The sequence below is a fragment of the Tachyglossus aculeatus genome, chromosome 2, assembly GCF_015852505.1.
Source record: "Tachyglossus aculeatus isolate mTacAcu1 chromosome 2, mTacAcu1.pri, whole genome shotgun sequence".
NCBI classification, from domain to species: Eukaryota; Metazoa; Chordata; class Mammalia; order Monotremata; family Tachyglossidae; genus Tachyglossus; species Tachyglossus aculeatus.
In genome coordinates, this window is record NC_052067.1 from 134164619 (window position 1) to 134236095 (window position 71477).

At 45.1% G+C, this 71477-nt stretch overlaps 4 protein-coding genes, 2 non-coding genes and 1 pseudogene across 6 annotated transcripts; 5 read left to right on the forward strand and 2 right to left on the reverse strand.

Moving 5' to 3' along the window:
- Positions 1-2113: 2113 nt before the first annotated feature.
- LOC119949886 (olfactory receptor 52E8-like) lies at positions 2114-3073 on the reverse strand. Its single transcript, XM_038771732.1, has one exon. It carries the CDS (start codon positions 3071-3073, stop codon positions 2114-2116), a length of 960 nt encoding a protein of 319 aa, XP_038627660.1.
- Positions 3074-18164: 15091 nt separating this feature from the next.
- LOC119921656 (olfactory receptor 52E8-like) lies at positions 18165-25929 on the reverse strand. Its single transcript, XM_038741746.1, has 2 exons — positions 25898-25929; positions 18165-19107 (listed from the first exon to the last, which is right to left on the reverse strand). The coding sequence occupies exons 1-2, from the start codon at positions 25927-25929 to the stop codon at positions 18165-18167; spliced, it is 975 nt and encodes a 324-aa protein (XP_038597674.1).
- Positions 25604-25741, forward strand: LOC119924729. The gene has a single exon (XR_005449425.1). It is a non-coding gene; the product is annotated as a small nucleolar RNA SNORA7 (small nucleolar RNA).
- A 3512-nt stretch (positions 25930-29441) lies between the features above and the next one.
- On the forward strand, positions 29442-30400 carry LOC119942458 (annotated as a pseudogene).
- Positions 30401-41322: 10922 nt separating this feature from the next.
- LOC119942465 (olfactory receptor 56A4-like) lies at positions 41323-44306 on the forward strand. Its single transcript, XM_038763300.1, has 3 exons — positions 41323-42258; positions 43076-43128; positions 44123-44306. The coding sequence occupies exons 1-3, from the start codon at positions 41323-41325 to the stop codon at positions 44304-44306; spliced, it is 1173 nt and encodes a 390-aa protein (XP_038619228.1).
- Positions 44307-52879: 8573 nt separating this feature from the next.
- On the forward strand, positions 52880-53824 carry LOC119942474 (olfactory receptor 52E5-like). Its single transcript, XM_038763312.1, has one exon. It carries the CDS (start codon positions 52880-52882, stop codon positions 53822-53824), a length of 945 nt encoding a protein of 314 aa, XP_038619240.1.
- A 16186-nt stretch (positions 53825-70010) lies between these two features.
- Positions 70011-70137, forward strand: LOC119924664. The gene has a single exon (XR_005449364.1). It is a non-coding gene; the product is annotated as a U6atac minor spliceosomal RNA (small nuclear RNA).
- Positions 70138-71477: the final 1340 nt, after the last annotated feature.

The following is a 71477-nucleotide window of genomic DNA, read 5'->3' on the forward strand; positions in this document are numbered from 1 at the left end:
CTGTGAGCCCCATGTGGGACAACCTGATTACCTTGTATCTACTCCAGCGCCTAGAACAATGCTGGGAACATAGTAAGCACTTTACAAATACCATTAGCATTATTATTAGGCGTTCATTTCCTCTTCTCCCACTCCCTTATGAATCACCCTGACCCTTGGTAGTTGTTAGGTACTTAGTATGTGTCAAACACTGTTTTATGATTATGGTGATGATGGTATTTGTACATCTTTATTCATCCCTCCCTTAGCCCCACAGCACTTATGTGTACATCTGTAATTTAAATTACTTAATTAATGTCTGTCTTCCCCTGTAGACTGTAAGCTCATTCATTCATTTGATCATATTAATTGAGCACTTACTGTGTGCAGAACACTGCATTAAACGCTTGAGAGGGTACAATACAAGAATAAATGGAAATATTACCTGCCTACAACAAGCTTACAGTCTAGAGGTGGGAAGACAGGTATCAAAACAAATAAATAAATTATAGATATCTACATAAGTGCTGTGGGGCTTGGAGGGGGCAAGAGCAAAGGGAGCAAGTCAAGGCAATGTAGAAGGGAGAAGGAGATGAGGAAAAGTGGGGCTTATTCTGTGAAGGCCTCTTGGAAGACATGTGCCCTCAATAATGTTTTGAAAGTGGGGAAAGTAATTGTCTGTTAGATTTGAGGAGGGAGGGTGTTCCAGGCCGGGTGTTTCAGTAGGTCATGGACAAAGGGTCGGCAGTGAGATAGGTGAGATTGAGGTACAGTGAAAAGGTTGACATTAGAGGAACCAAGTGGGTGGGCTGGGTTGGGCAGGAAATGTGTTACCAACTTTATGTTGTACTCTCTCATGTGCTTTGCACAGTGTTTAGTCAGTCAGGCAGTCATTCAGTCAATCACATTTATTGAGTGCTTACTATGTGCAGAGCATGTTACTAAGTGCTTGGGAGGGTACAATATAGCAATAATATAATAGATATTATAATATATAACAGATACACTATAATATAACAAACACATCACAGTGTGCGCTACATACAGTTAGAGCTCAATAGATACAAATGATTGCTAAGGTCTATGCTTATAAAAAGGATCCACTAAAGGAAAGTGATTTGCTGTTTTACAGCTTCCAAATCATTGTCTGTTTCAATAAAGGAACTAGGAGAAAATGGCAGATACCTGCAGTGGTGGAGCACCACCCGGGCTGGTCAGGAAGCCAAACCAATGCCAGAGTGGGAATTGGGTGCAGGGTCAGGTTTAGAGAAAGGATGGAATAGAGGCAGATGAGAAGCTTCTGTCCTTGACAAGGCAGAACTGAGAGAAAAGGCCTCCTCTGAAAATGGATGGGCAGAGAAAACTGTGTTGAACCCCCAGCTTTGAAAAATGAGTTGAGAATGGAGCCTTGAATAAATATTGCTTTTTGTACTTGGATTTTCTGTTATGCTCCTTTTGGCTGTGGCTGATCTTACCTAGAATTTGTACTATATAGATTTTTTCAGTGCTCACTGTTGATTAATCCTTTTAGCTATTTTTCAAGCCTACTTTTAGTTTATGGAAAATACTTTAACAAAAAAAGAGATATATATGTGTCTTGTGTTCTAGGTGTCTATATCCTTCTTTAGGGCAGGGGGAGGAAACCTGGTAAGGCTGCTGACTTTTTTTACCACAGCACTGTGTTAGACAGCTGAATCCTAATTGATTCCATGACCTGCTTTAGGGTAAGTTTTCAAATTGCTCATTAGTGACAATAAATGACTTTCAATTTGGGGATAGTCTTAGCAGGAAATACACCATAAGCTAGGGTGTAAGTTTGGGAGTGGTGAGTTACCAAAACTTGGACATGTTCAGTGTGAGGAAATTCTAAGGCACAAACTCAGAACTAAGAAAATGCTACCATCGCAAATTTGATATGAGGTGGCTACTCTATCACCTTCCTTCATGTGGGTTTTGCCAACATAAGTTTTTTCATACATCTCTACTCCACAGAGACTTCTTCACTATTAGCTGTGCCTTCACTGAATACAAAAATTAGCTGCCTGATGACTGTCCCTAATTATATTAGTAGCTTCTATTTTCATTGTAGGAATGATTGGGGATGATCAGATGGACTTTCTTCAGGTTGTTCTGATCAGAATGATTGTTTCTTTGTGAAAATGCTGGATACACATTCACGGATCTGTTTGGTCCTCACCCCATAGATGATGGGGTTGAGACTGGGTGGGACAACCACATACAGGTTGGCCAGGAGGATGTGGACATAGCCGGGGATTTTGTTGTGTCCAAAGCGGTGGGTGAGGAAGGAGAAGAGGGCCGGGGTGAAGAAGGCCAGGATGACACAGCTGTGGGAGATGCAAGTGTTTATGGCTTTGAGCCGTGCATCCTGGGAGGGGAGTCTGAAGACAGTGTAGAGAATCCTGATGTAGGAGATGGCAATCAGCAGTATGTCCAAAAGAACAAGGGAAATGACACATAAACCATAAATGATGTTAAGTTTGATACTTGCACATGCCAACCGGGCAATGCCCATATGCTCACAATAGGTGTGGGAGATGATTCGGTGTCCACAGTAGGGCAACCTCAAGAGCAACAATGCCATTGGAATCATCAGAGAGACATTCCTCAGGACAGCTAACCCTAGGAATACCCTAATGGATTTATTGGTGAGAATGGTGTAGTAGCGGAGAGGCTTGCAGATGGCCACGTAGCGGTCGTAGCCCATGGCCACAAGCACTGTGCTTTCCATGCCGGTGAACATGTGGATGAAGAACATCTGGGTGAGGCAGCCCTCAAAGCTGATCTCCTGCAGGTGGAGCCAGAAGATGCCCAACATCTTGGGGATGGTGGCTGAGGACAAGCCCAGATCGACAGTGGCCAGCATGGCCAGGAAGTAGAACATGGGCTGATGGAGGCTCCGCTCATTCTTGATCACAAACAGGATGCTGCAGTTTCCCACGAGAGCGATCAGGTACACGGCGCAGAAGGGGAAGCCCAGCCAGTTGTGTGCAGCTTCCAGGCCTGGCACCCCCAGCAAGAGGAAGGAGGAGGGGTGAAATGGAGTGCCATTGTGATTTCTGTTGTCCATGGACATAACTGGAAGAGACTCCATTCTCCTTGTTTCATTTAATGTGGGTTCTGGAGAAAACTAAAGAAAATACATTATTGCTCTGCTATCTGAGTGGAACCCCTTTGTTTTTCCCAGTAATCTTTGTCTTGGTTTCTCTTTAGGAAAGACACTACCTCAGTCGAGAAATAAATCCCTCATAGAACCTTAACAATAGTGATGCTTATCTTGACCGAGAATGGTTCAGATAAGCACTGTCTTTTTGGTATCCCCACCGAGTCACTCCATCATGATCCTTGCAGTGGCCTTGGGCCTACAGACCACATAGAGGTTTCCAATCGATCAATCAACCGATGAATCAACAGTCAGCCAATCACCAGTCATCTTAATTGAGCACGTATTGAGTGTAGAACACTGTGTTAAATGCTTGGGAGAGTACAAAGTCCAAGATCAGGCTCAGAGTGCAGTTACTGAAAGAAATAATCCCCTCCCTTTCCCTCTTCTGGAACCCAGACTCTGTCCAGAATTGAAGAGTCCTGCCTGATGACTGTCCCTAATTATATTAATAATTTCTATTTTCATTGTGGGAACCAGTGGGGATGATCAGATGGACTTTCTTCAGGTTGTTCTGATCAGAATGATTGTTTCTTTGTGAAAATGCTGGATACACATTCACAGATCTGCTTGGTCCGCACCCCGTAGATGATGGGGTTGAGATTGGGTGGGACAACCATGAACAGGTTGGCCAGGAGGATGTGGACGTAGCCGGGGATTGAAGAGAGTCCTGAACACCCTCAAGTTATGTCTGGCTAATAACTCTGGCCCTTAGAACAGAGGGAAGAGATGAAATCAGCCATGCATTGGAATTGTGTTTCCCCACAGCTCTGTTGCCAACAGGTTTTTCTGTCCCTTGCCCCGACACAGTGGCCCTGTACTATCCCTGCTTCTATCCCCACGGTGGAAAGCTTTGTAAAGATGTCCTGCAGTAGATTTAGGATGAATCACACGTGTGCATCCTCAAAATATTTCCCAGAGTGTCAGAGTGTCCCAGAGTGGGATGTCCAGAGGAGTGGGACATTAAAGTAGAATCCCAGATTTAAACAACTTCACATTACATAACAGCAATAATAATAATAATAATTGTGTGTGGCTTAGTGGATAGACCAAAGGCCTGGGAGTCAGGACCTAGGATTAGAACTCATGTCCACCATATGTCTGCTGTGTGACCTTGGGCAAGTCACTCAGCTTCTCTGGGCCTCAGTTACCTCATCAATAAAATGGGTATAAAGAGTGTGAACCCCATGTGAGACAGGGACTTTGTCCAACCTGATTTATTTGTATCTACCCCAGCATTTAGAATAATGCTTAGTACATAGTAAGTGCTTAGCAAGTACCATAACTTTTATTATTATTGTCATTGTACAAAATGCTGGACTGGATACAAGCAAATCGAGTTGAACAGAGTCCCTGCCCCACATGGGGCTCATAGTCTAAATCCCCATTTTACTGATGAGGTAATTTAGAGCCAGAGAAGTTAAATGACTTGCCCATGGTCCCAAAGCAGACAAGTGGCAGTGGTGGAATTAGAACCCAGATCCTTCTGACTCCTAGGCCCATGCTTTATCCAGTAGGCAACACTGCTTCTCAGTGTGACCCAGAGTGTCACCAAGTGGGATGGCCAGAGGAGTAGGACATGACAAGAGAATCTCAGGTTTAAGCACCAATGTATATGAGGACCAGGCTGCTCCAGCTAGGAAATTTATTGGAGAGACATTCAGAAACACCAGCACATTGTCAGGGAGTGAGATGGCTGCCAACCTTACCCCAAGAGAGGAACAAATGACAGTTTGCCATATTTTGGAAAAATGGTCTTAATTTGGCTGAAGGTTGTCACAAGACATTCTGCTAAGTCTTACTACACTACTGAGGGATACTTTGGTGTTACACAAAATTGATAAGGTATATGTTGTGGTAAATAACTCCGTATTCTGTACACACCGCACATTTTTTATTTTCCAGAGAAATCAGTCATTCAAATCAATGTTATTACTGTGTGCAGAGCACTGTACTAAGTACTTGGCAGAGTGCGATATAACATAGTTGGTATACATGATTTCTTCCCTCAAGGAATTTACAATCTAGCAAGAGAGACAACCATCAAATTACCATAAGGAAAGCAGCAGAGTATAAGGATATTTGCCCAAGTTGTGTGGAGGTAGGGTTACTATCAAAGTTCTTAGAATGTACAGACCCAAGGGCCTAGATGAATCAGAAGGGGCAGAAGGGAGGGAGAGTAAGTAGGGCAGGGAAATGAGAGGTTAATCCATGAAGGCTCAATGCAGAAAGGAGATAGAATAGGGTGGGAAGACATAAGATTAATCTGGGAAGGCTTCCTGGAGGATTTGAAGATGGGAATAGTGAAGATCTGTCAAATATGAAGGGGGAGGTGTTCCAGGTCAGGGATCATTCATTCAAACATATTTATTGAGTGCTTACTGTGTGCAGAGCACTGTACTAAGCACTTGGGAAGTACAAGTTGGCAATATATAGAGACAGTCCCTACCCAACAATGGGCTCACAGTCTAGAAGTGGTGAGAGAGATGAGGTGGAGGCACAGGTTGGTGTTGGGAGATCAATGTGGATGGGTTTGGTTGTGGTGGAAGAGGAGAGAGGTGAAATAAGAGAGGGAGAGCTGACTGAGTTTCTTCAAGTTGATGGTGAGGAGGGAGAGCAATGACATTATATAGAGTTCTACTTTTGCTGGACATAGAGGTAGGTGGAGAGATTCAATTAGCTAGCCAGATGGAACCCCAGGCCTTATTTCACACTGCTGTATTCCAAAAGAGATTCTCCCTGTGGACAAGATGTGCCCTGTATTGGGAAGCAGGAATTTATAACAGTTAACAAAGAAATTTAACCTTGGTACACAAGTTACATTTTTATGGATTGTTTATATGTGAACTGCCTAATTTTTCTACACCCAATATGGATTTTACATGCCATCTATTGTTACAAATTGTGACTATGTCTATGCTGCTCTCACAGGGGGCTTTGGGCACAAACTGGTGAAATTTATTTTGGGTGCAGAAAATGCAATCATAAAATTGTGGTATTTGTTAAATGCTTACTATGTGCCAAGAACTGTACTAAGCACTGGGGTAATCAGGTAATCAAGTAATCAGGTTGGACACAGTCCCTGTCCCACATGGGGCTCAAAGTGTAAATAGAAGGGAGAACAAGAATTTAATTCCCAGTTTCCTGATGAGGAAACAGAGGCACAGAGAAATTAAGAACCTAGTTTCCCTGCGTCCCAAGCGATGTTGTTTTCACTAGGCCACACTGCTTCTCTATGTAGTTACTCCTCTACCCTGTTTATGAATTTCATTTCATTGTGGTTTTGAACTTCTTTTTTTCCAGTAATCTTTTAAAGAGGTTCTGAACACACTTTCACCATCAAAGATGAGGTCCTTTATAGAAGAGAGAAAAACCCAAATGTGAAGGCATGGTCTAGCACCAACTTAAAGTCTTGAAAAAATAATAAACATAAATCAGATGATGTTTCTTCATTAATCGTCCTGCAAAGTGGGAACTTAATGTTTAGACATCCATATGAGCTTTCTTGAAACAGTAGGAATGTCACAGGTCTCCAAGACTGGAACCATAATCACCTTCTTCAAGAAGAAAGGTGAGAGAGCTGATAGGCATTTCTTGGGTATCTCACCATTCTGTGCAGGGTTCCAGGTAAACTCATTCTGGATCTAGGCCTAGTAGAGAAGCAGCGTGGCCTAGGGGATAGAGCATGGACCTAGGAGTCCGAAGGACCTGGGTTCTAGTACAGGCTCTGCCACTTGTCTACTGCGTGACCTTGGGCAAGTCACTTCACTTCTCCGTACCTGTTACCTCATCTATGAAATGGAGATTAAGACTGCGAGCCCCATTTGGGACTTTGGACTGTGTCCAACCTGATTAGCTTGCACGTACCCCAGTAAGCCCTTAACAGATATCATTAAAAAATTGCATATCATGGATTTACTACCTGAATTGCAATGGGGCTTCAGAACACAACACAGCTCAGCAGACATTATCTTTGAACTATGAGAAATTCAGGGGGCGTACTGGGAAGAACACCAAGAAGACCTCTATTAGCTATAATTCATGATCTTCTGTAATGCGTTTAACATCATCTGCATCACTGGAGTCTGGCAACAACTCTGTAAATTTGGCTGTCCAGAAAAGTTCCTCAGATCATAAGGAGGTAGCATGGCCTAGTGGAAAGAGCATGGGCTAGAGAGTCAGAGGACCTGGGTTTTAATCCCAGCTTCACCCCTGGTCTGTGGCATGAACTGGGGCAAATTACTTACCTTCTCTAGTTACCTCTTCTGTTAAATGGGGATTAAGACTGTGAGCCCCAGCACTTAGTACAGTGCTTGCCACATAGTAAGCACTTAACAAACACCATTACAAAAAAGATCCATAAGCTGAGTCCATAACAGCATGCTAGTCATGGCACAACTATCCTGTAACCATTAGACTAGAGCAGGGAGGTATGGATGGTTCAGACCTGTTCAGTTTATCCATGCTGCAATGTTGGAGGGTGCAACAAGGGATCTGGAAACTGTTAACAGAATATACTTCTGATCCTTTGGGAAATGCTTCCCACTCAACAGGCCACAAGCATAGTAGGAAGTTTATGACCTGCTGGACGCTGGATGCACACACAAGAGTTTTTTACGGTATTTTTAAAATGCTTATTGTGTGCCAAGCACTGTACTAAGCACCAGGGTAGATACAAGCTAATCAGATTGGACACAGTCCATGTCCCTGAGAGGGTTCCAGTTTACATTTTACTGATGAGGTAACTGGGGCAAAGAGAAGTGAAATGCTTTACCCTAGGTCTCACAGCAGACAAGTGGTAGAGCCGGAATTAGAACTCAGGCCCTTCTGACACCCAGGTCCATGCTCTATCCACTAAGCTGTTAACCAGCTCAGCCTCACAATCATTAATCCATTCTGTTATTTCAGTATCACTGTATTTATCCACTTGGGCTTATTTTTTCCCCGTTTCAATTTTTGGGTATTCCTCCATATATGTTTGCTTCTCTTTACCAGGAATCACATTTGAAAAAAGTGTGAGATATGGTACTTTTCATAGAGGATTCGCAGTTTGACCTGTTGGTTAGAGCACAGGAATGGGAGTCAGGGAACCTGGGTTCTAATCCTGGATCCACCACTTGCCTCCTGGGTGACCTTGGGCAAATTACTTAAATTCTCTGGGGGTCCGTTTATTCAAGTGAGTAAAATGGAGGTTAAATACCTGTTTTCCTTCCTCCTTTGACTTTGAGCTTCATGTGGGACATGGACAGTGTCTGATCTGATTGTACTGTATGTACCCCAGGGCTTAGCACAGTATTCAGAACAAAGTAATCACTTGACAATTGTCACAAATATTATTATCATTATTAGGTACTCAAAAACTGCTGTTGATCTGAATGATAATGATCTCTATGAACCAGTTTGAATCTGAGAAATCCTCATCTCTTATGCCGTTGAGTCATTTCCGACCGATAACGACACCATGAACACATCTCTCCCATAACACCCCACTCTCTATCTGCATTTCTTCTGGTACTGAATCCATTAAGTTTTCTTGTTAAAAATGTGAAAGTCCTTTACCATTGCCTCCTTCCATGCAGTAAACTTGAGTCTCCGCCCTCGACTCCCTCCCATGCCGCTGCTGCCCAGCATGGGTGAATTTTGACTTGTAGCAGATTGCTTTCCATTCGCTAGCCACTGCCCAAGCTAGGAATGGAATGGGTAGCCCTCTGCTTGACTCTCCCTCCCGTATACGAGACTGACAGCGTCCTGGAAATGCTCCAGGTACTGAGAGGGGACACTTGGGGTTCCCAAATGGGGGACACTGAGAGGGGAGAGATCCTACACAAAGCCAAAATTCTTCACTGCATATTCAAACTATAATATTGTTATTTTATTCTGTTACTTTGGGAGATACCTACCTAACATGCATAGGTAAACAAAGAAGGATAAAATTATATTAAGAAATCTGGAATGCCCTAGCAATCTCCAAAAACAGGACCTCAGGCTTCATTATTAAGTTTTTAAAGTTATGGTGTTGCTCTCTCTCATAAAGAAATCTTATGATGGCTTACTCCACATGACTTCTTAAGGAGGGTGATCATTTGTGAACCACATTCAACATCAGATGGTAGAGGCAGTGTGGTCTGGTAGAAAGAGCACAAGACTGAGAATTAGGAGATGAGAATTCAATTCCCAGTTCTACCACTGGCCTGATCTGTGGGCTTGGGAAAGTCACTTAATCGCACCAGAACCGTTTCCTCCCATATAAAATGGGGAGGGGATATTTTGAATCTCATGTGCCCAATTAACTAACCTCGCATCTACCTCAGAGCTCAGTACTTAGTAGGGCACTTAATAAATTACAGTATTATAAAGACAGACTTGCCAATGAAATTGTGGAATACAGACATGTAGCATTAGGCAATGTTCATAGCAGCATAGCTTCCCTGGCAGGTCATGGAAAATAACAGGTCACCTAAGCAACTCCTTAATGATGAACTGAAATGTGTACATGAAAGCAGGGTGGACTCAACAAGAATTTTCAAGATGAAGAATTACTAGTCTCAAACAATGTGACATAGAAGTGGGAGATGACAGCCAGAGAAGCTGAGGCCATCAAGAGAGAGGTTGTTCTCAATGAATGAAAGCTTGGGGAAGGTTTAGCATACCAAGAGGTAGATTAGAAAACACTGAGAGGTGCTGCAGGTAGTGAAGAGAAGAATAGATAGAATGGAAAGGATCTTACTGGTAATTCCATGAACTTCCAAAAAAAGCATAAAACAGTTTTCTCTTTCTCTCTCTCTCTCTCTCTCTCTCTCTCTCTCTCTCTGTCTCTCTCTCTCTCTCTCTCTGTCTCTCTCTATCTATTTCTCCCCTCCATCCCCTATTTCTCTTTCTCTCTTAGTAAATAAGCTCCATTAAAATATTCTTCAAGAATATTTCATTTTTCTCCATAGCCCAATAAAAGAAGCAGCATGGCTTAGTGGAAAGAGCATGGGCTTGGGAGTCAGAAGTCATGGGCTCTAATCCCAGCTCCACCACTTGTCAGCTGGGTGACTTTCAGCAAGTCACTTCACTTCTCTGTGCCTCAATTACCTCATTTGTAAAATGGGGATTAAGACTGTGAGCCCCATGTGGGACGATTTGATTACCTTGTATGTACTCCAGTACTTAGAACAGTGCTTGGCACATAGGAAACACTTAACCAAATACCATTATTATTCTTAAGTGCTTAGTACAGTGCTCTGCACATGGTAAGCTCTCAATAAGTATGATTGAATGAATGAATGAATGACCAGAGAGAGATGCTGTTCAAGCAAACAGGTCTTGTATAAAAGCAGAGCATTACATAAAGTAGACATTAATTATAAAAATAATAATAATGGCATTTATTAAGCACTTACTATGTGCAAAGCACTGTTCTAAGTGCTGGGAGGTTACAAGGTGATCAGGTTGTCCCACGGTGGGCTCACAGTCTTAATCCCCACTTTACAGATAAGGTAACTGAGGCCCAGAGAAGTTGTGACTTGCCCAAAGTCACGCAGCTGACAATTGGCAGAGCAGGGGTTTGAACCCATGACCTCTGACTCCAAAGCCCGTGCTCTTTCCACTGAGCCAAGCTGACCAGACTGCTGGCTTTACAACAGCTGGAGCTTTGAGTATTGGGAGAGGTCATTTATTTGTTCCCCTAAAATCAGCTGGATCTCAGACCATTTGAAACCCCAGGTTCCAGGAGCACACTGATTACACCCAAGATATATACCCCTTTCTGTACTGATGTCCAAGTTCTCAGACTGAGCCATCCCACCTGCTCCGCTACTTCTGCCCTGAATGAATTTCCCCATGTTGCCCTTGCACTTGGATTTACACCCTTTATTTATCCCAACCTCAGACCCACAGCACTTATGTATGTATCTATAATTCATTTGTTTATAAGAATCCCTGACTTCCCCTTTAGACTGCAAGCTCCAAGGATCGTGTCCACCAACTAACTCTGTTATATCATGCTCTCCCAAATGCTTAGTACAATGTTCAATAAATACCACTGACTGATGAATGATAAAGACCCAGGGGTGTGGCTATGAGGACCTTGTTCTCCCTTCATGGGGTGGAGTGAAATAGAACCTAAATCAGTGTGGACACCAGGTTGATGGATGACCGAAGAGGCAGAAGCTCCTTGGAACTCTCCCAAGGAGCCTGAATTGCCCTGTGTAAGAATATCCCCATTGCCAAGATATCCCAAAGCCCTGAATACACCTGATCTCAGGCTGACACCTTGGCATGCTCTCCTCTGAGATGCCTGGACAAGATTCTCTGTGCTGCCTTTTAGGGTCCCACCATCCCAGGGCTGAGCTGGAGATACCCCACCCCTGCCCCCTCTGTACCCTTTCCTCATTGCTTCACTGCCCTTTTGGAGTTGTAGCCCAGTGTCTCCTTTTTACTTCCAGGATGGGGTGTTGTAGTGCTTGGCACCAGCAGAACGCCCTACTCCCTTCTTCCCTCAGCCAGTGTCTGCTAAACCCCAGTTGGGTTGGGGTTCACCTACCTCACCCTTCTTCTCCTTAGCCCAGCCCAAGCAGACTCACGCATCTCTGCTGTGGCCCCAGCAATCCTCTGTCGGGGATGAGGCTGCCAAGCCATGGGGCATCGGCTTGCATCTGATGCCTGTATGGCCCAGAGAAAGAAGGGATGTTTATTGCACCTGAGGCCCTTGGGAGCTGTCTCCCTTCGAGGCTTCCTGGAGCCTGGAGCTCCCTGGTGAGCCATTTCTAGGCTAGGTTGACCTACTCTAACCTTTTCTCTTGCAATCTTCCTCCTCTGGATCCCTACAAGGAGAGCCTGGCTGCTCCTAGAGACCCTTGAGAAGCCTGCTTCTTGACTCTCTGGTTGCTGGCAACTACCGGTCACACTGCCCTTCCTGGGTTAATCCCTTATCTCCTGGGTGATTTGATTCCTTATCCCTTTCTGGTTTAACTCATTATGTGGCTGGTCTTCTGAGTAATGCACTGACGCTCTGGGTCCTGGCCTAGTCTCCCATTAAGCCAGGCCCAACAGATGGGAAGGGAGAATACCCTGGGGGGATGTAGGTACTTGATAATAATAATAAAATAATTATGGCATTTATTAAGCGCTTACTGTGTGCAGATCACTGTTCTAAGTGCTGGGGAGGTTGCAAGGCAATCAGGTTGTCCCACAGGGGTCCCACAGTCTAAATCCCCATTTTACAGATGAGGTAACTGAGGCACAGAGAAGTTAAGTGCCTTGCTCACAGTCACACAGCTGACAATTGGCAGAGCCAGGATTTGAACCCATGACCTTTGACTCCAAAGCCTATGCTCTTTCCACTGAGCCACACTGCTTTCCATCTTTCCTGATGTGTCTGTTTCCAGTCCCTTCTCCCCACTCTTGGACTGTGAGCCCCCTGAGGGACAGAGACCATGTCTAACTCATTCATTCATTCATTCATTCATTATTTATTGAGTTCTTTTTGTGTGCAGAGCACTGTACTAAGCTCTTGGAAAGTACAATTCAGCTACAGATAGAGAAAATTCCAACTCAACAATGGGCTCACAGTCTAGAAGTAGGGAGACAGACAACAAAACAAGTAGACAGGCATCAATAGCTTCAAAATAAATAAATAGAATTATAGATATATGCACATCAATAATAAAATAAATATAATAATAAATATGTAAATATATACACAAGTGGTGTGGGGCAGGGACAGGGGTTGAGCAGATGGAGGGCATAGGGGTGATGGGTAGGGGAGGAGAAGGAGAGGAAAAAGGGGGTTCAATCTGGGAAGGCCTCCTGGAGGAGATGAGCTTTCAGTAAGGCTTTGAAGAGGGGGGAAGTGACTAGTTTGGCAGATGTGAAGAGGGAGGGCATTCCAGGCCAGAGGCAGGATGTGGGCCAGGAGTCAACGGTGGAACAGGTGAGAATGATGCACTGTGACGAGGTTAGCGGCAGAGGAGCGGAGTGTGCAGATTGGGCTGCAGAAGGAGAGAAGGGAAGTGAGGCAGGAGGGGCAAGGTGGTGGAGAGCTTTGAAGCGAATAGTGAGGAGTTTTTCTTGATACAAAGGTTGATAGGCAACCACTGGAGATTTTTGATGAGGGGGTGGTGACATGCCCAGAGTTTTTCTGTAGAAAGATCATCCGGGCAGCAGAGTGAAGTATAGACTGAAGTGGGGAGAGACAGGAGTTTGGGAGATCATAAAGTATGCTGATGCAGTAATCCAGTTGAGATATGATAAGTGATTGAACTCCCACATGTAGAAGCAGCGTGGCTTAATGGAAAGAGCACGGGCTTGGGAGCTAGAGATCATGGGTTCTAAACCCAGCTCCACCACTTATCAGCTGTGTGACTTTGGGCAAGTCATTTCATTTCTCTGTGCCTCAGTTACCTCATCCATAAAATGGAGATTAAGTCCATGAGTCCCATATGGAACAACCTGATTACCATGTATTTACCCCAGTGCTTAGAACGGCGCTTGGCACATAGTAAGTGCCTAACAAATACCATCATTGTCATCAACCTGTGTATTCTTACCCAGTGCTCAGTAGAGTACTTAGTAAATACTACTGGAACAACTACTACGATGAGATGTAAGAAGGCCGGGCCGGTGGCCAGTAGCAAAACCCGATATTTGATTAACCAAGGCCAATGTCCACTGCCTGTGTGGGACATGATCCTGTCCAATCAGAGAAAGAATTTTCGATACATTCTTCAAGTCAGCTGCCAGCTTGCCTAGGCTTACATGGCACTGATGGACAGACTTGTGGGGACTCCGGAGGGAGAGGAGCTGTGCAGTGCAACAGAAGACCTCAGTGCTCTCTTGGGCCAAGTGGAAATCTGGAAATGGGTGACTCAAATGGAAATTCAAGCATCTTTTAGGAAGACAGTGCTTGGGGGATAAGTACTAACAAGGAAAATCATTTGTACTTTCATTTATCTTTGTCCAGAAACGCTCTGGGCATATCACTCCCCTCCTCAAAAATCTCCAGTGGCTACCAATCAATCTGCGCATCAGGCAGAAACTCCTCACCCTGGGCTTCAAGGCTGTCCATCACCTCACCCCCTCCTACCTCACCTCCCTTCTCTCCTTCTACAGCCCAGTCCGCACCCTCCGCTCCTCCACCGCTGATCTCCTCACCATACCTCGCTCTCGCCTGTCCCGCCATCGACCCCCGGCCCACGTCATCCCCCGGGCCTGGAATGCCCTCCCTCTGCCCATCCGCCAAGCTAGCTCTCTTCCTCCCTTCAAGGCCCTACTGAGAGCTCACCTCCTCCAGGAGGCCTTCCCAGACTGAGCCCCTTCCTTCCTCTCCCCCTCGTCCCCCTCTCCATCCCCCCCATCTTACCTCCTTCCCTTCCCCACAGCACCTGTATATATGTATATATGTTTGTACATATTTATTACTCTATTTATTTATTTATTTATTTTATTTGTACATATCTATTCTATTTATTTCATTTTGTTAGTATGTTTGGTTTTGTTCTCTGTCTCCCCCTTTTAGACTGTGAGCCCACTGTTGGGTAGGGACTGTCTCTATATGTTGTCAATTTGTACTTCCCAAGCGCTTAGTACAGTGCTCTGCACATAGTAAGCACTCAATAAATACGATTGATTGATTGATTGATTGATTTGTAGGGGCACAGAGAGCAAAATAAATTGTGGGCAGATCCAGTAAGGGCAGAGAGAAAGTACAGAAGAGTGAGGGGTTCCAATCCAGTTTTGATAGCCCTAAAGTGGCTGAGCATAGTTAGGGATGCCCAAAGCCCCTGAGGAAGAGTACTTAGAGATATTTTTCATTTTGAGGGGAGGGTTACTGAATTTCCTCCCCAACATTTTCCTGATTCTGCTTTCAATTAATCCACCAGTCAATGGTATTTATTGAGTACTTTCTGTGCGCAGAGCACTATATTAGGTTCTTGGGAAAGTACACTACAAGAGAGTCAGTAGGCACATTCCCTGCCCACAGGTAATTTACAGTCTCATTCCCAACGTGCATCATCATCATCATCATCATCATCATCATCATCATGATATTTTTTGAGTGCTTCTGATGTGCCAAACACTATACTAAGCCCTGGGGTAGATACATACATACACAGCATTAGCTGTTCATTCATTCATTCATTCAATCATATTTATTAAGGACTTACTGTGTGCAGAGCTCTGTACTTAGCACTTGGAAGAGAACAATATAACAGTAAACAGAAATATTCCCTGTCCATAATGAGCCTTCAGTCTAGCTGGGGAGAAAGACATTAATATAAATGAATATGTACATGAGTGCTGTGGGGCTGGGATGGGGGATGAATAAAGGGAGAAAGTTAGGGTGATGCAGAAGGGAGTGGGAGAAGGTGAAGTGGGGCATTTTGTTTTGTTTTGTTTTGTTGTCCATCTCCCCCTTCTAGACTGTGAGCCCGCTGTTGAGTAGGGACCCTCTCTATATGTTGCCAGCTTGTACTTCCCAAGTGCTTAGTACAGTGCTCTGCACACAGTTAGCACTCAATAAATACAATTGAATGAATGAATGAATGAATGAATTAATTAATTAATTAATGAGCCACAAAATAGTAATCAGGGATCAGGATCAGGGCAGTTACAAATACAATGGACAAAGGATAATAGAGCGACAACAAGGAATAGAAAACTTGATATTGGCAATATTGAAGGGTGAGGAAAACTTTCCTGCTTTTCTTCCCTGCACATTCATCCCAAGAAAGTCATACTAGCTGACCCCACTGTGACCCTTTTGCAAGGACTGTGCAGCTTCTAACAAGGGGACACCCCAAAATATGCGGATGCACCACAGGAACGCTCCAGACCATGCAGGCTGAAGTCAGAAGTGAGGAAGCCCACTTCAGATTGGAACCAGGGAGGGGTATGGAATGTTGGAGTGTTTAAATAGGGTCCAGGGGACAATGACCCTTGCTCTTAGGTAAAAGTCCATTGATCCCTGAACCAGTGTAAAAGAAAACCAATTCATTATATGGTTGTGGGCCTCTTGATGTGTTTTCCCATTGGATTGGTATTTATACTAAGGTGATGGAGGGTTCTGTGGCTCAGAGGAAAGAGCACGGGCTTAGGAGTCAGAGGTCAAGTGTTCTAATCCCGACTCCGCCACTTGTCTGCTGTGTGACTTTGGGCAAGTCACTTCATTTCTCTGGGCCTCAGTTACCTCATCTGTAAAATGAGGATGAAGACTGTGAGCCCCAGGTGGAAGAACCTCATTACCTTGTATTCCTCCCAGCATTTAGAACAGTGCTTGGCACATAGTAAGCGCTTAACAAATGCCATTATTATTATTATTATTATTGTTCTGTCCCCTTTTTAGGGGAAGGGTGGTGGGCATTTCTCTCATGGGAAACCTTGTACACTCTTGATGGAAGGTGGTTGTTGACAACAAATTCATCTTCTTTCTATAATTCTCATTCTTTGGGTAAATTTGTACATCTGTCTCCCCATTAGATTGTACGCTCTTTGTGGGCAGGAAACACATGTTTTACTTCTGCTGTACATTCCCATGAGCATAGTACAGTGCATTGTACTCAATAGGCACTCAATAAATACCATTACTATTACTGCTACTGCTACTACTACTATTGCTACTACTGCTGTCACTAACCTCAAGAAAAGGGTCATCCCTTATAGAGGCCTTCTCCGATTAGGCCTTCAATCCTCTTCTCCCATTCCCTTCTGCATCACCCTTGCCCTTGGATTTTCTCCCTTTATTCATCCCTCCCTCCACCCCTTAGCAGTTATGTACATAGCTGTTATTTAATGTATTTATTTAGATTAATGTCTGTCTCCCCCTCTAGACTTCAAGTTTGTTGTGTGTAGAAAATGTGACTACCAACTCTATTATGTTGTACTCTCCCATGTGCTTCACACAGTGCTCCTCACACAGTAAGTGGTCAGTGAATACTATTGATTGATAAGGCCTATGTTCACATCAAGGATCCATTAAAGGAAAGTTACTTGTTGTTTCACAGGCTCCAAATCATTGTCTACTTTCAAAAAGGAGCAAGAAAATGGCAGACACCCTCAAGGGTGGAGCACCACCCGGGCTGGACAGGAAGCTGAACCAATGCCAGAGTGGGAATTAGGTCCAGGATCAGGATTAGAGAAAGGATGAGATGGAGGCGGATGAGAATCTTCTGCTCTTGACTGGGCAGAGCTGACAGAAAAGGCATCCTTTGAAAATGGATGGGCAGTGAAAACTGTGTTGGTTTCAAAGACTGTAAAACCTGAGTTGAATTTAGAGCTTTGGGTAGAGAAATACTGCTTTCTGTACCTGGATTTTATTTTATGCTCCTTTTGGCTGTTGCTCATCTTGCTTAGAATTTCTACAATTTACATTTTCTCAGTGCTCACTGTTGATTTTCTCAATACTCATTTAGCTAATTTCAAGCCTATCTTTAGTTTAGGGAAAGTCCTTTATTGAATAAAAAAGAGATATCTATGTGTCTAGTATTCTGGTAGCTATGTCCTTCTTTAGGGCAGGGGACAGAAATTTAGTCAGGTTACTGGCTTTTCTACCACAGCGTTGGGTTAGTCAGCTGAATTGTAATTGATTCCACGACTGGTTTTAGGGTAAGTTTTCAAGTTGCTCAGCTCAGTAGTGACAGTAAAAGCCTTTTAATTTGGGGATCATCTTGGCAGGAAATAACTAATAAAATAGGGTGAAAGGTTTGGAGTGGTGAGTTACCAAAACTTTGGATGTGTTCAGTGTGAGGAAATTCTATGGCACAGACTCAGGACTAAGAAGATGCTATCATCGGGAATTTGATAGGAGATGACTGGTCCACCACTTCCTTCATGAGGGATTTGCCAACATAGGTTTTTTTAAGACACCTCCGTTCCACAGAAAGTACTTCGCTATTAGCAGTGCCTTCATCAAATACAAAAAATTAGCTACCTGGTGCCAGTCTCTAATTATATTATTAGCTTCTATTGGCGTTATGGGAACCAGCAGGGACAGATCAGATGGGCTGTCTTCCAGTTGTTCTGATCAGAATGACTGTTTCTTTGTGAAAATGCTGGATACATGCTCACGGATCTGCTTGATCCTCACCCCATAGATGATGGGGTTGAGTGCAGGTGGGATGACCACATACAGGTTGGCCAGGAGGATGTGAACATAGCCGGGGATTTTGTTGTGTCCAAAGCGGTGGGTGAGGACGGAGAAGAGGGACAGGATGAAGAAGGCCAGGATGATACAGATGTGGGAGATGCAAGTGTTTATGGCTTTGAGTCGTGCATCCTGGGAGGGGAGTCTGAAGACAGTGTAGAGAATCCTGATGTAGGAGATGGCGATCAGCAGTAGGTCCAAAAGAATAAGGCAGATGACACATAAACCGTAAATGATGTCAAGTTTGATACTTGCACATGCCATCCGGGCAATGCCCATGTGCTCACAATAGGTGTGGGGGATGATTCGATGCCCACAATAGGGCAGTCTCAGGAGAAAAAACACCAACGGAATCATCAGAGAGAAATTTCTCAGGACAGCTAACCCTAGGATAACCCTAATGGATTTATTGGTGAGGATGGTGCAGTATCGAAGGGGCTTACAGATGGCAATGTAGCGGTCATAGCCCATGGCCACGAGCACTGTGCTTTCCATGCCAGCGAACATGTGGATAGAGACCATCTGTGTGAGGCAGCCTCCAAAGCCGATCTTCCGCAGGTGGAGCCAGAAGATGCCCAGCATCTTGGGGATGGTGGCTGTGGACAAGACCAGGTCGACAGTGGCCAGCATGGCCAGGAAGTAGAACATGGGCTGGTGGAGGCTCTGCTCGATCTTGATCACAAACAGGATGGTGCAGTTCCCCATGAGCGCGATCAGGTACACAGCACAGAAGGGGAAGCCCATCCAGAAGTGTGCAGCTTCCAGCCCCGGCACCCCCAGCAGGAGAAAGGAGGAGGGGTGGGACTCGGTGTTGTTGTGATTTCTGTTGTCCATGGGGATTACTGGAAGAGACCCCAACCTTCTTATTTCACTTATCACGGGTTCTGAAGAGACCTAAAGAAAATACATTACTGCTCGCCTATCCAAGAAGAATCCATTTGCTTTTCCCAGTAATATTTTTCTTGGTTTCTCTTTAGTAAAGATGCTACCTCAATCCAGAAACAAATCCTTCATAGAACTATAACAATAATGATGCTTGACTGAGAGTGGGCCAAATAACATCATCTTTGTGGAATCCCCACTGCACACTCCATCATGATCCTTGTAGCGGTCCTGGGCCTGCAGATCAAAGAGGATTTTCCAATCAAACAATCAATGAGTCAGTCAGTCAATCATCAGTGGTATTAATTGAGAACTTACTGAGTGCAGAACACTGTACTAAACGCTTGGGAAAGTACAAAGTCCAAAGTCTAAGCTCGGAATGCAGTCACTGAAAGAAATGATCACCTCTTTGTCCCCCTTCTGGAATCCACATTCTCTCCAGAATTTAAAGTGCACGTTCTTGGGAGTCAGAGATTATGGGTTCTAATCCTAGCTCTGCCACTTCTTAGCTGTGTGACTTTAGGCAAGTCACTTCACTTCTCTGTACCTCAGTTACCTCATCTGTAAAATGGGTATTAGAACAGTGAGCCATGTGAGACAATCTGATTACCTTATATCTATCTCATCACTTAGGACAGTGCTTGGCACATAATAAGTGATTAATAAATGTCATTATTATTATTGCTATTATCATTGTTATTATTATCATTACCTGGCTAATCCCAGGAAAGAGGGAAGAACTGAAATCAGCCATGCATCAGAATTGCATTTCCCCAAAGCTCTGTTGCCAACAGGTTTTTCTGTCCCAAGCCTCGGCACGACAGCCCTTAATTATCACTGGTCTGTCCCCGCAGTGGTAAGCCATGTAAAGATGTCTGGAATTATTACTATTATTATTATTATTATGGCATTTGTTAAGTGTTTACTATGTGCCGGAGACTGTACTATGTGCTGGGAAGAATAGAAACATATCAGGTTGGACACAGTCCCTGTCCCACTTGGGGCTCACAGTCTCAATCCTCATTTTATATATGAGCAAACTGAGGCACAGAGAAGTGAAGTCACTTGCCCAAGGTCACACAGCAGACAAGTGGGAGATGCAGGATTAGAACCCATGACCTTCTGACTCCTAGGCTTGCACTCTATCCACTACGCCATCCTGCTTCTCTATAATATAATATAGTAGAATCAGGATGAATCACAAATGAAGCAGCGTGGTTCAGTGGAAAGAGCACAGGCTTTGGAGTCAGAGTTTATGGGTTCAAATCTTGGCTCCACCAATTGTCAGCAGTGTGACTTTGGGCAAGTCACTTAACTTCTCTGTGCCTCAGTTACCTCATCTGTAAAATGGGGAGCCCCCCGTGGGACAACCCTATCACCTTGTAACCTCCCCAGCACCTAGAACAGTTCTTTGCACATAGTAAGCACTTAATAAATGCCATTATTATTATTATACGTGCGGCCTTACAATATATCCCAGAGTATCACCAAGTTGGATGCCCAGAGGAGTAGGACGTGATAGGAGAATCCCAGATTTTAGCATCAATTAATACTAGGACTTGGATGCTCCAGCTAGAAAATTTATCAGGGAGACATCCATAAGTGCCAGCACATTGTCGGGGAGTGAGATGGCTGCCAACCTTATCCCAAGAGAGGAAACAATAGAGAGTATGCCATATTATGGAATAATAGTCTTAATTTGGCTGAAGGTTGTAACAGGATGCCTTGCTAAGTCCTACTACACTGTTGAGGGATTCTTTGGTGAGACACGAAATTGATAGGCTTTTGCATGTAAATAACTTGATGTTCTGTACACACTACATATTTTTTATTCTCCAGAGAAATCAATCAGTCAAATCAATGGTATTCATTGAACACGTACTGTGGACAGAGCACCGTACTAAGCACTTGGTAGATACAATAGAGTTTGTAGAAATTATTCCTGTCCTCAAGGAGTTTACAAACTAGCAAGAGAGACAATCATCAAAGTAATAATAATAATTATGGTATTTGTTAATTGCTTACTATGTGCCAAGCACTGTTCTAAGCACTGGAGTAGACACAAGAAGCAGAGTGTAAGGATATTTGCCTAAATTGTGTGAGGTTGGGGTGACTATCAAAGTTCTTAGAAGGTAATAATAATAAGAAGAATGGTAATTGTTAGGTGCTTACTATGTGCCAAGCACTGTTCTAAGCACTGGGGTATATCCAAAGTAATCAGGTTATCCTACATGGGGCTCACAATCTTAATCCTCATTTTACAGATGAGGCAGCTGATGCCCAGAGAAGTTAAGTGACTTCCCCTCCCCACAGCCCCTGTACATATGTTTGTACAGATTTATTACTCTATTTATTTTACTGGTACAGATTTACTATTCTATTTATTTTGTTAATGATGTGCATTTGGCTTTAATTCTATTTGTTCTGAAGACTTGACACCTGTCTACCTGTTTTGATTTGTTGTCTGCCGCCCCCTTCTAGACTGTGAGCCCGTTGTTGGGTAGGGACCATCTCTATATGTTGCCAACTTGTACTTCTCAAGCACTTAGTACAGTGTTCTGCACACAGTAAGTGCTCAATAAATACCATTGAATGAATGAATGAATTAGAAAATACAACCTCCGACTTCCAAGGCCATGCTCTTTCCACTAACCCATGCTGCTTCACAAGATACAGACCCAAGAGCCTAGGTGATTGAAAAGGGGCAATCCAGAAAGGAGGGAGAATAGGGTGGGGAGATAAGAGGTTAATCCAGGAAGGCTTCCTGGAGGAGATATGGTTTTAAGAGAGTTTTGAATATGGGAAGAGTGGCAGTCTGTCAAATATGAAGCTTCTATCTACCTCAGAGCTTAATACAGTGCCTGGCATATAGTAGGAGCTTAACAAATATCATTTAAAAAATTTTCATATCATGTACTTACTATCTGACCTTCAGTGGGGCTTCAAAACACAACACCACTCAGCAGTTATGATCTCTGTAGGATGAGAAATTCAGGGTACATATAGGGATCAGTACATAACAGACCTTTATTTGCTACATTTATAGATCTTCCAAATGTATTTAACATTATCTGCATCACTGGAGTCACTTATAGGTACCTAGGCGGAGGTAAACTAGTCAATGAAATTGTGAAATACATCAACTAGTATTAGGCAATGTTCAGAGCAGCATAGTTTCCCCAACAGGTAATAGACAATAGCAGATCACCTAAGTAACTCTTCAATGATGAACTGTAATGAGTCCATGGAAACAGGGTGGATTCAACAAGTATTTTGAAGATGAAGAATTACTAGTCTCAAACTACAGAAGTAGCATGGTGTAGAGAAGCAGTCGGGTATGGTGGACAGAGCAAGGACTTTGGAGTCAGAAGGGCATGGGTTCTAAACAGAGAAGCAGCATGGTGTAGTGGAAAGAGCACGGGCTTGGGAGTCAGAGGTCATGGGTTCTAATCCCGGCTCCACCACTTGTCACCTGTGTGACTTTGGGCAAGTCACTTAACTTCTTTGGGCCTCAGTTACCTCATCTGCAGAATGGGGATTAAGACTGTGAGCCCCACATGGGACAACCTGATTACCTTGTACCTATCTCATCGCTTAGAACAGTGCTTGGCACATAGTAAGCACTTAACAAATACAATTATTATTATTATTATTATTATTATTATTGTTAATCCCAGTTTGTCTGCTGTTCTATCTTGGGCAAATCACTTCACTTTCTTGTGCCTCGATTACCTTGACTGTAAAATGGTATTTGAGACTGTGAGCACCATGTGGGACAGGGACTCTGTCCAACCCAATTGGCTTGTACACCCCCCCCGACTCCAGCACTTAGTACAGTCCTTGGGGCAAAGTTAGTGCACAACCAATACCATTATTATTATTAATAAACTATGTGCCATAGAGGTGGGAGATGACAGCTAGAGAAGCTGAAGCCATCAGGAGAGGGGTTGTTCTCAATAAATATAGGCTTGGGGAAAATCAAGATACAAAGTGGTAGATTAGAAAACTTGGACAGGTGCTGCCATTTCATTGCCATTGGCTGCCATTGCTGCCATTGTGTCTTTATTAATGTATTCATCTATCTATCATCTATCTTTTTCTTTCTCCATCCTTTCCCCTATTTCTCTTTCTCTCTTAGTAAATAAGCCCCATTAAAATATTATTCGAGATACTATTCTCCACAGCCAAATCAAAGAGCCAGAGATAGATATGGGTCAAGCCCACAGGCCTTGTATAAAAGCTACTGGGCAGTGTACTGCACAAAGTAGATACTAATTATAAAAATGTCAATGACCAGTTTTCTGCCTTAACAACAGTTGGAGCTTTGAGAATTGGAAGAGGTCAGATCTTTGTTTCAAGTGTTTCCCTTTCTTCCTTTCTAATCTTGTCTCTTTTTCTACCTAGAATCACCTGGATCCCAGACTATTGGAAACCCCAGTGACCAGGAGCACATTCACTACACCCATGATTTATGCCCCCTTTTCGAACTGATGCCTTAGCTCTCAGACTGAGCCATCCCACCTGCCAGGCTACCTCTATCCCTGAATGAATTTCCATGCATCACCTTTGCAGTTAAATCTACACCCATTATTTATCCCACCCACAGCCCCACAGCACTTTTGCACATATCCATAATATATTTATTTGTATTAAATAAATAATATTTCTTTAGACTTCTAGACTATGAGCTCCTTGTGGTCAGGGAATGTGTCTACCGACTCTGTTATAACATACTGTCCCAAATGGTTAGTACATGCTCTGCATGCAGAAAGTGCTCAATAAATACCACTGATTGACTGATGAATGACAAACCCTGGAGTGTGACTACGAGAACCTTATTCACCAAGGGTGCATCACCACCAGCCAAAAACGTTGAGCATCTCTCCTCACAAGGGCTGGGAAGCAAATCTAAATCAGTGTGGGGACCAGAATGATTGATGTCTGAAGAGACAACAGCTCTCTGGGAGTCTGAACTGCCCTGTGTAAGAGCATCCACATTGCCTATATGCCCCTGTAACCGGGGTACACATGACTTCACACAGACACATTCACATTTTCTCTTGTGAGAAGCCTGGAGAAGACTCTCTGTGCTGCCTTGGCGGGTTCCAAGGTGCTCTTGCCACCTCTGCACCCTCTCCTCATTGCTCCTCTTGGAGCTGTAGCCCAGTGTTTACTTTGTATGGCCAGGATGGGGTGTTGTGGTGCTTGGCACCAGCAGAATGTCCTGCTTTCTCCTTCACTCAGCCAGTGTCTGCCTCTGCAGTTCACCCTTGTTCCCAGCCCAAGCAGACTCACGTGTCTCTGCTGCCATCCCAGCAATCTTCTGGCAGGGATGGGGCTCTCCAGCCAAGAAGCACTGGCCTAAATCTAATGCCTGTACGTCCCAGAGAAGGGAGGGTTGTTTATTGCACCTGAGCCCCTTGGGAGCTGCCTCCCCTCAAGGCTCCCTGGAACCTGCAATAGCAGAGCAGAAGAGTCCCTGCATCCCTAACCCCAATCCTCTGAATCTGTGAGCCATCTCTAGGTGGGAATGACCTACTCTGATCTTTTCCCTTGCAACCTGCCTCCCCTGGATCCCTATGAGGAGAGACTGGCTGCTCCTAAAGACCCTGGAAAAACCTAAATCTTGACTCTTTGGCTGCTGGTGACTCCCAATCACCCTGGTCCTTCTCGGTTATCTCTTTATCTCCCGGGTGATTTGTTTCCTCATTCCTTTCCAGTTTAACCCTTTATATGGGTGGTCTTTTGAGTCACACACTCACTTTCTGTGTCCTGGTCTTGTCTCCCATTAAGCTAGGCCCAACTGATGGGAAGGGAGAATATCCTGGGGGGATGCCAGGTGCTTGCATTGTTCTGTGTACATATCACAAAATGTTGCATCTTTCCTGATGTGTCTGTTTCTAGTCCTTTCTCCCCACACTTGGGCTGTAAGCCTCCTTGAAAACAGGGACCATATCTAATTCCCACTAGTATATTCTTACCCACTGCTTAGTAAAGTGTTTAGTAAACACTACTATTGTGACAACTACTACTACTACTACTACTACTACTACATCCATTGGCCCTCTTGACTGAGAGAGCATTGAATGCAAGCCAGATACTGATAACTAATTCCCATCACCCTCAATCCATTTACTTGTTTTTATGTGTATATATCTATAACTCTATTTATTTATACTAATGCCTGTTTACTCGTTTTGATGTTTGCCTCCCCACTTCTAGAGTGTAAGCCCGGTGAGGGCAGGGATTGTCTCCCTTTATTGCTGAAATGTACTTTCTAAGCTTTTAGTACAGTGCTATGCACATAGTAAGTGCTCAATAAATACAATTGAATGAATGAATGAACCTAAGGACTATCAGCTAATAAGCTATCAGCTTATTTATTTTCACTTATGTATTCATTTTTTGCTTCCTTTTGTGGTTGCCAACTTAGAAATCCCCTCTCAGGGTTGTGCCTGGAGAGTTTCCAGTACTCTACCAGTCTCAGCTATGGGAGGGACAGTCAAGCAGAGGCCTAACCATTCCATTGCTAGCTTGGGCAGTGGCTAGATAGTGGAAGGTAATCTGCTACAAGTCAAAACTCACCCATGCTGGGCAGCAGCGGCATGGGAGAGAGTTGAGGCTAGAGATTCAGGTTCATTGTGTGGAAGGCGACAATGATAAAACCTCTTCCATATTTTTACCAAGAAAACTCTGTGGATACAGTACCAGACTGATTGCAGATGGGGAACGGGGCATTCTGGGAGAGATGTGTCTGTGGCATCACTTTGGGTCGGAAATAACTCGATGACATAAGACAAGACAGTTTAGAACTATATTTCCCTCTTGTTCCCACTACATGATATGATATCAGTGTTTGCCTGTCTCCCCTAATTGAGTGTGAGCTCCTCAAAGACAGGGATCATACCTTCTATTTTCATTGTATGCTCCCAAGCACGTGATATGTACACAGAAGATCTGTCAGTACTGATGATGGTGGTGATGATGATGAGAGAGAAGGGATGTGGCTTAGTGGAAAAAGTGTGGGCCTGGGAGTCAGAGCTAATTCTGGCTCCTTATTATTATTATTATTCTTATTGTTATCTTTGTTACGCACTTACTATGTGTCAAGTACTGTTCTAAGCATCGGGGTAGATGCAAGTTAAGTTGGACAAGGTACGTGTCCCTTACGGGGTTCAAAGTCTAAGTAGGAGAGAGAACAGGTATTGAATCCTCATTTTTTAGAGTTGAGGAAACTAAAGCACAGAGACATTAAATGACTTGCCCAAGGTCACACAGCAAGCAATTAGCAGAGCTGGTTATTAGAAACCAGGTTATCTGTGCATGACTTCTGGCTTGTCACTCCCCTTCTTTCATTGGTTTCCTCATCTGTAAAATGGGGAATCAGTACCAGTTCTCCATCTCTTAAAATTGTGAGCCCCATGTGGGATAGAGACTGTGTTCAACTTGATTATCTTAGAATGGTTCTTGGTACAAAGTAATCACTTAACCAAAAAACCCATCGTTATCATTAAGAAATCAGAGCCCACTGGAGCAGGACGTTTGTTGAACTCAATTCTTTTCTCAGAGCCCAAGAGAGCAATGGCAAAGTAACTTCCCCGGCAAGAAGGGGAGAAAAAACATTCCCTGATTCCAGTTCTCCACCCAGCAGTCCTCCCTGTCAGGACAGGTGCTGGTAGGATTCATTCTGATCTCTTCTGGATTTGTTGAATTTTAACCTGCTTTCTCAGTATTTTAATTTGTATTCTGACTGCCCCTACCAGAACAGTTAGAGCAGTTCCAGTTCTTTCCATAAAGATCTCCAGAGATAGACCCCCCCGCCCACATCACTTCACTTGATGTCCATCTGCTAGGAGGAAAACCACAAACCAAACAAAACCAGCTAGGCATAATAATAATAACTATGGTATTTGTTAAACATTTACTATGTGCTAGGCACTGTACTATGCTCTGAAGTGGGACACAGTGCCTATCCCATGCTGGGCTCACAGTCTCAGTTCCCATTTTACAGGTGAGGTAACTGAGGTCCAGATAAGTGAAGGGACTTGCCCAAGGACACACAGCAGACAAGTGGCAGAGACAGGATTAGAAACTACGAAATATACGATCTTCTGACTCCCAGGCCCGTGCTTTATTCATTAAGCCATTTTGCAGGTCTGCTTCACACCTTGGCAGGTGATTGTCTTTCATTTTGCCAAAAAGGTGCCCACTGATTGTGGGCACCTTGACTCATGGACAGAGAGTGGCCACATGGAAGCTCCTCATCCCCTTGATCTTCTTGGTTATACTTTACAGATGAGGTAACTGAGACACAGAGAAGTTAAGTGATTTGCCCGAGGTCACACAACAGACAAGTGGCAGAGTCAGGATTAGAACCCATGTCTTCTGACTCCCAAGCCCGTGCTCTTTCCAGTAAGTCAAAACAGTCATATTAGTAGTAGTAACAGTAGTAGCAGAAGCAGTAGTAGTAGTAGTAGTAGTAGTAGTAGTAGTAGCATGACATTTATTGAGTTCAGTGCACTATTTTGATCACTTGGGAAAAAAAACTGAACTGCTGGATACATTCCCTGCCAACAAGGTACTTCATTCTACTGGGGAAGTTGAACACAAAAGTATTTACAAATAGTGGAATCCAAAAAAATAATTAAATGGAGAGTTAATCATAATAATAATGATGATAATAATAATGGTACTTGTTAAATGCCTACTCTGTGCCTTGGTTTCCTCATCTGTCTCCTACTTAGACTGTGAGCCCCATGTGGGAAAGGGACTGTGAGTGACTTGATTGAAGGGAAGTAGCATGGCCTAGTGGATATAGCATGGGCCTGGGAGTTAAAAGGACATGGGTTCCAATCCCGGGTCTGCCACTTGTCTGCTGTGTGACCATGGGCACTGAGCTTCTCTGAGCCTCAGTTACCTCATCTGTAAAATGGGGATTTAAACTGTGAGCACCATGTGGGAAAGGGACTGTGTCCAACCTTGTATCTTCCCCAGAACTTAGAGCAGTGCTTGACACATAGTAAGCGCTTAACGAATACCATTATTAACTATTATCTTGTATCAAGTGCAGTACTTGGTACATAGTAAGTGATTAACAAATAAAATTGCTATTATATTGATGGCCCATTTAACGAAGATGCCTGTTATGTCTTAGCTGTTTAAGTATATCTAACTTTTTGAAGAAAACTGTCAATGGTCTCCTCCTTAATTTTGATATTTGTTAAGTGTTTACTTTGTGTCAAACACTGTACTAAGGGCTGGGGTAGGTACAAGATGAAATGGTTGAACACAATACCTATCTCACATGGGATTTACAGTTCACATAGGAGGGAGGAGGATTTAATCCCCAAGTTACAGATGAGGAAACTGAGGAGCAGAGAGATTAAGTGACTTGCCTTAAGGTCACAAAGCAGACAACTTGCAGAACCAAGATTAGAACCCAGATCTGTCTATTGCCGGGTCCGTGCTCTTTCCACTAGGACACGCCGCTTCCTTATTCCAAATGAACTTTTTTCTATTCTGTCTCAGGACAGAAGAAGCATGGTGTAGTAAATAGAGCACAGGCCTGGGAGTCAGAAGGGTTTTAATCCTGACTCTGCCATTTGTCTGCTGTGTGACCTTGCGCAAGTCACTTCACTTTTCCAGGCCCCAGTTACCTCATCTGTAAAATGGGGATTGAGACTGTGCACCCCACATTGGACAGGGACTGTGTCCAGCCTGATCTGCTTTTATTCACCCAGCTCTTAGCACAGTGCCTAGCACTTAGTAAGTGCTTAACAAATACCACAATTACTAAGGAAACAGCATGGCCTAGTGGATAGAGCACAGGCCCAGGAGTCAGAAGGACCAGAATCCTAATCCCGGCTCTCCCACTTGTCTGCTGTGTGACCCTGGGGAAGTCCTTTTACTTTCATTCTTTCATTCAATTGCATTTGTTGAGCACTTACTGTGTGCAGAGCACTATACTAAGCACTTAGGAGAGTACAATACAACAATAAACTTACACATTCCCTTCCCACAACCAGTTTACTTCTCTGGGCCTCAGTTACCTCATCTGTAAAATGGAGATTAAGATTGTGACCTCCCTGTGGGACAGGGACTGTGTTCAACCTGATTAGCTTGTATCCACGCCAGCGCTTAAAACAGTTCTTGACACATAGTAAGCGCTTAACAAATAGCATCATCATTATTATTATTATTAGGGGACAGGCCTCTAACTTCCATCAGGGCCCATCTCAATTGGCAAGGAAGTAATCTTTACAGCTCAAATACTACATGCCTCCTATAAACAGCTCCTCCACCACAATCTCCAACTTCCTTGTGAGTTGTTTTGTCGAGGCCGGGAGCCAACAACTCGGGCTCTCCCTGGTCCTGGCCCTGCTCTTTTTCGTGGCCCTGGGGGCCAACGCTTTGCTCCTGCTGACCATCTGGCTGGAGGAGTCTCTGCACCAGCTGGTGTACAGCCTCCTCAGCATCCTCTCCCTCCTGGACCTTGTGCTGTGTCTCACCGTCATTCCCAAGGTCTTGGTCATCTTCTGGTTGGGCTGGCGGTCCATCAGCTTTGCAAGCTGCTTCTTGCAGATGTTCATCATGGACAAATTCCTGACCATGGAGTCCTGCACCTTCATGGTCATGGCCTGTGACTGCTACGTGGCCATCTGCCACTCGCTGCAGTATCCATCCTTTGTCACTGACCGTTTTGTGGCTAAGGCGGCTGTCTTCATCTTGGCTCACAAGTTCCTGCTCCTGGTGCCTGTCTCCATCCTCTCTGCCTAATTACACTACTGTGGGAACACCACCATTAGGAACTGTATTTGTGCCAACTTGTCTGTGTTGCAGCTCTCCTGTGGCAATATTACCCTCAACAAACTCTACCAGTTTGTGGGGTGCTGGACCCTGCTGATCTTGGACCTGGTCCTCATAACCCTCTCCTACACCTTCATTCTGCACACCGTGCTGCATCTGAAGACTGAGGGGGCAGCGGCCAAGGCCCTGAGCACTTGAGGGTCCCATCTCATCCTCATACTCTTCTTCAGCACCATCCTGCTGGTCCTGGTCCTCACCAATTGGTCAAGAAGAGAGTCCATAGTGACATCCCTGTCCTCTTCAATGTCCTGCACCACATCATCCCTGCTGCCCTGAACCCCATCATCTATGGAGTGTGGACTACGTAGATCAAGGAGGGGATCCACAGGGTCTTGAGGAAAGTGAGGGACTGGTGGTGGAATGGCTAGGACTGGGGGCCCTGGGACCAGGGAACAGCTTCCTCAGACAAAATACAGTAACCCAAACAGGCTTTTTGGGAGGTCAGGATATCAGAATCAGGTTCAGGCCATCCTGATTCTCTTATCACCACTCCTACCACCACTAGGCTTAATAGTGGGGAGGTGCTATCTGTCCCTGTAATTCAGGGATTGGTTTGTGTAATCAAGTGAGATCATCCAGGTCTTGTAAACTACCACCACTGAAAAGTTAGAGAAAAGCCTCTGCAGTTTATCTTTGACACCCCCCACCACCAGAGAGACAGCCATGCTGCCTCCCTGGGAACCGACACAGCCTCTCCTCTGTTCCACTGAAGAGATTCAATCTCATCCTGCCTTCCACCAGCAGGAAAGAGAAGAACACCATCAGGAGGCCACAAAATCTCAGGAAGACCTGGGGCTGCAGCAGTAGTCCCTGGGGCTAAGGGTGTGTCCTGAACTCTGATCCCCGGTGAGCCTGAAATTCTGCTCCTCTAGTCACAGCAGCCTACTGATTATGTTTTTATTTTTTGTATTTGTGTTCAATGTTTCCTCATTCCTGACTTCTGCCTCCAGACCCTTCTCCCCACATTTACTCTTAGATTGTGAGCCCAAGGGACAGGGACATGTGGATTCTTTCCCAGTGCTTAATACAGTGCTCTGCACACAATCCATTCTTAGTAATTACTGTTACTACTCCAGACTTCTACAGAATGTGATTCTCCCTTCTTCCAGTAGGACCCATTCTCCAGCGTTCCTTCCAAAACAACCTGACTGCCCCTCCTTGTATTCTGAGCGGTGAGCTAGTTTACAAGGCCTGGACAATCACAAGACCTGGACGATCTGACTTGATTACAGTAAGCGCTCAATAAATACGATTGAATGAATGAATTACACAAACCAATCCTTGAATTACAGAGACAGACATCACCTCCCGACTAGTAAGCAAGGTGGATGAAGTAAGAACCTGGGAGTAAGAAGGTCATGGGTGACCTGCTGGGTGACCTTGGGCAAGTCACTTCACTTCTCTGTGTATTAGCTACTTCATCTGTACAATGGGGATTGAGACTGGAAGCCCCATGTGGGACAGGGACACAGTCCCAACCTGATTTGCTTGTAACCACCCCAGTGAAGCAATTTCCCCCCTGCTGCTGGATATCATCACACCAGAAAGACAAAATACAAAGGATTAGAAAGGACAGAGTGTGCTGTCCATTGCTTTTAGGTCTTCTGCCAGATTTTCTCTGGGCCTGGTCCAAATTGTTTTAGAACCTCAGTGATTGAGAACAAATCTGTTGGCATATGGAAGTGGAGGAGGGAGGGTTAACAGAAAGAGCCCAGTCCTGAGAGTCAGAGGACCTGCATTCTAATCCCTACTTTAACTCATCCTCTGTGGCCTTGGGCAAGTCCCTTAACTTCTCTGTGCCTCAGTTTCCTCACCTATAAAATGGAGATTAAATATGTGTCTCCCTTCCCCCATAATCTGTAGCAGTAGTAATAGTATTTATTAAGCTCTTACTTTGTGCATAACACTGTATAAGTACTGGGAGAGACTACAAAGGTAGGATTTAAACATGGTTCTGTCCCTCGGAGTTCCCACAATCAAATCTTTGCTCAAGAAGAGTAGCTTCTTTCTTCATAGCAGTGTACCAGGCTGATTTCTCCTCAACAACTAACTGCCAGTTGTCCTCTGGGATGCAACATTGTCTGAGACTTTGTCTTATCCTATCCTTAACATGTTTCTGCTGCTCTCCCTGCTTTTGGTTTCCAAATCTTGCTCTCTATCCAGGAGCTGTTTGCTCTCATTCATTCACTTCACCCAGTGTAAGCAGCATGGCTTAGTGGAAAGAGCACTGGCTTGAGAGTCAGAAGTTGTGGGTTCTAATCCCAGCTCCGCCACTTGTCAGCTGTGTGACTTTGGGCAAGTCATTTAACTGCTCTGTGCCTCAGTTACTTCATCTGTAAAATGGGGATGAAGACTTTGCACCCCACACGGGACAACCTGATAATCTTCTATCTATCTGAGCACTTAGAACAGTGCTTGGCACATAGGAAGTGCTTAATTAATCAATCAATCAATCGTATTTATTGAGTGCTTACTATGTGCAGAGCACTGTACTAAGCACTTGGGAAGTACAAGTTGGCAACATATAGAGACAGTCCCTACCCAACAGTGGGCTCACAGTCTAGAAGGGGGAGACAGAGAACAAAACCAAACATACTAACAAAATAAAATAAATAGAATAGATATGTACAAGTTAAATAAGTAAATAAATAAATAGAGTAATAAGTATGTACAAACATATATACATATATACAGGTGCTGTGGGGAAGGGAAGGAGATAAGATGTTGGGGATGATGAGGGGGAGAGGAGGAAGGGGATCAGTCTGGGAAGGCCTCCTGGAGGAGGTGAGCTCTCAGTAGGGCCTTGAAAGGAGGAAGAGAGCTAGCTTGGTGGATGGGCAGAGGGAGGGCATTCCAGGCCCGGGGGATGACATGGGCCGGGGGTCGATAGTGGGACAGGCGAGAACGAGGCACAGTGAGGAGATTAGCAGCAGAGGAGCGGAGGGTGCGGGCTGGGCTGTAGAAGGAGAGAAGGGAGGTGAGGTAGGAGGGGGCGAGGTGATAGACAGCCTTGAAGCCGAGGGTGAGGAGTTTCTGCCTGATGCACAGATTGATTGGTAGCCACTGGAGATTTTTGAGGAGGGGAGTAATATGCCCAGAGCGTTTCTGGACAAAGACAATCCGGGCAGCTGCGTGAAGTATGGATTGAAGTGTGGAGAGACACGAGGATGGGAGATCAGAGAGAAGGCTGATGCAGTAGTCCAGACGGGATAGGATGACAGCTTGAACGAGCAGGGTAGCAGTTTGGATGGAGAGGAAAGGGCGGATCTTGGCAGTGTTGTGGAGCTGAGACCGGCAGGTTTTGGTGACGGCTTGGATGTGCTTAACAAGTACAATCATTATTATTATTATTAATGTGAGAATATCTTCTAAGTGAGGAGACTGACTTTGTTCTAGAACTTCATTGCTCATATTTTGAGTTTTGTTTGGAAATGACTTCACTGGACCTGCTTAAAGTGGTGGAGGTGGCATTAGAACCCACGTCCTAATGACTACCAGACCTTCTGATTCAAAGGCCTGTGCTCTATCCTCTAAGTCACGCTGCTTCTTGGTAGAGCCAGAGCCAGGCTATCCTGGGTTTAGCAAGGGCAGAGCCAAAATAGCCTGAGAACTGAGGATTCAGGACAAAGCCAGAGAAGATCCAGATCTCCTGGTTGGCTCACAACTGCTCTAGCTTGCTGGGCCTGGTTCCCAGAATCCCCATAAAACTTTGTGGAAAGATCTGTGATCGCCCCTTACTCTTCACTCCTTTAAGAGATTTATTTTAAATATTCATGTTTCTGTCCCACTGATTAACTTGTATCTACCTCAGCACTTTGTACAGAGCTTGACACACAGTAAGTGCTTAACAAACGCTATTTTTATTATTATTTCTATCAGCAGCAGCATGAAGAACTCCAAGGACAGAGAAGCAGCGTGGGTCAGAGAAGCAGCGTGGCTCAGTGGAAAGAGCACGGGCTTTGGAGTCAGAGGTCATGGGTTCAAATTCCAGCTCCACCAATTGTCAGCTGTGTGACTTTGGGCAAGTAGCTTAATTTCTCTGTGCCTCAGTTACCTCATCTGTAAAATGGGGGTTAAGACTGTGGGCCCCCCGTGGGACAACCTGATCACCTTGTAACCTTCCCAGCACTTAGAACAGTGCTTTGCACATAGTAAGTGCTAAATAAATGCCGTTATTATTATTATTATAACATTCTCCTGCTCCTTTTCCAGTCCATATCTGTCAGACGAATTCATCTCTGAAGCCATGATACACACACCCCTTGGCTGAGACTCTGACATCAATTCTCTCTTCTTCTCCCCAGCCCCCAGACCGGATGTGGATTATGCTCAGTTTTGTCTCTTGCAGGATAGAGCACATGGGGCAGTCTCTAAAGAAGGGGAATGGTGCTTTGGTCCCCAGGCACAGAGCTGCACAGCTCTCTCAGCCACCAGAGGGTCCCAACAGGGTCTGAGGAGCATAAATAACCTGGCAGTGGCCCAGCCACAAGCGTGGCCCCAGCGAACAGTCTCCATCCCAGAGCTGGGTGCTGGAGGAGAGCAGGTAAGTTTGCAGCAGGTCAGCCTGCAACAGTTCAGCTAGTAGCAGAGCAGCTTGCAGTAAGTCAATTTGCAGCAGGTCACCTACAGCAGATCAGCCTGCAGCAGGGTCATCCTCACAGCCAGTCAGCTTGCATCAGGTCAGCCTGAGAACAGATCAGCTTGCAGCAGGTCAGCCTGCTGCAAGTCCCCTTGAAGCAGGTCAGTCAGCAGCAAGTCAGGTATCAGGAGGTCAGCTTGCAGTATGTGAGTGTGGAGCCACTACAGACGTTCTTCTGGCCAGGTGGGACAAAAGAAGGGGAGGGGATGACTAGAACTCAGGTGGGAGAAATGGATAGGTGGTTGAGCCGGAACAGAGAGAACTTCTAGGACCACAGGAACTGTGGAAATAAGAGGAAATTAGCCAGGTCAACCTGATAACTGATCAGCTTGCATCAGGACAGCCTGATAGCAGATCAGCTTGCAGCAGATCAACCTGCTTTGGTCACCTAGCAGCAGGTAAGTCTGCTGCAGCAAGTCAGCTGTCACGAAGTCAGCTTACAATATGTGTGTTTGGAGCCACTACAGAGGTTCTCCTGGCCAGATGGGACAGAATGAGTGAAGGGGATGACTGGGGCTTAGGTGGGAGAAATGGGTAGGTGGGTGAACTGAAGAAGAGAGGACCTCCAGAGTAAACTGGCGAGGATTGTATAGAGACTGGCAGAGGCAACCAGACCACTCAACATGAGCTAGAAAGCACAATTCTGGGACTCCTTCAGCTGGAGAGCTCTTTTTTGGACCTCTCTATCATGACCCTGACTCTGGGCAGCCAGGCCCTAGCCCTGCTCAGACAGAACAAGAACTCTAACCTGGAATTCTAGAGGCAAAAATGAGCCCAGGCTGGTTGCCGGTTGTGATGGTGGTTGGAGCTCTGAGGGCTGCTCAGAAAAACCAGAGTGGTCAACCAACAATCACTGGTTTATACTGGGTGCTTACTGTGTGCAGAACACTGTATTAAGCAGTTGGGAAAGTACAATAAACCCGTGGTCCAGCCTCTCTGCTGATTTCAATCCCCTCGAATAATGGCAACAATCTCCATGATTTCTCTCTCCCCTTCTAGGGACCTAAAGTGCTAAGTCAATCAAATTTATTGAGTGCTTACCATATGCAGAACACTGTACTAAGCTCTTGGGAGAGTGCACTATAACAATAAACAGATACCCACCCTGGATCTCACTTGACCTGGAATGGAGAGATGAGGGGGTGCCAAGGAAGAAGTGATGAAAGAAGGGAGAGAGAGGGGCAGAGATTATTTGTTCCTGGCTTACAAGTTGGTAAACTGGTATACAAAGAGGGAAAGGGCCACCCAAGGCCACCCAATGAGTCAGAGGAAAATCCAAGCTCTTTTGATTTCTTCAGGCTCAAGATTTTGTTTTTCCTAAGTTCAGTGAGGATGAGTGTGCAGGGGCAAGGAAGAGGGGATTCCTCTCCTGGATCCCCCTCAGCAGAGGAAAGCTGCCTGACTTGGAGAAGGGACTGTCCTGTTTGGAGGCAGGGGACTGGATAAGATGACTTCAGGGGGGCCAGTCAGGCCAAGAACTCCAGTTTATGTTCAAATGAGAAGCAGAGTGACCTAGTAGATGCAACACAAGCCTGGGAGTCAGAAGGACCTGGTTCTAATCCCAGCTCCGCCATTTGTCTGCTATGAGACCTTGGGCAAGTAACTTCACTTCTCTGTGCCTCAGTTACCTCATCCTGTAAAATGGGGATTAAGACTCTGAGCCCCATGTGGGATTGGGACTGTGTCTGATTAGCTTGTATCTACCCCAGGGCTAAGTATAGAACCTGGCACATAGTAAGTGCTTACAAATAGCATTAAAAAAATGACATAGATGAAAGCTGCTTTCCCTCTTGGACACCACCTCTACCCCATTCTCATGTCTCCAGGCAGAGACACAAAGCAAAATCCCTGGAACTGGGCTCATATTCCCAGGATCGAACCAGCCGTGGTCAACAGGTGCATTTCTGCTGCTGTTCCTCCTTCTCCTCTTTCTTCTCATCCTCCTCCTCATTTTCTCTCTTCCCTTTTCTTCCCACTCCTCTTCTCTTTCTCTCCTCTTCCCCCTCAATCTTCTTTTCTACTTATGACTTCATCTTCTCCCTCCTCGTCCTTCCCCCCTTCCTGCTGCTTTTCCTTCTCCAGAATGCAGTTGAGCTCCCCAACCCCTTCTTCCTTCCCCCCAACAGGAAAGAAACTGCTTCCAGGAATGGACTCAGGCTGGGAGGAGAGTGGTCTTAAGAAACCCCAGGTAGCAGTGAAAGTCCAGCCAGGCCATTTCAGAGAGTGGCAGTCAGGGAAACCTGACTCAGAAAGTGAAGGGCTGAGAGGAGAGAGGCTCAGCGGTGAATGGGCTTGGGACCGAAACTTGCCAAGGGAGAACTTCAGAGATATCATAGCAGTATTAATTCAGCACTCTACCTCATGGGGAGGTGGAGAATAGTATTTAATTCCGGTTTTACAGATGAGGATACTGAGTCACAGAGAAGTTAAGGCACACAGCAGGCAAGTGGCAAAGCCAGGGTTTGCACCCAAGTCTACTGACTTCGAGGCTTGTGTCCTTTCCACCAGGCCACATGGCATCTCTTGAAGAGAACTCCATCTGGAGAGAGAGAGGGGACACTCCAGGCTCAGAATTGGGAGGGAGAGGCCATTCCAGCAGATGCCTGGAAAGGTTGGTTGGAGTAGAGTCTCAAGCCTGCTGTACAAAAAGCCTTTTGTTGTGGGCACTGGCTGAAGTGCTCCAGGGCCACAAGCAGAATTACTCACTCAATCAATCAATGATATTAATTGAGTGCATACAATGTGCAGAGCACTGTACTAAGTATTTGGGAGCGTAAGATCCAACAGAATTAATGGACACAATCCATGCCCATAACGAGAAGACTAGAAGAGAAGAGACATTGGAGATTAAACTTCAATCAGTTTCTTCTAAACAGATGATGAAAGAAAGACACTGCATGGTCCTGCCCACTGCAAGGAGTCGATGCCCTCCTTCCAGTGTCTGTGAAACCCCACCCCAGTCTCCCTGATGATTCACCCAAGGAGTGGCTGGAGTTCATTTCTTGGTATCCAGGTTTGTCTTGAGCTAATGCTGAAGTCCTCAGCTTTGTAGAGTGAAGCTTCCCTATCTGGTCAGCCTCTGACTGCTGGCAATCATGTTCAAAAGTGCATTTTAGAAATCAATGAAAATTATCTTGGCCGTTTTTATTCCTTTTAGTGAGATATGGGTTGGAGATGATTCCATGGTTTTGAATGGAAGAACTTTCATTTCTTTGACTATCTGGGGTCTATGTCCCATTCCTTTGAGGGATGGGAGCCCCTATCTTCCTACATAGGCCTTTTCAAAAGAAGCTCTTGAAATCTGCAATTTTTTAACTCCCAGGCTCACCTTCCAACCATACCTTGACTCTCCTGCCTCCAACTCCTCACTCATGCTTTCCGTCTAGCTGGAATTTCCTCCCCACCAAGATCCACCAGCCCCTAACTCTCTTTTCCTTCCAATCCCTCCTTAAAGCCCACCTCCTCCAGGCAGCTGTCCACAATTATTTCACAATGACCAAACAGACATGCTTAGCATCTATGTTTTCTATTCCTATCCTCAGCACCTATGCCCTCCGTATTTTGTAATGGTATTTTTTTAAGTGCTTACCATGTGCTAACCACTGTACTAAGCACTGGGGTAGATGCAAACTAATCAGGTTGAACACAGTCCAAGTCCCACATGAGGCTCAAAGTCTTAATCCCAGTTTTACACATGAGGTAACAGAAAAACAGAGAAGTAAAGTGACTTTCCCAAGGTCACACAACAGCCAAGTGGCAGAGCCAGGATTAGACCAGGTCCTCTGACTCCTAGTCCATTTTCTTTCCATAGGTCACACTGATTTCATTTTGTTTATACCATTATTTATTAAGTTAATTTATCCCTATGTATTTATACTACTACCTGTTCTTCTTCTCACCACCACTTCCTGAAGTAATTTTTGTCCATTTGACTCCCTCAGTCAAAACTGAGCAGTTTGAGAGAAGACAACACTTGTCTAGCCTCTGCTGTGCTCTCCCTAGTGCTTAGTATACACTGTACATAAAATAGGCCCTCCACAAATATCACTGATTAATTGATGATTAATCAGTTCTAACTAAGATTGTTGTGGGCAGGGAACGTATCTACCAACTCTGTTGTATTGCACTTTCCCAAGTGCTTTGTTCAGTGCTCTAGGCACGGTAAGTGCTCAATAAATACCATTAACTGATTAATGCATGTACTTTAAGCAGGAAAGGATTCTTTTCCATGCTGAGTCTGATATTTTTAAAGTTACCCAGTTGAGCTAAAAGGAAGCAGAGCAGAAAAGCTAGCAGAGTTAAACTGAAGGGAGTTAAAGTCTGTGTGAGTGGGTTCAATCATGCTGAAGAGAAGGTAGTTCTTTAATCTGCTTCAACAGCTTGTGTTTGCTTGCTAATAAGTTTTCCTATCAGCTATATCTAAGGACAACCACCAGACAACTGCTGAGTAGGTTTCTCTGGTTTGGGGCTCATAAGGATAAACAATTTTCTTTATGAAAATCTTCTGGACTGCAAACTCATCCCTCTACACTGTAAGCTCATTGTGGTATTGTGCTCCCCCAAGGGCCTAGTACAGTGCTCTCCACACAGTAAGCACTCAATAAATACCATAATATTAATGGTAACTAATGATAATAATAACTGTAGCATTCGCTAAGTGCTTACTATGTGCCAGGCACTGTAGCAAGTGCTGGGGTAGATACAAGAAAATTGGGTTGGACATAGTCTTTGTCCATGAGGGGCTCCCATTTTGCAGATTAGGCAACAGAGGCACAGTGAAGTGAAATACCCCTAGTCATCTTATTAGTGCAATAGTGAGATTCAATCATTCTTTTAGGAGACTGTGGATTAAAGTTTGGAGGTATGCTAAGGGCCAAGATGACACTTATAAAGTAGGAGATTCAGGCAGCAACTCTCTGGGCCCACGACTATTCAGGGAGGGAATTTGGGGTCATTTCTCATTTCTTAGTCTTCCATTTCTTCATTAACATCACTACTTACTGAGCACCTACTGTTCTGTACTGAGTGTCTACTGTGTGCAAAGCACCGTCCAGGGTGCTTGAATCTGCTGAGTGCAGAACACTGTCTTGTCTTATGCCACCAAGCGCTTAGTACAGTGCTCTACACACAGTAAGCACTCAATAAATACGATTGAATGAACCTCTGACCCATAGTGACTCTATAGACACATCTCTCCCAGAATGTTCCTCTTCCATCTACAATCGTTCTGGTAGTGTATCCATAGGGTTTTCTGAGTAGAAATACGGAAGTGGTTTACCATTGTCTTCTTCCACATAATAAACTTGAGTCTCCGCCCTCGACTCTCTCCCATACCACTGCTGCCTAGCACAGGTAAGTTTTGACTTGTAGCAGATTGCCTTCTACTCATTACAGTCCTAGGAATGGAAGGGGTATGTCTCTCCCTCCTGTAGCCAAAACTGGTAACTGTGTGTAGTGCACTGGATTCAGCACCTCTTGTGTCTGCCAATATGTTCATTCATTCATTCTTTCAATCATATTTATTGAGTGCTTACTGTGTGCAGAGTACTGTACTAAGCACTTGGGAAGTACAAATTAGTAACATATAGAGATGGTCCCTACCCAACAGCGGCCTCACAGTCTAGAAGGGGGAGACAGACAACAAAACAAAACAAATTAACAAAATAAAATAGAGTAAATATGTACAAATAAAATAAATAGAGTAATAAATACGTACAAACATATATACATATATACAGGTGCTGTGGGGAGGGGAAGGAGGTAAGGCAGGGGGATGGGGAGGGGGAGGAGGGGGAGAGGAAGGATGGGGCTCAGTCTGGGAAGGCCTACTGGAGGAGGTGAGCTCTCAGTAGGGCTTTGAAGGGATAAAGAGAGCTAGCTTGGCGCATGTGCAGAAGGAGGGCTTTCCGGGCCAAGGGGATGATGTGGGCCGGGGGTCGATGGCCGGACAGGTGAGAATGAGGCACAGTGAGGATATTAGCGGCAGAGTTGTCTAGCAACTCTGTTATATTGTACTCCTCCAAGTGCTTAGTACAGGGTTGTCCATGCAGTAAGTACTCTACAAATGCCATAATGCTTATAATAAATGATAATAATAATAATTGTGATATCTGTTAAGTGCTCACTATGTGCCAGGCACTGTACTAAGCACTGGGGTATCCAAATACAAGAAAATTGGGTTGGACACAGTCCCTGTCTCACATGGGGCTTACAGTCTCAATCCCCATTTTACAGATGCGGTAACTGTGGCCAAGAGAAGTAAGTGACTTGCCCAAAGTCACTCAGCAGATAAGTGGCAGAGCCAAGATTAGACACATAATGTCCAGACTCCCAGGCCCATGCTCTATTCACTATGACATGCCGCTTCTCATACCGTTGATTGGTTGACACTGTGTGCCAAGCTCTGTACTGGTAGACACCGTGTGCATAGCAAAAGGAGTAAAATACAATGTGAGTTAGAGATGCAATGTTCAGGAGCAAAGGAGGGGGTTTCTCTGGAAGATTCAGCCTGGGCACAGGAGATCCAGGAGCAGAAGTGGGCAAATCACTGAACCACTGGGTTATTTGTGTCTTTGGCAGATGAGGAACTTACATCTGTCTCTGCTCACCCAGGTTCTCAGGAAGAAGCCTGCTCTGCTCTGCTGTTCTGCCATGTCATCTCTCAGCAACAACTCCTTCATTCAGCCCTCCGAATTCCACCTCATGTGCCTCCCTGGGACCCGGAGCCATCAGCTCGGGCTCTCTGTGATTCTGGCCCTGCTCTTAATCGTGGCCCTGGGAGCCAACACTTTGCTCCTGCTGACCGTCTGGCTGGAGGAGTCTCTGCACCAGCCCCTGTACTACCTCCTCAGCCTCCTCTCCCTCCTGGACCTCATTCTCTGTCTCACTGTCATCCCCAAGGTCTTGGCCATCTTCTGGTTGGGCTGGTGGTCCATCAGCTTTGCAGGCTGCTTCTTGCAGATGCTCATCATGAACAGCTTACTGCTCATGGAGTCCTCTACCTTCTTGGTCATGGCCTATGACCGCTACGTGGCTATCTGCCACCCACTGCGGTACCCATCCATCGTCACTGACCGTTTTGTGGCTAAGGCGGCCGTCTTCATCGTGGCTTGCAACTTCCTGCTCCTGGCTCCTGTCCCCATCCTCTCTGCCCGGCTACACTACTGCGGGAACACCACCATAAGGAACTGTATTTGTGCCAACCTTTCTGTGTCGAAACTGTCCTGTGGAAATATTACCCTCAACAAACTCTACCAGTTTGTGGTGGTTTGGACTCTGATGGGCTCGGACCTGGGCCTCATCACCCTCTCCTATGCCTTCATCCTGCGTGCCGTGCTGCGTCTGAAGGCCGAGGGGGCAGCGGCCAAGGCCTTGAGCACCTGCGGGTCCCATCTCATCCTCATCCTTTTCTTCAGCACCATCCTGCTGGTCCTGATCCTCACTAATGTGATCAAGAAGAGAGTCCATGCCAACATCCCTGTCCTCCTCAATGTCCTGCACCATGTCATCCCTGCTGCCCTGAACCCTATTGTCTACGGGTTGCGGACCAAGGAGATCAAGGAGGGGATCCACAGGGTCTTGAGGAAGGCTAGGGGCTGAGAGGGTAGAGAAGACACCCCTTAATAGCTGAGAGGCATAACATCTGGACAGATGGGTAGGGGGATATTCCAGCAGATCAAGCTCTGTCCCTGAGCCTGACATACCCTGTGGTCCTGGACGAGAAGCTCTCCCTCTCGGTGCCTAAGGTCTTACCATGTGGCTGTTCGTACATTAAGTACTTACTCTGTGTCAAAAACTGCTTGGACCTGGGATTGATTCAAGATAATATTAATCATAATTGTGCTATTCATTAAGTGCTTACTTTGTTCTAAGCAGTGTACTAAGCTCTGGGGAAGACACAAGGTGTCTTCAAGGGGCTCACAGTCTAAGTTGGAGGGAGAACAGGTATTGAACCCCCATTTTGCAGATGAGGGAACTGAGGCAAAGTGAAGTTAAGTGACTTACCCAAGATCACATAGCAGGTAAGTGGCAGAGCAGGAATTAGAACCTAGGTCCTGTGACCCTCAGGTCCAGGACTTTTCCACTAGACTTCTCTGCTTCAGAATAATCAGACCAGCAGACAGGACTCTCTGGGATGTCTAAGAGGAAGGAAGAGCGAGCCAGTATCATATCCCATTTTCCATATGAATGTATTGAGGCCCAGGGAGAGTAAGTGATTTGTCTGAGTTCAAGGAGCAGGCCAGTGGCAGAGCTAGATTAGAACTCAAGTCTTTTTTTTTACTAACATCCTCTCCTCCAATATTTAGGGAGCTTCTACTTAGTGCTTGTGGGTCTCTGGCCATCCCTAGATTGGGGGCTGCTAGAGGTGGCTCCCTGTGAACCTGTGTATTGTCCCCTTGATTAGATTGACTTTCCAAAACCAAACATGTATGTCCACACTGCTAGAAACATCACCAGGTATCCATTGAGGATGTGGAACATAACCATCTTGGTAAATGCTGAAAAGTTACCACAAAGTCACAGTTCAGAAGGGGAAACACAGGAGGAGGGAATGGAGGAGGGAAGAGAAGGAGCAGCTGGAATTGGAGGGGTAACAAGGAGAGGGGGTGGGAGTTTGTAATTTTTATCACAGGATATGAGTTTCCACAGACTGCTGCAACCTCTAGATGGGTCCCAGTTGTGTGGTGTAAATCCTTCAGTGACAGGTCTTCCCTCACTTCCTTTGACGTTCTTCCTGCATTCCTACACACACACCCATCTCCTCTCCCTCACCCACATACTCTCCTACATTCTCCTTCCCCAAGTGGCAGCCTGTCAGCGAACCCAGTGAAAAGTTCAGTTTTTGCCTAGTGTGACTCAGTGGAAAAGAGCCCGGGCTTTGAAATCAGAGGTCATGGGTTCAAATCCCGCTCCTCCAATTGTCAGCTGGGTGACTTTGGGCCAGTTACTTAACTTCTCTGTGCCTCAGTTACCTCATCTGTAAAATGGGGATTCAGACTGTGAGCCATCCGTGGGACAATCTGATCACCTTGTAATCTCCCCAGCGTTTAGAACAGTGCTTTGCACATAGTAAGCGCTTAATAAATGTCATTATTATTAGTATTATTATTATTAATCTATTTAAATGTCTTTCTTCCCCTGTAAACTGTATTACATGTACTGACTCAATCGTGTTGTACTTTTCCCATTGCTTAGTGTACACAGTAAACAGTCAATAAATACCAGTGATTGACTAAAGAGTGAGAGAATGAAGAAGGGCTTTGAAAAGGGTCTTAAGAAAGCTGGGATTTCAGCCCATGTCCTCTGACTCTCAGGCCCGTGATCTTTCTACTCGCAGCCAGTTGGGCATCATCCTTCTCTGCTGTTGAGCAAGAATCACGGTGAAACTTCTGGAGATGCTGTGTTTACTTCTGAGAAGTGCAATCCTTTTCCCGTGTGAATATCTGGGCAGGAATGTCATCAGGTCCAGTGTTGGGGAGATAGTGAGTGACAGGGTTCCTGCAACTCCCTCTATGCCTCCACTCCCATCTCCCCATCACCCAGAGGCTCCTACATTCACCAAGATGGGCACCACAGGGAGGCACCCAGAGGGCCAGGGGTATAGGCAGCAACAAGAGACCAGCATGCATCAGTGACCTTTTGTGGGGGAAAGGTCACCCTCCCCTTTAACTGTTAGAAGCAAGAGGAAGTATCAATCATTCATTCAATCATATTTATTGAGTTCTTACTGTGTGTGCAGAGCACTGTACTAAGCACATTATGAGAGTACAATACAAACAGAGTTGGTAGACACATTCCCTGCCTACAATAAGCTTACAGTCTAGAGGGGGAGAGAGGCATTAACAGACATAAATAAATTATGGATGTCGACATTAGTGCTCTGGGGCTGATTGGGGAGCCTTCCCAGGATGGACTAATGACTAGCAACTCATTAGAAGTTTTTTTTAAATTAAAAGTAGGTTGTAACCAGCACATTAGTTGCTAGTGGGGGAGTGGAAGCTTCCTTGTTCCTGGCATGTTTGTGTCCAGGGTGGTTTGGCTAATGAGGAAGAAGAAAACCGTCTAGCAGACAGAGCCAGCAATCAACCAATAGTATTAACTGAATGCCTATTGTTTTCAGAGCTCGGTACTCAAAATTGTATTAAACACTATACTACACTAAATACTATACTGAGCAATCCATCTAGTGAAATCCCAACTCATGGACCTAACAAGCTAATCCTCAAATGACCCCACTGTCCTGAAATGCAGATTATTATTAATTAATTATTATGATCAATTATTAATAATAATTATCAATGATAATAATTAAGTTACTATTATATGTCAAGTACTGTACTAAGTGCTTGGGTTCACACAGACTGATCAATTCAGACACATTCCCTACCCCATTTAGAGCTCCGAGTCTAAGGGGGAAGAAGAACAGGTTTTTAATTCCCATTTTACAGTTGAGGAAACTGAGGCAAGATCACATGGCAGGCAAGTGGTGGAGCCAGGATTAGAACCCTTGTCTCCTGACTCCCAGGCAGGCCTATGCTAGGTGAGGTTGGTTGGATGCGGGTGGGGGTGGGGAGAGCAGAGGAGTCCGTATGGGAAGCCATGACTCTAAGAAGGGTCACATTTTGGGAGAGGATTTGAGGTGAGGGTGTTGGAGATCACTAACTGCCAAAGACTTTGTCATCTCTGAGGCCCCCGGCTCCCCTCCTCTTGTTTTCCATCGGACCCACTCAAGCCAGGATAAGGGGTCAGCCAGCACATGTAGCTGATGTTTGCCCACAGCATCCACTGGGCAGTGTTCCTCAGCACCTGTGCCCAACTCCACCCCGTGAAACTCCAGAGCATTAGGGTCACGGATACAATGGTCCCCTGTCCCCAGGCGCCAGACTCTGGGGAGCAGCTGGAGTGGAGATAACTAGCTTCACCAAGCCCTGGTCCCGACCATATAAGCCACCCTAGCCTGGACTGGCTGGGCGTGGAACCCAGACAGACACCAGAGGGTACGGAGTCTGTCTCTGAACCAAGAATCCCAGGTCCACAGTTGAGGAAGGTGAGTCTGCTCTGGGCTGGGCTGGGGAGCGAGAGGGAGGTGGAGTTGGGTGGGGAGTTCAGAGCTGGGGGTTGGGACCACTAATCCAGGGTGGGCGTGGGGGAGGTCAGAGAGGAGCAAACCTGCCAGCCTCTTTTAGAGACAGAAACCAGATAAATGGGAGCTGTGAGCAAGAGGGACTGTCTGGCTGAGGAGACCTCTGGGGGATGCAAGTCAGGGTACACAGAGTCACACTCACCCACCAATGTCTAGAGATGACAAATGCACAGACGCAATAAATTTCTCTCTCACACACACACAAAGACACACATACCCACTCATAGGGTCCTACATATTCCCACACAATCTAACATAACAAACCCAAAAAACAGATTGCATCTGTTGTCCTTGGCTCTCTCCCCATCAAGAAAAAGAGAATCTCAAGCTCCCATCTCCTTTATCATCTTGGAGAGAGAGCAGGAGAGCTACTGGAGGAAGGACCAGGGCAGAAGTTGTGGATCCCAGCAGCTCAGGGCTGAGGTGGCCCCAAATCAATCTAGGTTTTGGTAAATAAGGAATTTAGTGTGTTGGAAAGGAGTAGTTTATGTCAGTATGTGATGAGGAGCTTAATGAAAACTCTGAGAATATCCTCATTAAAGCCCAGCTGGGGAGAGGCAGATCTGAGAATAGGAATTAGGGAGAGAGAGAGAGGGAGAGAAAGACATAGCTAGGCTGACAGAGCCAGGGAGAGAGAGAGAAGAAGAAAGAATAAAGGAAGAATTTCTGTGGTTAATGGAGGTTTCCAGAGATCCACCGACCTCTTACTCTATTCAGAAATATACCGAAGAAGGGACCACAGGAGTCCAGTGGTCATCTCATCCATCCCCCTGCCTTCAAACTATAATTCAGGTCTTTGGGGGAGTGGAGATCTCAGCTCTTCTTGAAGGTAACTAGGGAAGGGTCTTCTCCCTCTCTCTTCTCCACTCCATCTAGATAGAACTCATTGTCATCGTGAGAGTTCTGATTTTAGAAGGCTGATCTGGAAATATCTTAAAATTTCTAAACATTCCCAGAATACTAGGCAGACTCCCAGACTCCAAATCTCCATTTGAGATTATGGTAACTACAAGCAACTGGTTCTGGGATTTGGAGGTCTGGGACAGGTGACTGGACTCAGAGCATCCTTAGAGGAATGGGTGACACTAGCACTTTTTAACATTGAAGAGTCAGAGGTGGCATTGGGCCAGTACAGTCATGGATGCCAAAAAGAGCATCAGAATGGAGCATACCAGTTTGGGTTCTAATGACTCCATTTGATTCTTTTCAAGTCTTCTACAATCATTCAATTATTTATTAAGCATTCATTCATTCAATCTTATTTACTGAGCACTTACTGTGTTCAGAGCATTGTACTAAGAGCTTGGGTGAGTACAATACAACAGAGTGTGTAGACATTCCCTACTCGCATTGAGCTTACAGTCTGGAGGGGGACAATACCTAACTTTCTTCTCTACTATCCTAACATTCCTCTCTTTACACATTATGGAATTCTCACACTTCATTTATCCTTCTTGAAACTGTTGATACTTTCTGCATCCACAACTTTCATGTTTACAAATTCCATATGCTTGCCACCTTCTGAGGGACAACACTTTTGCTTGTTGTTTGAACCTCCTGTCCTCAAGCTTCAGTATAGAACCCTAGTCCGAGGGTGATGAGATTTACTGAACCAAAAGGTAATGGTTTGTGTAAACCCCATTCTTTTCAAACCATTACCTTTAGTGCAAAATTTAAATCTTTTCCTCTCTCAATTTGCATCTTTCCTGAGTAAAGGGACCCAATCTTTTCAATCTATTCTCCCTCCCCTGATGATCTGTATTAGCCCTTCTTTGTCTTTTCTCTGGTACTATTAAATCCTTTCCTAAGATGTGGTGGCTAGCACTGTGTGCTGTATTCCACATAGGAATCTCCCTTGGTTTCGGGGAAGACATCACTGTTCGTGAAGTTCACCAATGATCAGTCAATCTTATTTACTGATCACTTACTGTGTGCAGTGCTCTGTACTAAATGCTTGGGACCAGAAAATATGAGTGCATGTGTGGATGAAAAGATCAATATGAGACTCACAATCCTCGTCACTTTGTGCCCACAAAAAGTTGTGGTGTCATGTCTAATGTTTACAGTGCCTGGCACTGTTGCCTCCTGGTCTTACATTCTTTACATATCTTTACAAAATATTTCCTCCTTTCTTGATTGTGGTATGCATGATGATGTTGTCTTAGCAATTAATTACCAGTTTTCTGCTGGGACCCAGCACAGTCTAAGCCTTTGTTTTACCATATCCGTAACACATTTTCTCTTCCCTCTTCTTCCTCAGTTTCCTAATTTCAGCTCTCCATAGAGAAATTGTATGGGTATTGGCTTTCCTTTCAGGAATTGTTTGGGTCTGTGGGAACAATAAATCAAGACCCCAAGTTGTCTTAACTGAGCTGCGGTGGCTAGCTCAAACCTGCATGTAATTATTGATGGTGGTATTCGTTGAGCAGCTACTGGGTATGAAGCACTGTACTGAGGGCTTGAGAATAGTAGTACTAGAATCAGTATTTATTAGTGCTTACTGTGTTCAGAGTCCTACAGTAAGCACTGGGAAAGAATATAAAGGAGGAGATGAGAATCAGGAGGTTCACAATCTAAAGATAAAAATGGGGAGAGGGGATGGTGGCAGTCACATAAGAAGAGATGGATGAAACCCCTAAGATAACATACCAAAACAAATCTCAGAAGGACACTGTGGCTAGAGGAGAAGATTTTAGGAACCTCAAGAGGGTACAAGACACTCATACTCTTAACTGGGGATTATTATTATTGTTTAGTGCCATCGAGTCATTTCCGATTAATAGCAACTCCATGGATATAATGTCTCCAGAATGTCCTGTCCTCTGCCATAATCCACAACCTTTCTAATGATTCTTCAGTTATTGTTGTTATGGTCTCTATCTAGCAGCTGGTCTGCCGCTTCTGTGTTTTCCCTGGACTTTTCCTAGCATTAGTGTCTTCTCCAGAGAATTAGTCCTCCTGATTGCATGACCAAAATGTACTAATCTAAGTCGAGTCATTTGGTTTTCCAAAGACCACTTTGGTTTAATGTGCTCTAAAATCGGCAGACAAAAATTATTTACACAATTCATGAGTTGGAATTATTTTTCCCTAGAGTCATTTTCTTGTACTTCCTCAAAATGAAGTCACTTTTCTGTGGCTCACTCAGGGTTATGATGTCTCCAGTGGTTTATCTCACAACATTTGATCCTTAAAGAGTTGATAGCATCATCCGCTTCACCTCTAAGCTGTAAGTTATAATGGGCAGGAAAAACATCTAGCAACTCTGTTGTATTGTATTCTTCCAAGCACTTACTACCCTGCTCTGCACACAGTAAGTGCTAATTAAATATCATGGATTGATTTGTTAATGACAAAACTTCATTGAACATTTTCTTACCAGATTATTTATTAAAATGTTAAATAAAATCAGTCCTAGCACTGATTCCTACCCCTTCTAACTAACCTCCTTAGTTACTTCCTTCTTAACTTCTCTATCCCCAAATGAAACAACACACTGATCCCTACAATTCCCTTTCCATCTTTTAGGAAAGGAGCTTACCATGACTGAAATCCGACAGTCACACAGTTTTTAAAATCCTTCGGTGTGGAACCTTGTCAGAAGCCTTTTGAAAATCTGAAAATGTTCAGCCCATTGATTTCCCTCTATGCACTTACTTACAGACCCCTTCACAGAGTTCCATTAGATTAATGAGGCATGATTTTCCCTTACAGAAAGCATGAAGTCATTCCCTTTTGAGGAATTTACAAACTGGAAGGGAGACAGGGCTAAACAGCCTGCCGTTAACATAATGGCACAGCTACCCTCTTATTGATCCCAGACCAGGGGAGATCAGATAACTTTGGATAATTGATATCTACCGGCCACCTTCAAATCTCATTCATTGTACCCTTAATATGCACTGTCAAATTCATCCTCCCTCAGTCTTTCCTTAATTTTCCCCTCTTCTCTCTGGCCTCTTCTCAGTCTCAGGGTAGTGAACAAGAAAATATCCATAGAGCAGACAGAAAGAGCAACAAAAGGACCTGGAAAATCTACAACCTCAAAAATCGAGAAATATTTTCCAGATACAGACATATAAATAATACACATGGTCATCTTCCAGGAATGGTGAGATTGTTAACGTGTGTGCATTGTCTGGGGTTATGAGGGAAAGATATTCTTTAGAAATGGACTCAGAACTGAGCTGGGAAGGAAGGGAATAATTGTGATTTGTTATATATAAAGATAGAGGCTGTTACCTGCAGGGAAGGAAACTTTCTGCAAGGGAATGTTATGTAACGGAATGTTAAGCAAGACTCATGGGGGAAAGTAATGAGAATAAGATAATTTTGACTTTGGTAAGAACATTAGGGGTGAGACCAGCCAACCTATATTGGTCATGGGTCTGTGATTTTGTTCTGGGCAGCATGGAAGCATGTGTTTGATTCCCAAACCCAACCTATCCTCAAATTCACTGCCCCATTTCTGTACCCTACCCTAATTTCTAACTGCACCCCAGATCATCAGCATCAGCATCATGATCATCATTATATCTTCCCACCCAAACTCTCTCCTCCCCACAACTTTCGCATCAATACAGACATCTCTGTCTCATAATCCCCATAATTTTGGCATCAATCTCGATTCATCTCTCAAATTCAACCCACCTATTCAATCTGTCACTGAATCCTGTCATTTCTACTGTCACAGTATCTCTTGAATCTGTCCTTTCCTCTCCATCCAAACTGCTACCATGCTGATCCAAGCACTTGTTGCTTCAGCCTATTACACTAGCCTCTTTGCTGACCTCCTTGACTCCTGTCTCTCCCCACTTCCAGTCCATACTCCACTTTGCTGTCTGGATCAAACATATTCAGTCCATGTCTCCCTACAACTCAGAAACCTCCAGTGGTTGCCCATCCACTTCCACATCAGAGACTCCTTGCCCTCGGCTTTAAAGCACTCAATCAGCTCTTCCCCTTCCTTGCTTTTCTCAGTGATTTTCTACTACAAACCATTCCACACATTTGTAACATCAATCTACATACTATACTTTGATCTCAAACCTCCCACTATCAATCCTTCGCTCCCATCCCCCCTCAGGTCTGGAGCTCTCTCCTCCTTCATATCTGACAAACCACCACACTCCCCGTCTTCTTAGCCCTACTCAAATCATATCTCTTCCAAGAAGCTTTCCTGGACTGACTTTCCATTTTCTCATCCCATTCTTCCTCCCTTCTATGTCACAGTCACTTGGGTATGTACCCCTTAATCACATTGATATTCATCCCACCCTCAGAACTATAGCAGTTATGTTCATATCCTTATACTCTGCTGCTTTCCTTATATCTAATTTATGTTCATATCTGTGTCTCACACTAGATGGTGTGCTCCACACAGGCAGAGATCTTGTCTACTAATTCGGTTGTACTCCACTTCCCTAGCTGCTCAGTACAGTTCTATGCAAACAGTTAATGCTTAATAAATGGTTGAGTCAATGCTTCACTTAATGCTTGAGATGCAGTGTTGTTTAGTGGAAAGAGCCTGGGCTTGAGAGTCAGAGGTCCTGGGTTCTAATCCCGGCTCTGCCCATTGTCAGCTGTGTGACTTTGGGCAAGTCACTTAACTTCTCTGTGCCACAGTTACCTCATCTGTAAAATGGAGATTAAAACTATGAGCCCCACGTGGAACAACCTGATTACCTTGTATCTACCTCAGCGCTTAGAACAGTGCTTTGCACATAGTAAGCACTTAAAAAATACCATTAAAAATACATTTTATCAGTAATTTGAATGATGACAAAAATGATAATTATGTTAATAATAATAACAATAATAATAATAGCACTTATTAGGCACTAATTTAGTGCCAAAGAATTGTGCTAAACTCTTGGGTAGACATGAGATAATAGGATAGGACAGATTCTGTCCCACATGGGACCTTCAATTTCATGAAAGACGTTTACTCTTCCTTCTCCAATCACCCCAAATCTTGGCTTTTGTGGAGATCGGAAACATTCCTTTCACGAGAAGTGGGAGGAAAGGAGATTTGTTGTCTTCAGACCCGCACCTCTGGATAGCTCTCTGTCACTGCTCAGCCAAACTGTCACCCAGTCGGCAGGTCACCTGGGGTATGAGTGTAATGACACCTATCAATCAATTAATCACATTTATTGAGCACTTAACATGTACAGAACTAAGTGCTTGGGAGAGTACAATACAATAGAGTTGGCAGACATGTTTCCTACCCACCACAAGCTTACAGTCCGGAGGGGAAGACAACATGAATATAAATCAATAAATTATGTGTGCTGTAGTGCTGAGGGTGGGGTGAATAAAGGATGCAAATCCAAGTGCAAGGGTGATGCACAAGGGTGAAGGAAAAAAGGAAAAAAGGGCTTATCCAGGGAAGGCCACTTGGAGAAGTGCTCAGGGAAGGTGTTAGACTGGATGGCTCCAAACACAAGGTGGGCTCTACACAAAAGATCTTTGCACACAAATCCAGTGGGCTGCACCCCTACCCAATTGCCATCTTGTTGCATTGACATCATACCCAGTGGAAAAATGCATGCCAAGAACAAGAGTATGCAAGTAGCCCTGCACAACCTGCTAGCACTAGAATCGATTCCTTGGCTCAGATTCTTGGTCCTGATGCCTCGAAACCAAGGTTCTTCCATCATTCGCCATTCTCTAAGGGAGATGCCATCATCAACATCATCATAGATGCAGAGGAGGGGGGCTGCATCAACAGCATCATCTTTGTCATTCTCAACATCACCGCAATCATCAGTATCATCATCAGCATTGATGAAAGAGCTCTTAACTGCAAAGTGTGTTAATAGATGCTCACAACTTGTCACACCTGTATTCAGAGGTATGAAAGTGGCTGTGTCGATGAACTCATTTAATAATTTTTAAAATCCTCACTTTCCACACCTTCCCTGTTCACACCACTCCCTGTCGGGGTTATTGAAGCAATGTGCCTTTGCTTCTCCAGATTCCAGGATGACATGAGTGAGGCCAGCACAACCTGAGGGGTACAAGCATCTATAATAATTATAACCATCAATTGCCCCTGGAAAGATGCTCCTTCCCAATCACACCCAGTTCCGCCCCTCCTCCTTCCTCCTGCTGGGGGTGCCAGGCCTGGAAGCTGCACATATCTGGATTGGTTTTCCCATCTGTGCTGCTTACCTGATCTCACTCGTGGGGAACTGCACCATCCTGTATGTGATCAAGACCGAGCGGAGTCTCCACCAGCCCATGTTCTACTTCCTGGCCATGCTGGCCACCATCGACCTGGGCTTGTCCTTGGCCACCATCCCCAAGATGCTGGGCATCTTCTGGCTCGGCCTGCGAGAGATCAGCTTTGGGGGCTGCCTCACCCAGATGTTCTTCCTTCATGTCTGCACTAGCCTGGAGTCTGTGGTGCTCTCCATTATGGCCATTGATCACTTTGTTGCCATCTGTAACCCACTGAGGTACACCATGATCCTCAATAACAAAGTGGTGGCCATTTTAGGGGCGATGAGCACAGTCAGATCACTGGTCTTCATGACACCATTAATCTTTCTCATCCTCAGGCTGCCATTCTGTGGGAACCACATTATCCCACACACCTACTGTGAGCACATGGGCATTGCACAGTTGGCATGTGCTAGCATCAGAACCAACATTATCTATGGCCTTGTAGCTTTCTCCATGGGATTTTTTGACACCTCTGTGATAGGTTTCTCCTACATCCAGATTCTCCAGGCCGTCTTCCGCCTCCCATCTTGGAACACCCGATTCAAGGCTCTCAACACTTGTGGCTCCCACATCTGTGTCATTTTAGCCTTCTACATCCCAGCCTTTTTCTCCTTCCTCACCCACCGCTTTGGCCACCAGAAAATCCCTCTCTACATCCACATCCTTCTGGCCAACCTCTACGTGGTTGTCCCACCCGCCATTAACTCTGTTGTCTATGGGGTCAGGACCAGGCTGATCTTGGAGCCGGTGCTGAGAATGTTCCATGCAAAAGATTCCTGACCCCCAAGGGATGCCAACTGACCAGGCAATCAGTGGTATTTGGGGGAGTATTAAGGAAAGAAGACACATATTCCCAGCCCTCAAAAAGCTTACACACCAACTGGCGAGGCTCAAATATTTGCAACTAGAGTAGTCAGAATGAATCATTAAATGTACTAACACTGGGTATGAGTATGTTCATAAGTGCTTGAGGTAGATGATGGTTCATATAACTTGGGGTAATATAAAATTTCAAGCCAAGAGGATAGCATGAATGAAGGGGTGGAAGGAGGAAGGTTAGGACAATGGGCAGTGAGATGGCTGACTGGGAACAATGAAGAGAGTGTGTTGGGGAAGAGAGTGGGTAGTTAAAGTGGGAAGTGTTGGTGGAGTCTTGAAACCGATTATGAGGACTTTTATGAGGACTGGGGGTTTGATGCAGAGGGATAATGGAGTGTCATTGGAGGGTTTGGGGCAGAAGAGATGAAGGTCTAAAAAGATGATCCACCTAGCAACATGTAGCACAGATTGTGGTGGGGAGAGGATGGAAGCTGGGAGACTAGCTGGAAAGCTGATGCAATTTTCTAGCCAGGAGCTTGTACCAGAGTGGCAGCTGTTGTGGATAAGAAAAGGGCAAGTTAGGGAGATACTGTGTGGAAAAAAATTGCAGGATTTGGCAGTAAACTAAACATGAGAACTGAAAGACAACAAAGAATCAAGACTGACACTGAAGTTGTGGGCTTCTAGTACAGGGAGGATGGTGTTGACTCAAATGGAAAAGGTAGGAGGAGGAGGAGTGGGTTTAGGGAGAAAGATAATTAGTTCTGTTTTAGACCTATAGAGTTTGAGGGGTCAGCAAGTGGAGATATCCTAGAGGAAGAGAAGAAGTGGGCCAGATGAATACCAAATGAAAGAACAGAACTACAGAAATATATTTGGGAGTCATTCTTGTGGAGATGGCAGCTGAAGCCTTGTGAGAAGAGGAGCTCCCAAAGAGAGGGAGTATAGATTGAGAAGACTTGGGGATCCAGAACAGACCTTGAAGGGACACCTATGGTAAACGGTCAAGAGGCAGGGAAAAAAACAGAGCGGTCAGAAAGGTAGGCTGAAAGCTGGGTTATTATTGTGCCAGGAAAAATGAAGTCTGAGAGTGTTTCAAGGAGGAAGGAGTGTGCAACGATGTCAAAAGCAACTGAGAGGAGGACCAGGATGGAGTAAATTTTTTGGGCTTGACTATATAAGGAGGTCAATGGAAATCTCAGAAAGCCAGTTTCAGGAAGTGAAAGGATCAAAGGCCTATCTGCAATGACTCGAGAAGAGCAGCTGTGGGGCAGAAATTATGGCATTGAGTGTATCTGATCTATTTTTGGAATTTGGATAGGAATGGGAGGAAGGTGGTGGAACAATAATGGGAAGAGCTTGAGAGTTCAAGAGGACTTTTTTAGAATGGGGAAAACTGAAGCATGTCTGACGGCTGAAGGAAAGGAATCAACAGTAAGAAGCTGAAAGTGGCAACAAGGAAGGGGAGGAGACTAGGAAGGAGTGATTGTAAGATGTGAGGGGAAAGAGGATCAGAGGTACCAGTAAGAGGGATAGTCTTATAGAGCAGGTGAGAGATTTCCTCTTGAGAGACTGCTGAGAAGCAGGAGAAAGATGAGGGAGGAGGACTGTTGAAGGAGTGGTCAGAAGATTTGGGAACGTTCATGCCCATTGATTTCAATTGTACCAACAAAGCAGTTGGCCAAGCTATAAGTCGGGGGCAGTGATAACAGTGGATTAGGAGAAGTTAAAGCAAAGGATAAGGAGTAGAAGGAGAAAGAGGAAAAAGAGGAGTGAGAGGTGAAAAGGAGGAGTGAGAGGTGGAGGAAAAGTAATAAGTGGAGAAAGAGGTGGAGGATGAAGAGGAGGTGGAGGAGAAAGATGTGGTGGAGGAGGAAAAGAAGAAAGAGAAGGAAGAGGAGGAGGAAAAGAATGAGGAGGAGGAGGAGGAGGGGGAGGAGGAGGAGGTGGAGGAGGAGGAGGAGGGGAATGATGCTCTGTTGGTCTATTTGAGACCTTGAAGAAATCTCTTCCCTTTTCCTTCTCAATTTTCCCCTCTTCCAGGCTGTGAGCCCTTTATGGGCAGGGATTGTCTCTATTTGTTGCTGAATTGTACTTCCCAAGCACTTAGTAGAGTGCTCTGCATACAGTAAGCTCTCAATAAATACATTTGAATGGAATATCTACCCAAGTGCTTAATACAGTGTTTGGCATACAATAAGCATTATCAAACATTATATTTGATCATTAACAAATGATCAAAATCGTTATTGTTGTTTTCCCTTGGTCACACTCCCTCTCAAGAAGAACAATCCCAGCACAGGTAAGCCACCTCCCAGGGCTGCTCTCTGGTTCTCTCCCAAACTGCTGCTCTGGTGCCCCCAGATCTGGTGGCAATTCACAGAGGAAGGGATGGTGACTAGAGTCTTAGAAAGATATTTCAGGATGTGCCACCAGGTATATGAGGCAGGTCTTGTGGGGCCTGAGCCTTTCTACTGCCGGTGTTTGCTTCCATCCAGGCCTCCTAGGAGATCTGTTACCTCCTCTTCTGGACATTCATGCCCCGCTGGCACTGCCAGGGTCATGTTTAGCAGCACCAGCAGGGGCAGGGAGGAGGGTTGATGTCTGGGTACAGTGTCAAACTTCCCTGGGCCCCCTTCCCTGAGAAGGGCTGGGTAAATTGTTGCTTTGCTCCAGTGGAAACAGTGCTAGATGAGGAGGTGGAGAAAGATGAATAGAAGGAGTTGGAGAAGGAAGAAGAGGAATAAGAGAAGGAGAAGAAGGAAGAGGAGTACAGGGAAGAGCAGGCCTATCTGGAATTAGAAAGAACTCTAGGATACCTCAGCCCAGTTGGCTCTCCCCTCCCAGCACAGTCAGAGCACAGAGAAACCATGTAGGCTGCAGGGCTTCCCAGGCCTGTGTGATGGTGTGTTGTGTAATTGTGTGTTGTGTGATGGTGTGTGTGTTCTCTTCTCATTTACAGGGATACCAGCCATGGAATTAATTTGATAAAAACAAGTCCTGGATTATCCAGCATATCCTCATACTTAATAATATAAAGATGGTATTTGTTAAGCGCTTACTATGTGCCAGGCACTGTACTAAGTGCTGGAGTGGATACAAGCAAATCGAGTTGGACACAGTTCCTGTCCCATGCGGGGCTCACAGTTTCAATCCCCATTTTACAGATGAGGTAACCGAGGCCCAGAGAAGTAAAGTGACTTGCCCAAGGTCACACAGCAGACCAGGATTAGAACCTTTGCCTTCTGACTCCCAGGCCTGCACGGGGTGGCTTCAGTCCTGAATTATATGATTTTACTGATTAAGAAAGAGGAAGTGCCCCCAAGGAGCTGCCCAGCGAAAATGAGTCCTGCCTGAGAAGTGAAATGCTGGGAAGGACTGTGAGTTCCTCTAGACTGTGAGCTCATTGTGGGCAGGGATTGTCACTGTTTATTGTTGGATTGTTCTTTCCCAAGTGCTTAGTACAGTGCTCTGCACACAGTAAGCATTTAATAAATACGATTGAATAAATGAAGGACAGGGCAGGGCCCTCAGGAAATCCAGATTTCTGGGGTAGATACTGGAGAGTGGGAGCCCACTGGTGGTCCCCCAGAGCAGTCTGTCTCATTCGGGTGGTCTGGGGTGGGCTAAGTCCCCGGGCTATGATACTCTCATTCAATGACCTCACACATTCCCCACCACCCTCTTCCTTGTCAATATCCCAGAGCCCACTGCCCTGCCCATGTGGAACTCACGTCCTTTCTGTACCATTTTCTGCAGGGTTGTGGCCGGCACCTGCCTCCTGTTCTTCCTCTACAAAATGGACCAAGACTACCAGAAGCCCATATTCTTCTTGGCCATGCTGTCCTCCGAAGACCCGGTCCACTCCCACTCCACCCTGCCCTAGGTGCTCCCCATCTTCTGGGTCAGGGCACAGGCCATCAGCTTCTTGGCCTGCCTGCTGCAGGTGTTTGTTGCCTGCTCCTTAGACTGTGAGCCCCATGTGGGACAAGGCTGTGTCTAGTCTGATAAACTTGTATCTATCCCGGCACTTAGCAGAGTGCTTCACAAATAGTAAGTGCTTAACAAATATCATAAAAGCACTCCTTTACCACCATGATGTGAGAGGGATGCTGGTGGCTATGATGCTGGACTAATGGATAGAATATGGGCTTGTGCATCAGAAGGATCTGTGTTCTAATCCTGGCTCTGCCACTGGTCTGCTGTGTGACCTAACTTCTCCTCTCTGTGCCTCACTTACTGCATCTGTAAAATGGGGACTAAGACTGTGAGTCCCATGTGGAACAGGGACTGTGACCAACCTGATTAGCTTGTATCTACCCCAACAGGTAGAACAGTGCTTGATACATAGTGAGCACTTAACAAGTACTATCATTATTATTATTGCATGGAAATCTGTGACTTTCTGTGCTCTGGTCAGGGCTGACTCCTAGATCTGGGGGCTGGTGCTACTCAGGGGCATGGGTTTGGGAACATATAATTAAAGTGAAAGACTTGGTCCCTACCCTTGCGGGGCTTGCAATCTAAGGGAGTAGTCAGTTAGAGTAGACAGGTAGACATAGGTCTTACACATACACTGGGAAAGAAGGAAAACATAGATATAACTAGTAAGCTGCAATAGTAATTACCCACTGTGCACACAGCTCTGTATTAAGTGCTGGGAAAGAAGCATGTAGATGAAAGATAGACATAGTCCCTGACCCCTCAAGGGGCTCCCAATTAAGAGTAAGGTCGAGAAAGTGTTGGAGACAGACAACAAGATTCAATTGCGACATTTACTGAGTGCTTACAGCATTTATTAAGTGCTGTGCTAAGCACTATGATAGATACATGACAATTATATCGGACACAGTCTCTATCTCACAAGGAGCTCACAGACTAAGAAGGAGGGAGAGAGGCATTTGATCCCAATTTTACAAGAAACTGAGGCTGTAAGAACTCACATGCCTTTCCCAAGTTTACTCAGCAGGCAAGTGGCAGAGCCAAAAGTATCACCCAAATCTCCTGAATCCTGTTCCTGTGCTCTGTCCACGGGGTCACGTGGCTTCATAAGGAAAGACTAAAAATGTATGAGATAAGGCCCAGCAGGAGCAGCAGAGTTTCAGCCTCCTCTCAGCTTGGGCCAGCCATCACAGAAGTCATCTTTCCAATATTCTCAAAGTTGAGAATGCCTCCTTGAGCTGGAGCAGGGGCTGATGTGAGTCCTGGTAATATTCATTTATTCATTCATTCAATTGTATTTATTGAGCGCTTACTGTGTGCAAAGAATTGTACTAAATGCTTGGGAAGTACAATTTGACAACAGATAGAGGCAGTTCCTACCCAACAACGGGCTCACAGTCTAGAAGGGGGAGATACACAACAAAACAAAACAAGTAGACAAGTGTCAATACCATCAAAATAGATAAATAAAATTATAGCTATACACATCATTAATAAAATAAAGTAATAAATATGCACAAATACACACAAATGCTGTGGGGAGGGGAAGAGGATAGGGCAGAGGGAGGGAGAGGGGTGATGGGGAGGGGAGGAGGAGCTGAGGAAAAGGTGGGGAGCTCAGTCTGGGAGGGCCTCCTGGAGGAGGTGAGCTCTCAGTAGGGCTTTGAAGGGAGGAAGAGAGCTAGTTAGGTGGATGTGTGGAGGGAGGGCATTTCAGGCCAGAGGTGGGATGTGGGCCAGGGGTCGATGGTGGGACAAGAGAGAACAAGGCACAGTGAGAAGGCTGGCGGCAGAGGAGTGGAGTGTGTGGGCTGGACTGTAAAAGGAGAGAAGGGAGGTGACGTAGGAGGGGGCAAGGTGATGGAGAGCTTTGAAGCCGAAGAGCTTAGTATGGGTAAGCCTTACAGGAATGCATAGTCGGAAATGGCAAACTAGGGCTTGGGTAGGGGGTGCTATAGGACCACAAGGGCCAGAACTCCCTTTGCTGCATGGACAACTCAGCTCCAAACTCTCCCTCCATCAGCCCAATGATAATAATAGGTGGAAACCATTGCCCATCTTGGGATGGGAATCAATGGCAACTGAGACTCAGGAACTATACAGCTGCCTGGTATACTGCCTGAACCAGTCACCTTGTTCTGAATTCAATTAATGGTATTTATTGAATGCTTATTGTACGCAGGGCACTATACTAAGTCCTTGGGAGAGTACAATACAGCACAGTTGATAGACACATTCTCTGCCCACAACAAGTTTACGGTATAGCGGATGAGCTTACAGACTAGAGTTCAGTCTGAAGCTGTTCCACAGTCACACAGCAATCTCTGCCCTGGGGCACTGGTGGGCACTGGTTGGGTGTCTCACAACAGAAATGATTCATGTTTGGACAAAAAGGTATTATTGCCAAAGAGGTGTTGTTTGTGTGGCAGCACCTTCCTAGGAAGCTCAGGGACTGCTCACTGCAGTCAATGTCCCAGCAGCCTGGTGAGCACGCAGGGTCCACTTGAGCTACTGGAGCCTGGAGAGAACAGCCCCACTCTTCCACGATCTCTGGGTCTCTCTAGAGCCCCCCTGGGCCCTCCAAGTAGCTCAACCATCATGGCTCTCCGGAGGATAACCCTGCCCTCAGTGTTGGGGGGCAGAGGTGCCGGCCTGCCCTGTCATACTGATTGGGTGGGGATGAGGGTGCCAGCCTGGCAGTGGGTTTATGGCCCCCAGGGGTCTCAGGGGCTGAGAGGAAAGGAAGAGGAGAGGGTAGGGGCTGAGGGCAGGCAGGCTCCGGGGGTGATGGCTAGTGTCTGCCTAGTTGGCATGCTCTCCCTGTCCCCACCAACCTGACCAGCCCTATGCCCTGTGCCCTCTGGGGCTAAGATTGGGGAGGCATTTTCTGCCAGGCTGAGGGACCCCAGGTTTCCCCCACTCTCAGAGGGGAGATGGGAGCCGCACAAAGGGATCGGGGAGGGAGATGTAGGAAGGAAGTCCCCACCGAGGGAGGTAGACACAAGGTAATCAGGTGGTCCCAGGTGGGCCTCACAGTCTTGGTTCCCATTTTGCAGATGTGGTAACTGAAGCCCAGAGAAGTGGAGTGATTTGCCCAAAGTCACACAGTGGACAAGCAGCGGAGCCAAGATTGGAATCCAAGTCCCCTGATTACCAAGCCCATGCTCTTGCCACAAGGTGCTTGTAATTCATTCATTCATTCAATTGTATTTATTGAACACTTACTGTGTACAGAGCACTGTGCTAAGCGCTTGGGAAGTCCAAATCAGCAACATATAGAGACAGTCCCTACCCAACAACAGGCTCACAGTCTAGAAGGGGGAGACAGACAACAAAACAAAGCAAGTAGACAGGTGTCAATACCATCAGAATAAATTGAATTATCGCTATATACACATCACTAATAACAAATAGAGTAATAAATATGTACAAATATACACAAGTGCTGTGGGGAGGGGAAGGGGGTAGGGTAGAAGGAGGGAGGAGGGGTGATGGGGAGGTGAGGAGGAGCAGAGGAAAAGAGGGGGAGCTCAGTCTGGGAAGGCTTTCTGGAGGAATTGAGCTCTCATCCCCCCTCCCAACCCCACAGCACTTAATGTACATATCTGAAATTGTAATGTAGTAAATATAATGTAGTACATACATGCAGTAGGTGCATGTAATGCTGTAGCACCTATGTGTACAAGCATGCATCGTTGGTGCAGAAATGCAGACATTCCTTGGGGGAAGAGAAATTATTTGAAGACTTCCTGAAGGAGATGTGATTTCCATAGGGCTTTGCTACTGAGGAAAACTGTGGTTTGTTGGATTTGAAGGTGAAGGAATTTCTGGGAAGAGGGAAGGGTAGGACCAAGCAAGAGACACCAGTGGGAGAGATGGGAAGCAGCATGGCCTAGTGGCAAGAGACCCGGCTTGGGAGTCAGATAATGTGGGTTCTAATCCCAGTTCAGCCATTTGTCTGCTGTGTGACATTGAGCAAGTCACTTCACTTCTCTGGGCCCAGTTACCTCATCTGGAAAATGGGAACTAAGACTGTGAGCCCTGCGTGGGACAACCTGACTACCTTGTATCTACCCTAGCATGTAGAACAGTGCTTAGAGCATAGTATGGACTTAACAAATACTATAAATATTATTATTATTAGCAGACAGAGTTCAGCTGGGGTTAAACACGCACTCACTGATGATAAGGAGAAAGTCTTTCTGTGCTAAGTCTTTACTGGGGAAAGGCAATGCCCTCAGACCCTCCACAAATGCTGCTGTTACTGCTAAAAATATTAGAGAGATTCCCAAACCCTAATTATTAGTTTTACTTTTTGAGGAAGCAGGTCACATGAACTTTGAATCAAATTGGTTTAATGCACAGGGTATTTTAGACTTGACTGATAAACTAGAGGTAAACCACTCACCTGAACCATATGGCACCCACCCGGATGGCATCTAGCCAAGAGTTCTGGAGATGTTTGGAATTTCTCTTCCAAACATGTGAACATGTTTGAACACATGGTACACACAGTGAACATGTGTGACTCATTGCTTGAACAGCACTGTACCAGAAGACTGGCAGATTGCACATGTGAGGACCTAGAGGTGGTCTTCAGAACTGTAGACTGGTAAGTCTCTCTCGTATCCTTGACAAATTTGAGAAGCGGCATGGCTCAGTGAAAAGAGTACTGGCTTTGGAGTCAGAAGTCATGGATTCAAATCCTGGCTCTGCCACTTGTCAGCTGTGTGACTTTGGGAAAGTCACTTAACTTCTCTGTGCCTCATTTACCTCATCTGTAAAATGGGGATGAAGACTGTGAGCAACCCGTGGGAAAATCTGATCACCTTGTAACCTCCCCAGTGCTAAGAACAGTGCTTTGCACATAGTAAGCACTTAATAAATGCCATTATTATTTTTATTATCATTATCATTATTATTAGTGGACTTAATAATTAAGTTTAGGGTCAGAGAGCCCAGCTTTTCTTGGGGAAAAGATAAAGTGCTTTCTGTAAGAGGAATTCCTGCCTTCCTTACAATTCCTCTATAGTCCATGAAATCCTTCCCAGACAGGCAGCTGGGTAGGCAGTCTGGCAATTCCTGGTGCTAAGCGGCAATAGGGTCAGGAAGCTCACAGACCCCAGGTTTGTCAGCACTGTATAGTGAACTGTGGAGGGGAACACCCAAGAGTCTTCAGATAAAGAGGGCATTTTCCATACTGACTGAACATGCATACACAAACACACACACACAAATATACGTTTTCACTCACACAGATACAACTCTGTTTTGTTGTGGTATTTTTAATGGTATTTGTTAAGTACATACTGTGTGTCAGGCACTATATTAAGCACTGGGGTAGATGCAAGAGTATTTAGTTGGACACCACCCATGTCCCACATGGGGCTCACAGTCTTAATCCCCATTTTATAGATAAGGTCACTGAGGCACAGAGAACTTAAGTGACCTGCCTAAGGCCACACAGCATACAAGTGGTGGAGCCGAGTTTAGAACCAGGTCCTCTGACTCCTAGGCCCAGGCTCTTTCCACTAGGCCATACTGCTTCTTCATTTCATACAGAGTTGGCACTAGAAGCAGTGTGGCATAGTGGAAAGAACACGGGCTTGGGAGTCAGAGGTTGTGGATTCTAAACCCGGCTCCACCACTAGTCTGCTGTGTGGTCTTGGGCAAGTGACCTCACTTCTCTGTGCCTCACTTCCTTCATCTGTAAAATAGGATTAAAACTGTGAACCCCACATGGGACAACCCGATTACCCTGTATCTACCCCAGCGCTTAAAACAGTGCCTGGCACATAGTAAGCGCTTAACAAATCTCATTATTGTTATTATATATTATTATAACATTAATAATAATAATAATAATAGCCAAGTCATCATGTGGGTTTGTGGGGGAAGGGGGTTAGTTGTGACCGACAAGACAAACATGTGACCAACAGAACCTTCCACACTGCTCAGGCAGAGAGATAGTAAGATGTTGTATGGCTCCCACAGTCTCTTATTTCACCTGATTTAAGTGTTGACCCACATACACATGCACCTATTTACACTTGCACACATAGAAATCATACATGAAGCAGCGTGGCTCAGTGGAAAGAGCACGGGCTTTGGAGTCAGAGGTCATGGGTTCAAATTCCGGCTCCACCAGTTGTCAGCTGTGTGACTTTGGGCAAGTCACTTAACTTCTCTGTGCCTCAGTTACCTCATCTGTAAAATGGGGATTAAGACTGTGAGCACCCTGTGGTACAACCTGATTACATTGTAACCTCCCCAGTGCTTAGAACAGTGCTTTGCACATAGTAAGCACTTAATAAATGCCATCTTTATTATTATTATTATTATTATAACATATATACCTGCATATTTCTGCATTTATACTCAGGTACATATGTCATTCTGAATCAGGTCTATGATCCATTCAGTCTCTAAACATTTTATGGGTATACATTGTGTCTTTTATCTCTATCAAACTCTCCCAAGTGCTCAGCACTGTGCTCTGCATGCTGTGTATGCTCCATAAATGCTATAAATTGATGGATACCTTGCAGGAATAAATCCAAACCTTCCCACCCACTGCAAGAAGATTTATTCCCCACGATATGTCTTGAACCTACCATCTTCTAACTTAAATGACTGTCCCATTTTTTCAAGGGAGTGGAATATGGTAAATAACAATTTTGGGTCCACCTCTTTACAGTTATGGTAGTAACAGTAGTAGCAATAGCAGTTGTAGAGTAGTAGTAATAATAATAATAATAATAATAGTTGTAGTAGTAGTAAAATCATTTATTGAAAACCTACTAATGCACTGCACAAGTTCTCGGCAAGTATAAGTCAAGCAAATGACATATTCCCTGCCTACAAGGAGCTTACACTCTAATGAGGAAAATAGACATAACAGTATTTCCAGAATTATCTAAACAAAGAATTGAATGCAAAATTGAATATATGTATAAACATAAATGCTAGATATGGAGCAATTTCAATGTAATTATGTCTCAGTCATTATCTTTCTGGAAGAAAGAGTGTCATTTTTTTAGTCTCTCCTCAGAAGGAAGCTACTCCATCCCCTTGATAAATTTGGTAATCAGGTTAGGCCCAGTCTGGGTCACAGTCTTAATCCTCATTTTACAGATGGGTGAAGCACAGAGACTTGCCCAAGACTACACAACAGGCAAGTCTTGGAACTGGGATGAGAACAGAGCCCTCTAACTCCTAGGTCCAGGCTCTTTCCACTAGGTTATGCTGCTTCATTATTGAAGGCTTACTATGTACAGAGCACTGAACTAAATGCTTGGAGACTGGAAACACCTGGGGACTGAAAATGAGGGTCTTCTTCCTGCTGGGCTTGGGGTCCTGAGGGTGAACTCTCTAGGAAACCCATTTGGGAAAGAGTGAGGTCCACACTCACATGGCCCAAGGGGAGATTAGGGAACCTGAAATAAATAATAATAATAATGATGGTATTTGTTAAGCACTTACTATGTGCAAAGCAATGTTCTAAGTGCTGGGGGGATACAAGGTGATCATGTTGTCCCACATGGGGCTCACAGTCTTAATCCCCATTTTACAGATGAGGGAACTGAGGCACAGAGAAGTTAAGTGTCTTGCCCAAAGTCACACAGCTGACAATTGGCAGAGCTGGGATTTGAACCCCTGACCTCTGACTCCAAAACCCATGCTCTTTCTACTGAGCCACGCTGCTTCTTGAAGTGAATCACGATGTGGTACAGAACCAGTGAGTGATGTGCACTTGGTGACTGGATTTGATTTTATCAATCAATCAATCAATCAATCAATTAATCAACAATCATATTTATTGAGCATTTACAATATGCAGAGCACTGTACTAAGCACTTGGGAGAGTACGGTATAACAGACATCACAGATATGTTCCCTGCCCACAGTGAGTTTACAGTCTGGAGGGAGAATTTTGTTATTTTGATCTTGTATTGATTCATTCATTCATTCAGTCAGTCAGTCAGTCAGTCAGTCGTATTTATTGAGCGCTTATTGTGTGCAGAGCACTTGCAACTTGTTCCTCTGCTGAAAGCCTGTTCAAAGCTAATTGCTATCTATGATTTTGTTTAATTTTTGAACGATCTGTCCAGCTCTAGTAGAATGCTTTGGCTCTATTTTCTGATAAAAAGAGGAAAAGATGGGTTGGGATTCAGAAACCCCTCTGAGGAAAGGTATTGGTCCTTGTTGAAACAAGGACCAGAGAGTGGAACTCTGATTGGTCTGCCTTTGGCAGCAGGGAGGTCTCACTCTAAGTTAGGGGATGGTGGCGGCAGTGATTTATTCGAGTCTTCTTGGGCTGTGCTAGCCAGAAAACATTCCTGCAGGAGTGGCTAGTGGACAGAGCCCCTGGAGTAGAGCCCCTACCAACCAACACACTGCATCATTTCTCCCTGGCCCCACAATCTCTGATTGGCTACTCCTCTTTCCTCAGTCCCTGGGCACTGGGGGAAGGAAATGCACTCCCCATTTTTTTAGGGTATTGGTTAAGTGCTTACTATGTGGAAGGCACTGAACTAAACACTGGGGTAGACACAAGATAATCAGTTTGAGCACAGTCCCTGACCCACACAGGGATCACAGTTTTAATCCCCATTTTAAAGATGGTGCTTTTGAGTCATCGAGAAGTTAAGTGACTTGCCCAAGGTCACACAGCAGACAAGTGGTAGAACTGGTTAGAACCCAGGTCCTCTGACTATCAGCCCCATGCTCTTTCCACTGAGCCAACCTACTTTTCTGGTTTCCCCCACTTCTCCCCCCACCCAACTCTGATTGTTTTCTTCTTTCCTTCCTCAGTTCCTAAGCACTGTGGGAAGGGATTATGCTCCCTTGTGATCACCTTCCTCCCTTGACAATTCAAAGTTGCTCTATAAACCTTCCCATTTGTTCTGGGTGTGGCGATGCCGGCTCCAGTCTCCCTTGGGCTCTGACTCAACCACCCTCAGTTGACCAGTCAGGTGAGAGACAAAAGACAGAATTGGGACAAGTGCAGCTCAGAAGCCTATGGATTCAGGTGAAAGAGTGGAGTAGAACATGCTGGTCCTGATGGTTCCAGGATATTTCGACTATTGCTGAAGGCTGAACTGAAAGGAGGACTGATTTGAGTCCTTCTTCTCAGTGAAATGTTAGACAAGATGCTAGATCATAGACATACCCAAGAAAAGACCATCTTCCCAAGAGCAGGGTCAGACAACCCAAATGAAAGAAAACACTGCTGATCTGGCCTCTGTGAGGAAGAAGCTTGGCCAGGGTTAGAGCGCTCTTGTGGGGTATGTAGGCCATTGTCATTGTGTATGTGTGTATTCATTCATTCATTCATTCAATAGTAGTTATTAAGTGCTTACTGTGTGCTTCCTAAGAGCTTGGGAAGTACAAGTTGGCAACGTATAGAGACAGTCCCTACCCAACAACGGGCTCACAGTCTAGAAGGGGGAGACAGACAACAAAACAAAACATGTGACCAGATGTCAAGTCGTCTGAGTAAATAGAAGTAAAGCTAGATGCACATCATTAACAAAATAAAATAAATAGAATAGTAAATATGTACAAGTAAAATAAATACAGTAATAAATCTGTAAAAAACATATATGCAGGTGTTGTGGGGAGGGGAAGGAGGTAGGGCGGGGGGATGGGGATGGGGAGAGGAAGGAGGGGGCTCAGTCTGGGAAGGCCTCCTGGAGGGGGTGAGCTCTCAGTAGGGGTTTAAAGGGAGGAAGAGAGCTAGCTTGGCAGATGTGTGGAGGGAGGGCATTCCAGGCCAGGGGGAGAATGTGGGCCGGGGGTCGATGTCAGGACAAGCAAGAAGGAGGCACAGTGAGGAGGTTAGCGGCAAGGGGGAGCAGAGGGTGCAGGCTGGGCAGTAGAAGGAAAGAAGGGAGGTGAGATAGGAGGGGGCGGGGTGATGGAAAGCCTTGAAGCCGAGAGTGAGGAGTTTTTACCTGATGCATAGGTTGATTGGTAGCCACTGGAGATTTTTTAGGAGGGGAGTAACATGTCCAGAGCGTTTCTGCACAGAGATGATCCGGACAACAGCGTGAAGTATAGACTGAAGTGGGGAGAGACAGGAGGATGGGAGATCAGAGAGGAGGCTGATGCAGTAATCCAGTCGGGATAGGATGAGAGATTGAACCAGCAGGGTAGCAGTTTGGATGGAGAGGAAAGAGCAGATCTTGGCGATGTTGCGGAGGTGAGACCGGCAGGTTTTGGTGACGGATTGGATGTGAGGGGTGAATTAGAGAGCAGAGTCGAGGATGACACCAAGGTTGCGGGCTTGTGAGTATGTGTGTGTACATGCATGTATGGGTGTGAGTGAACCCCTCTCTTCCCCTAGACACTCTGTTTAGCATTAGTTTCACCGGCATGACTCTCTCCTGTTTTACTTCCTACTGTTCTGACACCTCTTTCTCAGACCCTTTTCTTAGCTCTTCTTCATCCTCTCACTTCTTAGCCAATCACTGGTATTTATTGACTGTTTATTGTGTACTAAGCACTGGGAAAAGTGAGACAGTAGATGTAATCCCTGCCCACAGGGAGTTTACAGTTTACAGGGGAAGAAAGACATTGAAATAGATTACAGAGGCAAAAACTGAACTTTCCTTTGCCCCCCAGCGCAACGCCCTCCTACCTTCCCCATCACAGACACCACCACCTCCATCCTTTCTGTCCCCAAAGCTTGCAACCTTCATGTCACTGTTGATTAAGTAGGAGTCATAGTATTTATTAAGTGTTGACTTGTGCTAAGCATTGGAAAAAATATACAGGTAGGAATTAGCCACAGACCCTGCCCTGGAGGGGTTTCAAAATCTGTCACTTCCCTGTCTTTCACTTTTTATATTCAGCCTGTCTCTAAATCCTGCCATTTTCCTCCACAATATTAGGTGGAGCAATCCCTTTCTCTTCACCTTTATGACCCCTTCCCTGGTCCAAATCTTCATCACCTCCCAGGTGGACTGCTGTATCAGCCTTCTTACCCAGTTTCCTTGCCTCCAGCTTTTCCCTTCATCAGTCTAGTCTAGATTCTGCTGCTCAGATCATCTTCCTGAAATAGTGTTCAGAACAAAGCAGCACTCTGCTCTTCTAAGACCTCTGGCTCAGTGGAAAGAGCATATGCTTGGGAGTCAGAGCTTGAAGATTCTAATACCAGCTCTGTCACTTATCAGCTGTGTGACTTTGGGCAAGTCACTTCATTTCTCTATGCCTCAGTTACCTCATCTGTTAAATGGGGATTAAGACTTTGAGCCCCATGTGGGACAACCTGATTACCTTTTATCTATCCAAGCACCTAGAACAGTGCTTGGCACAAAGTAAGCACTTTACAAATACCGTCATTGCTATTAGTATTACCTCTGGTGGCTATCTACATTTCTTGAAATAAACAGAAATTCCTGATCATTTCATTTAAAACTCCCTCCCGTTTCTTTCTCACTTCTCCCCCTTCTTCTTCTGCTCCATCCCAGCAGTGATTCTTTCCTCCGCCCAAGCTCACCTGATAGTCATACTTATCTTTGAAGTCACCTTTCTTCAATCTGCTGTTCATGTCATTCCTCCACATGGAACCCTCTTGCCCCTCAAATGGGCAAACACAGTCTGCCCTGCCTTTAAATAATAATAATAATGATGATGATGGTATTTGTTAAGTGCTTACTATGTGCAAAGCACTGTTCTAAGCACTGGGGAGGTTACAAGGTGATCAGGTTGTCCCACGGGGGACTCACAGTTTTAATCCCCATTTTACAGATGAGGTAACTGAGGCACAGATAAGTTAAGTGACTTGCCCAAAGTCACACAGCTGACAGTTGGCCAAGTCTGGATTTGAACCCATGACCTCTGACTCCAAAGCCCGTGCTCTTTCCACTGAGCCATGCTGTAATTAGCTTAGAAAGACTTCTGAGATAGAGCTTTGGAGGGAGGGCACTACTCTGAAATTAGAAACCATTAGGCCTAACAGATAGTTCAGGGTCTGCATGGTCAACACATTTCTGGATGCTTCCTCCAGAAGATATCCCCTGAATAATCTTCCATCCCCCCAGATCATACCAATCCATCAACTATGTTTAACACTGATGTGTAGATCTATGTATTCCATTTATCTATGTTTTTTCGGGTACTTGTTAAATGCTTACTATGTGCCAGACACTCTACTAAGCTCTGGAGTAGAAACAAGATAATTACGTAGGACACGGTCCATGAGTTGTATGAAAGGAGAGAAGGTTAAACTCCCCTTAAGAAGGATGGAAGAGGTCCTAGTGGCCTTTATAACACATATATGGTTAAGGCATTGCCACCCTTTTCAAGGCATCTAACCAAGTTTTTTTACCCCTCTAGACTCTGAGCGCATCGTTGGCAAGTAATGTGTCTGTTTGTTGTTTTATTGTACTCTCCCAAGGGCTTCGTATGGTGCTTTGCACGCAGGAAGCACCCAGTAAATACGACTGAATGAATGAATGAATGAATGTCCTTCATGGGACTCACAGTTTTAATCTCAAGATCACACACAGAGCCGGCATTAGAATCCATGCTCTATCCACTAGGCAAGGCTGCTTTATTTATTCATTTTTCTGCTGACTTTTATTTTACCATTGACATCGATATTTTACTCCAATTTCTTTTCCCTGGACACAGTTTCCATCTCCTTTTTTTACTCCATTAGCTCCTTCGAAGGCAAGGACCATGTCTCCTATCTTTATTGTTTGCTCACAAGCACCTCTCTTCCACAGAGAAGCAGTGTGGCACAGTGGAAAGAGCCCGGGCTTGGGAGTCAGAGGTCATGGGTTCTAATCCCGGCTCTGCCACTTGTCAGCTGTGTGACTTCGGGCAAGTCACTTCACTTCTCTGTGCCTCAGTTACCTCATCGGTAAAATGGGGATTAAGATTGTGAGCCCCATGTGAGGCAACCTGATCACCTTATATCCCCCCAGCACTTAGAACAGTGCTTTGCACATAGTAAGCACTTAACAAATACCATTAAAAAAAAGCACCTTGTACAATAAGCTGCACATATTAGGGGATCAGTAGATACTGATGATAATGATCAGCTGAGAGTAAACATTCAATAAATAACATTGATGATGATGATGATAATAATAATAATAATAATCATGGTATTTGTTAAGCACTTACTATGTGTCAAGCACTGTTCTGAACATTTTTGTTGAAAACTAATCCGGGAAGAAGAGTAAAGTATGGACTGAAATTGGGAGACAGGAAGCAGGGAGGCCAGTATGGAGGCTGATACAGTAATCAAGGAGGGATAGGATAAGTGATAGGATTAATATGGTAGCAATGGGATTGTGAGTTGACACTGCTGTGAATTTGTTGAGGAATTGGCAATGCTCTGCTAAGAGTGGATTCCTCCCTCTCTAAGAATCTGGCTGAAACAGCGTGACCTGTAGGACTCAGGAGAATTAAAATGAAGGGGTTGGGGAATGTCAGTTAGCAATTGCAAAATAAATACATTTAATAAGTTGATGCCTTTTGGTTGGGAGTGTGTTATGTGGGGCTAAATGGGGGAGCAGGTGATATCTGAGTTTGAGGGAGAAAAGACTGAATCTGTTCTGTATGATCGCAGGCTCAGGGAGAAGCCAGCTGCAAGGCAGTCATAATCCTTCCAGGGATGTGGACTGTGAGAGAGGGCCAAAGAGAGCTTTGAAAAGAA

Coding starts and splice junctions, on each gene's coding strand:
- LOC119921656 (XM_038741746.1), bottom strand. CDS start 25,929: ATGCCACAGACACATCTCTCCCAGAATGCCCC. Junction 19,108..25,897: donor CATCTCTCCCAGAATGCCCC/GTTCCCCATCTG, acceptor CATGGACAACAG/AAATCACAACAACACCGAGT.
- LOC119942474 (XM_038763312.1), top strand. CDS start 52,880: ATGCTCCTTCCCAATCACACCCAGTTCCGCCCCTCCTCCTTCCTCCTG.
- LOC119942465 (XM_038763300.1), top strand. CDS start 41,323: ATGTCATCTCTCAGCAACAACTCCTTCATTCAGCCCTCCGAATTCCAC. Junction 42,259..43,075: donor TCCACAGGGTCTTGAGGAAG/GCTAGGGGCTGA, acceptor CCCCTTGATTAG/ATTGACTTTCCAAAACCAAA. Junction 43,129..44,122: donor ACTGCTAGAAACATCACCAG/GTATCCATTGAG, acceptor ATATCTGGGCAG/GAATGTCATCAGGTCCAGTG.
- LOC119949886 (XM_038771732.1), bottom strand. CDS start 3,073: ATGTCCATGGACAACAGAAATCACAATGGCACTCCATTTCACCCCTCC.